The sequence below is a fragment of the Perna viridis genome, chromosome 12 (assembly GCF_037379345.1).
Source record: "Perna viridis isolate PV_CMFRI_1.1 ecotype Kerala chromosome 12, ASM3737934v1, whole genome shotgun sequence".
NCBI lineage: Eukaryota > Metazoa > Mollusca > Bivalvia > Mytilida > Mytilidae > Perna > Perna viridis.
The window spans coordinates 3,158,364-3,219,311 of record NC_142456.1 but is presented as its reverse complement, the minus strand read 5'-3'; the positions used below and the strand labels follow the sequence as shown (position 1 = coordinate 3,219,311).

The 60,948-nt window shown below is 33.1% G+C and overlaps 1 protein-coding gene across 6 annotated transcripts; it reads right to left on the bottom strand.

The window, feature by feature from the left end:
• Positions 1-3,837: 3,837 nt before the first annotated feature.
• On the bottom strand, positions 3,838-33,845 carry LOC148600783 (vascular cell adhesion protein 1-like). 6 transcript variants are annotated; one of them, XM_088556597.1, is made up of 16 exons: positions 33,774-33,843; positions 33,227-33,303; positions 31,759-32,049; positions 28,995-29,312; positions 25,978-26,159; positions 25,334-25,466; positions 24,489-24,641; positions 20,756-20,878; positions 15,798-16,073; positions 14,357-14,620; positions 13,468-13,611; positions 12,096-12,269; positions 9,851-10,162; positions 9,258-9,545; positions 8,156-8,296; positions 3,838-7,120 (listed from the first exon to the last, which is right to left on the bottom strand). In XM_088556597.1, the coding sequence occupies exons 2-16, from the start codon at positions 33,279-33,281 to the stop codon at positions 7,071-7,073; spliced, it is 2,904 nt and encodes a 967-aa protein (XP_088412723.1). In that variant the 5' UTR covers positions 33,282-33,303; positions 33,774-33,843; the 3' UTR covers positions 3,838-7,070. The 6 variants fall into 6 exon arrangements, with proteins under 6 accessions (XP_088412723.1, XP_088412724.1, XP_088412726.1 ...); XM_088556598.1 differs by lacking the exon at positions 33,227-33,303 and having other exon boundaries at positions 33,774-33,845; XM_088556600.1 differs by lacking the exon at positions 33,227-33,303 and having other exon boundaries at positions 33,745-33,835.
• Positions 33,846-60,948: the final 27,103 nt, after the last annotated feature.

The window sequence follows — 60,948 nt, the reverse complement described above, 5'->3', positions numbered from 1 at the left end:
TAACTGTTGATCGCATCACATGACCATAGAGCGGTCAATGTATTATATGGAATTTTTTGTTTTCTTTGTCAATTTTACACATATTTGCATAATATTATATATATGTTATACAATGTACACTTATATTTTACATTTCTTTTATTTAAAACAGATCTTATGTCATTTAACATAAAAAAAAACTGTGATCAGATCGGTCATCGATCTGTCAGCGATCAATCAGTCAATGGTCCTCAGTCCGTCAAATTGTTGTGTGGATAGGTTCAAGGACTGTATCACACTTGGTATGAAAATCATTATTGTGATGTTAGGCATTACCGGTATATAAACATATCAATTTCTTTGGATTAAGATTTATCAACCTGTATTCATTGCATTGGTTTATTTTTCCTGGCCTTGTATATTTCCTGATACAAAACCTCTTTCTTCTGTTACTAAGTTGTAAGGTTTGTAAGGGTAATTTTATGGTATTAGAGATGTAACAGTATTTTAAGATTGTTTTGTTAATTCTAATGTATACAATGTGCTAGTCATATTAAGGTGTAAAAAATAGTCTGTGATTCTGATAAGCTACAACTCCACAACTCATGTTACAATGGAGTGCCTCCATGACGAAGACCTGTTAACATGAAACTTGCTTTATGCTCAGATAAGAAAAAAATTATTGCTCATTAACTCCGATCCAGGGGGTTCTAAGGATTCCATCTCTTTTTTGATTTAAAATGGTAATTTTGTGCATTTTTAACGGTCCAAAATTGACCATGATGGTATGAAACTTCCTATCTAAATTCTTTGGATTGTGTTTAAATCCACTAAATGATAATAAAGTGAGGTCTTTGTAAATCTAATGTGTTGTAGTGGGTATTACAAGATTCTCAGATTTTTGTTCAGATAGGCATTAGCGAATTATGGGTTGTAATTGCTGCGAATTGTTTTTCTGTATTTTGATAGTCTTTCAACTTGCCCTGTAAGTTTTGTTTTGAAATGTCTTCCCTTAAAAAAAATCTAGAATCTATTTTTGTGAAGAAAATGTTTCCATGAAATCTTCAAATTTAATAAATTTTACAACGAAAAATTTCCTGGACCCTTTGCTCAGTCTTTACTTCTCCCCCAACCACCAATCCCAAAACCTAAAATCTTGTATCTACCTGGCCTGATCTAGGAAAACTTAGTTTATTTATAAAAGGCTGGTTGTAAATGTGAAACTTAGTTTAGATATGACCTTAGACTTCATCCCCACCCAACCCCCCCCCCCCCAAAAAAAAAAAAAAAAAAATTGCCCTTTTAACCCTTTTAAGCAGTTATTCTTTTAGAATTTTTACACTTGTTATCTCAAAAGCTGTTCCTACAAAATTTAGTTTCAATAATAGAGTTGTCTCAGTATTGTAATTCTATGTTCAACTCTGTTATTCAAATTCAATAAAACATGACTTCATATTCTCTGTAAATGTTGATCACTTGACAGGCACCCTTGCTTTGTTTATAAAACGTGCAGTTTTACCATAATTATGAAAAAATAACAAAAAAATGAACTGAAAAGTTCAGGATCCTCAACGTCCTCCATTTTCATGATCAAACTGTAATACTTGACTCCTATTATGGATCTGTTCATGCTCATTTCTTAATAGTGTGATGTGGGTGTCAACCTTGCAATTAGCAATTACAATTCAAGTTAAGTTAAAGTTTCATTTAATATGATACACATACTTTGAAAATCCAAATAGTATCTGTAGCCTAGCGGTATAGACCCTAGGCCAGCATGCCAGAGGTGGTAGGGTTCAATTCCCATCCAGGGGCTTGAAAATTTTCAAAGTATCATATTATATGAAATTAACTTGAACTGTCATAGCTAATAGGGTATGTAAGTCTCGTCATGTGACCTCGTGATTTCACGAGAATGGGTCCTAGTCTACCATTCAAGAGCATAGATATTTGTCATTTTGAGAGCGTCGAGTTCATTGTTAAGGGCAAAAAATTTTCTATGTAAAAATACCGATAAAAATGACAAATAACTATTTCTACATGATAAATGTAGTAAGAAAATACATTAACTAGAAGATTTTGCATTGTTATACAGCATTTCAAGTATCCGGAAGTAAACAATAAAATACAGATCGGTCTTCGGTTTTCAATACATTCTACATCAGAAATTCTGGTAAAGAAAATGAAACTAGAATGAGACTTACATACCCCATTGCAAGATAGGTGTAAGTTTTCGATAAGAAGTGATACCTCACTTTGATAAAGGTCAAAAGGCTGAGAAGTGTGGACATCATGGTATAGGAACAGACAAGGCAAGGACATTATAGTCTTAGAATAGACAATCAACACTAATAAAGTTTATTGCTATTTGAACAAATCAACAATGATTATATATAAAATAATTTTGATATGTAATTAAAGGTTTATCATGTTTATAATAAATCAGGCTATTTATTAAGAACAAATATTAGGAAACTGATATCACAAAAGATTAAGAAAAATGTAAGCACCAACATTGAGTACAAATCAACTATGAAATGACCAAAAATAACATGTACACTGATGACACATTAAAATGGACCTGGTTAATAATACACTCCTTGAGACGTTCAGATTTCACACATGCCAAATACCAAAACTCACACAAAATGCCCGCCAAACACGTAATTCATGAATGCTTCTATTGTGCTAATAAACAAATGCATCTATCATGCGTTAAATACACTATAAATGAATGCCCTCAGCATGCATTTTAACCCACAATGAATGAACCCTTCTAGTCTGTGTTTAAACACACAATAGATAACAATGAAAAAAAAACTTAAAATTAATGAAGAAAGAAAAAATTAATATATTTTATAACATTAATTGTATATAATCTGCACAAGTACAAATTCTACATAGTTTACAATAAACACAAGTTTACACTTATAAAATATACAATGTATATTATCAAATATGACATTGTCATGATAGGAATACGGTACAAGTCTGACAAAACATTGATATCAGACAGAAACCCAAAATTGCTGAAAATGCATGCACAATCCATACAAAGCCTCATACTAAATTTGAAAACAATCAGTCCAGTGGCAGTGTAAATTTTTTAGATGAAATCTGAGTAAATAGAGGGACAGGTGATTCCAATATAACTGAGGTACTAAAACTATATAAAATTCATTTAAGAACCAGTATATTTTTAAATGAGGACCTACAGGTAATGTTTGTTGATTGACTTGTATCATATACATGTACATGTATGATATACAGGAAAGCTCTTCAAGATCAAGACTTAAGTCCTTTTATATCACATCCTCTATCAAATTCATTCCAATACGATGTTACTGTTTTTAAATTCATATTCTTTTATAACAAAAAAACAAAAAGGTACATTTCATAATTATATCATTTAAAAGCAAGCATCTCTGAATGAAATTGAAATAAAAATTGATAACATTACATTGTCATGTTTTGAGCATATCAAAGCACACAATATTAGACCAGTTACAGTGCTTTGTCTGTAGCAATCATATCATCAAACAAAAACAAATGTATATCTATTAAGGCAGATCATACCTAATAAATTTTCCTAGTTTTTCTCAAAGATGACCCTGAATGTACATACTTGAAAAGAATATTAATGTAATAAACATAAGGTCACATAACTTGATTTTGAGATAATTGAGACATTTTTCCCTATTTCAAAATGAAATTGGATGACACTGAACTCTTTTTCTTGCAATATTAGAACTGAAAATCCCTATACATTTCAATAGAACATTTTCCCACCAATTATCTCCCCTTTGAAAACAAATTTCCCATTAATTATCTCCTCTAGAAAAGACGTTTTTTTTTAAATAATGTTTTTAATTTTATCATTCTTATTTTTATGTAAAAAAGTCATTTGAAATAATTTAAGTAAATTCTTTTTACATCATTTCAAACACTATTAGTTAATATAAAATATAGATACCTGTATGATTTAGCAAGATGACAGAAAAGAATGCTCTGTGTAATAGGTATGTTCTACCATAAATCATTGTCACAGGTAGTAAAAATAATTTATAACAAAAGGTCTGAAGATATTTTTGATTATACAGGAAAACAATTATTAGAAAAAAATACATTATATATCTGACTATAAAACTAACTACCCGTACATACTGTATACTACAAACTCATGAAAATAAGGCAAGAATTTTCACATTCAAATGTAATAATACATTTATCTGCAGATCCCACTTACATTCAGAACAGAAAGTGTAACGAGCAGTTAGTAACGACAACACGATAACACTTTTTAGTAGGATGTCATGAGGTCAAGTAAACTTAAATGGTAGATTTTGCATTCACATATATACAAAAAATATGGGGCGGGTGGGAGGATTTTATATTTTATTTTTAATTTCTTACCAGGTATTGCTAGCTTAATTATAGCTATTTAAAGTAAAGATGTGTTCTAAATCCATAGCCACACCAGTTCTAGAGCAGAGACATCGATTTAGTCACCAAGAAATGAAAGATTTGTGCAATATAGTGTCTCAATGCTAGAAACTGATGTGAACAATTTCCTAATTTTGAAATTCCCACCACAATATTTAAAAATTTTTATTAACCTTTTAGGGATGGGAGGGGATGAACAATCTTTATTTGGTCTACCGGTAACTTACAACTAAATTTATACCTACAAACATTTGTGAAATCAGTCTGACAGGAAGGAACCTATTAGGCAAATAACAAAACAAAAGAGTAGAGGCCAATCAGTTCTTACTCTGCATGAAATGACAGTTCAGCCAACAGACATTTCATCACAAGTCTGTTAGAACCTAGCTTATGAATTTACCCATTTACAGATTATACCTGCCTTATATCACTATTTTTACTGATAGGATCTAGTATTTAATCACAGTAAGCAACACTTTGTCTTTATGAGCAGGATAAATTCTTTTTAACTATGAAATTTGTCCTGACTTTTTATTATATACCCTTTTATGTTAACTGTGGGATAATTGATGAGCATGTGTGAATTATGCTCAATATACACTTCCACGAGGAAATTCTTTTGTTTTACCCAAACTCTTATCTTCACTGGAGTATATGTTATGCATAGTGGTGTGCCGATGATCAATAAAAGCCTTAAATCAGTCGGTTGACCACCCAGATGTGATAAATAGATTTAAACTTTCATAATACATTATCATCGAATGTATATAGCAGTCATTTGTCATCCACAAAACAACTTTTTCACATACAAAATTGTATTTGCTTTAAAAATCCCAACATGTATACAAACTTAGACAATAGTTTAGGAATATTTTTATAATTTTCACTCTCATGACATTACCTCCACAAAGGTATAACTATAAACTACATTTTGGAGACACAATATGCTTGATCTGATCAAAAGAACCTTCCAATATATTTACTGTTCTTTAAGATAGTACACAGGGACCTATGTTAGTAAATGAACCATCTTAAATGGACTCTTTATAACCTATAATACATCCAAAAAAAATTATATAAAATTTATAACAGTATCCTTTGTGTCAATACAATTACTGAGAGAACCCATTTTAAGAAAATTACTTTAACTTCATATGAAACTAATCTATAGGGCTCAAATACCAAACTTTTATTGCGTCTCCATATCTGTAACTATCTTAAAGGAAACTGTTAATGTTTCCAAGGGCAATAATTTTGGCAAGAAACACTATAAATTTAGAACACATCATGAGCATTTAAAGAAATGTGTGTATAAATGACTTTTCATATACAAACACTAACAGACATATGAGTGAAGAGAATGCACACCTGAAGTTTATACACTTAATACTTGGCTAGTTATATACGTGATTATAAGAACTGATATTTTGCTACAATTCAATTCAAAAGGAATGATCTCCAGCTTAGATTTTGATTGCAAATGATATTCAACTTCGAAGGCACTTTAATTTGTAAAAATTGTAAACTCTTCCCTGAAGTTGTGCTATAAGAATGCTAAATTTTGATTCATTTTAGTAAAGGAAATATACAAATGGCAAACCCATAGTAGTTGATAATTGATTGGTTGACCCTTACCAATTATGATCCCTAACTGGTTGGCATTTTCAACTGATTGAACAACACTAGTCACGCATGCTAATCAAATTAGCAAAAATGGGTCAATTATGTGTTTGTTTGTTGGGGTTTAATGTCCGAGCAGCAATATTTCAGCTATATTCAGACGATGAACATGAAATTGATGATAAAATGAACATGAAATGATGATGAAATGAAAAAGGGATGGGACACAAGGACAATGGGGTCGACAAATTTTCATTGCCACTAGAAATAGGGAGAGGTGGGTAGGGTCGGGCAATTTAGCCTCCTGTGGCGGAGCCCTATGGTTCCTACTCTGGAAGAATACCACAGTAGGGTTCTTTAATGTGCGAGGAACGTGGCATCTTCCCCAACACAGTGCACCACTATGGTTTGCGGTCAGGTTTCCGTATTATAGCCTGACAACCCCAGCATGTAACACGCCAGGGGAACCCCATTCCACCACCTGGGGCACACATCCCAGTTGCTCTGTGGGCAGAGCGCCCTAGCCCCTGGCTAGGGTTCTGAGCACTATTTAGTCGCCTTTTACGACAAGCTTAGCGCTGCTGCAGGCCTATTCTTTTAACACCCAGACCTGCACGGGGAGTCAATTATGTGAAATCCAATTCTATTGCTTATTTCTTACTTTCAAAGGGATGGTTCCTTTTTCCCTCCATGCATTCCAAACCTTTGACCATGCTTTGGTGTAAAGTCTATGAACTCTGCACCAAAAAATAGCCAATAGTAAAAAAAATAGCAAATATTCAAAAAACTTCCTTCCTTTACATGAAAACATATAAAAAACCCTTCACTTTTTTTAAAAAAAAAATCAAAGAAGCATGAAAAAAATAATTTGATGAGGTAGATAAAGATATAATGCCATTTTGTGTTACTCCGTAAAAATAAAAAAATAACTAAAATTGGCTGGTAAAATGCCACCATCTAAGTTGAGACATGTTTCACACTTATTATGTCATCATTTTGATAATTTAAACAAAGGCTTCTCCTACTTCTCAATTTCTGTTGTTGAACTTAACATGCAGGTCTCCAAACTTTGAATTACCTAAAATGAAAGAATGTTACAAATTTTCTTTGAATTCAAAATATTTTTAAATATAAATTTTACACATTTTATATTTCTTTAACAAAAGCAAATTTAAAAGAAAAATAATGAAATCTGTTTCTATATTTATATTATTAAATTCATTTATGTAAAAGGGACAACCAAAAAAGATCATTCCATAAAACTGATCAGTAGTCATTTGGTAAAATATAAGTGTTCATTGGTTGTATAAACCAGTTCAGATATGGCTAATTAGTGACTTCAGAACCTCTAAAAAGGACAATTGGAACCGACACAGCCATTTTACTACACTAAAAATATTATCAGGTGCAGAAAGGAGAATTTCTTCTTGAATTATTCACCAAAATTATAGTGTTACATGGACCAAAGTGGTTCCATCAATCAGGTGAAGCTAAGAATTTTCGTTAGATGTAACTAGATATAAAGAACACTAAATCTTATGACAATCTTGGCACAAAGAAAAAACCTAAGAAAAAAGGTAGTGGGCAAAAATTCTACCAGTTAAGCTTAGAGTAAGTATCTGATCAAAAAAAAAAAATACAGAAAAATTCTTTAGCTTAGTGCATACAAGGTTTTTCTTGTGTGTAAGACACCAGTCATTTTTTTTCAGTATTCCAAATTTAAGCCCCTAAAAGATTTTTTAATCTATCATGAACAGAAAAAATACAGTTCAATATTTCCACCATTACTTAAAATTACAGATTTTCAAATGATTTTATTGTACCAGTAACTGGGGCTGCTGGTGGAAAAAAAGAATGAATTGGGGGCTTGCACGAACAAGAATTTCTAACTCAACATAAAATCACCCCCCCCCCTTTTGAAAATAAAATAGTTTGTGGCTAACATGAAAGACTGAGTAGTAGTTCCAATAGTTTAATGAAAAAAATAATTGAATGTTTTTAATACAATTTTCACAGTAAAAAAAAATTCTTGCAAAATGTTGGGCAAACTGGGTAACTCCCTCTTAAAAATCTCCAATATGCCCCTTCTATATCTCAGATTAAAGTGGGATACCTTTCTTAGACTGATATCTCCTGAATAGAATAAAGCCTATGATTCCCAGAATAGCCACAAACAGTAAAGATCCAATGATAGCACCTGCTATAACCCCTCCTTTACTGGCTGTCTGTGTTTGTGTTCCAAAACCAGTCCTTGCTACAAGACCAAAACAAACATATCTTGAAAGTAAAAAAAATATTGGTTGCATGTACATAATTAAGTTTCAGTTTTTGTAAGAATCTGGCAAAATGGGAAACAATCAGAAAAATGCATGTCAAAACCCTACCAATCTGACAATATGATTTCACTCAAGGATGCTTTCTTTATTTGAAAATACCATTATCTGATCACTGCATCTCTGGATTTCCTCAGACAATTTTCAATAGAATGTTAGAAAAATGAGGTTTTTGACAGAGTTATCTGTCCTTGAAATGTTCATTTTTAGTGCATTTCAATGAAATTATAACTCAATGCACCAACATAATATGAAAAATCTTGTCCTTTCTCCTTGATTCTGATAGTGCAAGTAGTCAAATTAAACTTTCAAAATTATGGGTTTTTCCATACTATGTTTCACCCACTGCCTGATTCTGTCTGACATTTAATGATGTTGAATCTGTTGGATTGATGGATAGATTGTAGTTTTACATCATATAGCAGGAACTTCATAAATTTCAGGTATAATATGTTTGACATGCTGATCTTGATTTTAATTGTGCTAGTAATATAAAGCAACAACCAACAGGTAGATATGTCACATAACTCACACATATTATTTTGACTCCAAGCCAATCAGTTATTTCTCAGGGAGGAGCAATGGCTGACATCTTTTGGTTTGATTAGAGCCAGGAATGGAACCCAGAATTTCCTGGACTCTTGTGTACCAAGCTATTAGAAGACTCCAGTATGGAGTGATAAGTTTTAAATTAACCTACATGTACTTATAAGGACATGTATGTACATGTACTGTCAATTCAGAAATTGCTCAAGGGCATTCAATTTAAAAACTACCATAAGTTGTAATTTTAAAATAGACATACTGTTGCTCCCATGCTGAACATCTTAAGAAGTAGTACAATCATTCTATAAAGGCCTTTCCAATAGCAAGGGTACTCACCTGTGGTACAACTGACCACTTCATTTGAAGAAGTAAAACCAATCTGATTGACAGCTTCAACAGAGAAAAAATAAGTGACGTCAGTCTCCATCAACTCCATTGTCACAGCAACAGTCATGTTTTCTCCTGGATCACTGACAGTCTGACCTCTTACCCTGGGTGGGCTTAACCAGCCCCAGTAGACAGTAAAGTTCTGTCTGTATCCTCCATTGTATGCTGATATCCATGTAATCACAGCTGATGATTTGGAACACACTACCGCAAGGTTATGGGCCTTTTCAGGAAATCCTTAAAATAAAAAGAAGTTAAGTAAATGATCTTCAGTAGTCAGTTAAACTTTTAAAATAGGAAGAACAACTCATATTATAGATTTTCAAATTATAGAAATTAACAATACTGCCCCTTTTCATGAAGTTTGTGTGTAAAAAGTGCTTTTTTAAAAATTTGCGCCCTTCTGCCCTCAAGTCCTAGCTGGGACACTGCAATGTCAACAAAAATGTGAAAATTAAATTAACCAATGACAATAAAGAAGTCATTAATTATAACATTTGGTGATGACTATTTGTCATGATAAACTGAGAAAGTTTATATACCTTCTCTATTTTGCTTCACATTGAATGTAATAGTAGATTGAATGCCATTAAAGTTATCAGCAACAGCAAAATATTGACCAAAGTCATAATATCTAATGGAATCAATAGTATAGACAGCTGTGAAAAAGATGTTTTTCCAGCTACGATCTGAATCATCTATTTCTAAGGAACTGTTTCCTGATGTTGGTTTGGGTCTGAACAGCCATTGTACTGCTGGTCCAGGTATTGAAATGAAAGTAGCTGTCAAGTTGATAGTATCACCAAGTTTTAAACTGTAATTATAGACACTCATGTTTGCTGGTCGTGGATTACCTTAAAAGAAAATACCAAAAAATACATAAATGACTAAAATTAAGTCTTAAAATCAGACTTAAATGACACCAAATAAACCAAGGCAATACAAGAAAAGGTTACTAAAATTTTCAACTTAAAAATGTGGAATTACCTTTGATCTTAAAAATTAGTAGACACATGTTTTTTCTATGTATGTAACAATATGAACAAGTTCATTTTAAATGAATCACAGAAAAGAACAACTAAAAACCTAAAATTTTGACCTTACACCGTGAAAATGAATTGGGTTTTGGCTTTTTCCCAACATCCAGGTAAACAATTAAGGCCAAAGGCCATTGAAGTAGTGCTTACAATGATTTCAATGGCAGACAAATAGATGCTACAATAAACAGTAGTGATACTACTATTGATGTGTATCTCTCATTATGCTCCATTAACAAGTCCTTCAATGTTATGCTAAGAATACCCTGACCAAAACCATTTCTTTCAAAATAGGGGTATGGTAAACAGGAAGTCGACAGGCGCGAACTTGGAAAAGGACAGCTTGGTTTAAATTATAATGCAAAAACAGTACACCAAATATGTTCGCATCCCATTCAGTAAAAGCTGAGAAATCTATTACAGAAAAGTGTAACAGATGGCGCGAGAGGCAGACTGACACATTTGCAATACACATCTGGTTACACAATCCATGGGCAAAACTTTGTTTGATTTTAACACAAATACCATTGATAGATTCACAATACATAATGCATAATATGCAGTCAAAACTTGAAGATATCTGTAAAAGAAAACTCTATGGAAATATAGCCCCAACTCTAATGAGTGGTAATTAGAAAATATTTCTAACTATAACATTAGGTACTCACATTGGTGAGGGAATATCACACAAAAACACAAGGTTCTCACATTGGTAAGGAAATAACTAACTAATACGTGGGTACTCACAGTGGTGAGGGAATTTCTAACTAACATTAGGGTCTTCACAATGGCGAGGGAATATCTAACTAATACATGGGTACTCACATTGGTGAGGGAATATCTAACTAATACATGGGTACTCACACTGGTGAGGGAATATCTAACTAATACATGGGTACTCACAATGGCGAGGGAATATCTAACTAATACATGGGTACTCACCTTTGTGAGGGAATATCTAACTAACGTTAGGGTCCTCACAATGGCGAGGGAATATCTAACTAATACATGGGTACTCACAGTGGTGAGGGAATATCAAACTAACATTAGGGTCCTCACATTGGTAAGGAAATGTCTAACTGATGCGTGGGTCCTCACATTGGTGAGGGAATATCTAACTAATACATGGGTCCTCACATTGGTGAGGGAATATCCAACTAACATTAGGGTCCTCACAATGGTGAGGGAATATCTAACTAATACATGGGTATTCACATTGGTGAGGGAATATCTAACTAATACATGGGTCCTCACATTGGTGAGGGAATATTTAACTAACATTAGGGTCCTCACATTGGTAAGGAAAGGTCTAACTAATACATGGGTCCTCACATTGGTAAGGAAAGGTCTAACTAATACATGGGTCCTCACATTGGTGAGGGAATATCTAACTAATACATGGGTACTCACACTGGTGAGGGAATATCTAACTAATACATGGCTCCTCACATTGGTGATGGAATATATAACTTAGTAACTAAAATTTGGATACTAGCATTGATCAGGGAATATCTGACTTACATTCTGGGTACTCATATTGATGAAGGAACAATTAACTAATATTAGGGTACTGGCATTGATGAGGGAATATCTTACATTAGGGTACTCACATTGGTGATGGAATATCTAGCATTAGGGTACTCCCATTGGTGATGGAATATCTAGCATTAGGGTACTCACATTGGTGATGGAATATCTAGCATTAGGGTACTCACATTGGTGAGGGAATATCTAACATTAGGGTACTCACATTTAACCAACATCCTATTTAATGACTTTTTAGAAACTGGTCCAGTGACACCATTGTCAGCGCTACATGTGTAATAACTTCCTGATTCTAAACATTCAGCATGGTGTATTGTCATTGTGGAGTCAACCTTACAATCGTATATACAGTTGACTGTTGTATTAATAGTAAAGGTTCCTACAGGAAAAATAAGAAATTGTTTAAATACAGTGAACAGACATGTCATTTCCCCAAAACTAATATTGGCATGTATCATTATATGTGATAATTTGTTAAATTAAAAAATAGCAGAATTTTTAAAATGCACCATAAAAATGTCACAATTACTAAACAAGTTTATAATTGTTGAACAGGTTATCAAGTATCATTAAATTTCTAGTAGATGACAGTCTAAAGTTCAATAATTAATTTATATTCAAAGCATTACTTCCTTTGGGTTTAGGGAGCAGTCATTTTATTTTTTAGGGTGGGAGCTTGACAAATTTTCAATCCTAACTTTTTATTTTGCGATAATACAGGTCTTGCTTTTTTTCCTTTTTTTAAATAAGAATATAAACAAACAAATATCAGATGTCTTTATAATAGATCTTGCATATTTTTAATGGGCTGTTCTGCTTTTTAATTTCTTGAAAATTCCAATCCTGCCTTTTTATTTCAAATTTTAGCACCCTCCCCCTAAAAACCAAATGGCAGTTCCCTTGTTTGAATTGCTGTGTGCAGACAAATAGAATGACATCATAGCATCAAGTCATTTTATACAAAATAATCTGATCCACTAAATGAAAACAACCAAGTAGAAATCTTATATAAAATCAAGTTGAATTATAAAAGTAAATCTAAGACAGTTATACCAAATCAAACAAGAGTGGCTCATCTGATAAAATATTATTAATTCTAGACCATGTTCTGTTGGGTTCAGGTACTTTCCATGCTTGAATGTCTACTTAATCATTTCTGGACCAACTATGTAAGTTTAAGGATACACTTACTGCTGGGATGACCAATCTATCATTTCTATACTATATTATGTTGGCTTTATCTGCTTGGATGTCTGGTCCATCATTTCTGGACCATCTTAAGTTTGGTTCATAGTTCTATACCACGTTATTTCTGGACAATATTATGTTAAGTTCAGTTTGCTTTATCTGCTGGGATGCCTACTTCATCGGACCATGTAATGTTATTTCAGGATATTTTACCTGCAGGGATGACTACTCCATCATTTCTGGACCATGTTATGTTGGGTGTAGGGTACTTTACCTGCTGGGATGCCTACTTCATCGAGCCATGTAAAGTAAGTTTCAGGATATTTTACCTGCAGGATGACTACTCCATCATTTCTGGACCATGTTATGTTGGGTTCAGGGTACTTTACCTGCTGGGATGACTACTCCATCATTTCTGGACCATGTTATGTTGGGTTCAGGGTAACTTTCTATACTGCACATAGCTTTCACCTCAGCTCCTTCTTCATACCAGTTGTAATTGTTTAAGTCTACTACTTCTATATAAGGCTGATCTAAAAAAAAATACTTACTCTTAAAGTAGAAATTGATAGATGGAGCAGCAAACGTTGTCCTGCTGCAGTTGTTGTATCCTGACCAGTATGAGAGGATATCTTTGACGATGATTAGGTATTTGACAGAAATTTGTTCACAGTGTCGTAGTTTTCCTCTTTCGTCAACTAAGTGGCTGTTTCTAGAAGAGCAAAGGAAGCTTACCCTGCTGGTGCACCTGGTCCATGCTCCCAGTGGAGTGCAGGTTGATTATTTACTCTAGTTTCTTTGTATGTGTTATTTGTATGTTCATGTTCTTTGTTCTGTATGTCTATTTTTCCTTTATAGTCATTCTCCTTGGAACATGTTCTTATATAACTGTCCAAATCTTGATTTCCTTGATTTTTCTTTGTATTCTGACTGTATGTAATAATTTGAGTTTCATTATTAGAAAAAATGTAGTAATTTTTCAAATAGGGTCATATATACAGGAATAAATGCAAATAATTATTTCATAATTCAGTCAAGAGCAACAGACATAAAATTGAGCATTCATTAAAATATGACCACATAAATAAGTTCAGAGCTCTACAATGTGAATATCTGAAAAAAATCCATTATGGAAAGAAATTTACTCTGTTCTTGAGAAGGAAAATCGAAGTCAATAAAAAAAAACTTTGACTGAGATACTTCAATCTTCATTACAAAAATCCATAAATAATTTTGCCCCAACAGTTATTAGGAAACATTAAATGAACTTCAACTTACACTTTACATACATAACAAAGGTTATGTTTGTCTCATATCTAGTACTACCAACTCGGTTGGAAGCTTGGCAGGTGTGCTCTCCTGTGTGGTGCCATCTGTTGACAGTGCCCAAGGTAAGATTAGCTCCAGAACCCATCCTTGTCCAGAAATAAGAACACGGTGGGTTACAATCAGCTATACACTCAATGACAGGAAATGTAGATCCATGACTTGTAACCAATGTTGTTATGTTTGGAGATAACCTTATGGAGTTTCCAGGTCCATCTGGTAAAGAAAAATGAAGGAAAAAGAAAACGCCAGATTTTAAGACTGTTAAAGCTAACAATAGGCAACAACAATAATACATACCTTTATTGGCTAAAAAAATGATCCAATTACTTAAAATTTTGAAATGTCACCTAAAAAAATCAGTATGGTTCAGTATTTCTCTATATTAAAAGTGTGCCCCATTTAATCAAAATGGTCAATGCTTAATTTTAGCACAGTAATACGAAATTTAAATTTGACTAAGAATACACTGTCAACTTTCACCTTCAGCTAAAACCATAATCAGAACTACTCAGTCATTTCTACACTAGAAAATAAACTCTGATGTAGAAAAAAGTAATTCTGCTTGAATTATTTGCAATAATTATTTGCAATAATTGAAATGATCAGTTGATTAAGGCAGTCCTATCTACGAGATGAGATGTACTAAAAATTTTAGTTAGATATCACTATAAATAAAGGACAGTACCTTCGCTATACATTTTGAATGGAAGCTAGGAGTTTAGATAAAATAGAAATGCTAGCAAAGTCAACCAGTTCAACTATAATTATTTTAGAATTCCCTCTAACGAATTCTGGACAGATTCTTCTGCCTATCTAGTGCATACAAGATTTTTCTTTTGTGTAACAAAATGGCTGAGTAGTCCAAATTACTCAAACCAGTGAAAATGTTCAGTACAGACTCTGATTTCTTGCAGCTCTAAGCCACCTCCCAATATCATGTGTATGTTATTAGGTCAGTGGGTCAGTAAAATGTTATTAGGTCAGTGGGTCGGTAAAAAATCACTGCTTTCATACATGTTAACCCTTCCATTTTTTATGTAGATTCCCAGATTTGAGTTATGTCTCCCACAAAGAGTGTGTCTCCTTACTAGTAGGATAAAAAGATCTTTTTTTTTTACAGCTGCCATTTAAATTTTTAAAAATTCCCTGCTAAAAGACCATTAGAAAATGAAAAAGTGCACATACTTTCACTGAATTGTGCATCCTTTCAATAAAAACTCTTTGAATAAAATAATAGCTACAGTTTTCACTTTCTTTTTTTTTCTTAAGTTTTCTTCTTTTTAAATTTCTTGTAGTTTTAGTGCAATCAAATTCATCAAGCAAAACCCCCACATAAAATAGTTCAAATTTAGAAGATCTCCCACATACTCATTCTCTCAGGATAACTTACACTGAACATCAATTGGGAATGTTTTGTTAGCTGTGACCAATTCCACAATTCCATTTTGTCGTGTTCTATTACTGGAAGCAAAACAGAGGTAGTCTCCACCATTTTCTCTTGTAACATTGATGAGTATCAGTTGATTACCATCCAAATAGAATGAGTTGTTCTCCTTCTTCTGCCACCATACTTTAGCAGAAGGGTTAGATTGCACATCACAGAGTATTGTTACATTATCCCCCTCTTCATACGTACGTCTATACCCATACTCTATGTGTGGGCCATCTAAAAGTAAGAACATAAGCATTCTGTTAATGAAATGCCAAGCCTTGAAAATTGAATGAAAGAACATATTATAAAATATCTTCAACCATTTTACATGGACCAATATAACATGACTTTCACAATTTTACATCAACAGATATAAAACTTTCATAATTTTTAGAATGACTAATTATTATTGCACATTTACTAAGAATTCTGTTGTGTGGGTTATCTCCCTTCGAGGACATATTAATATGCATCTTTCATAGAACTATTTTTTCAAATCTCTTGAGCAGTTAAGGAGAAGTCATTTGAAGAACCCAAAGTAAATATATTACACTGAATGTCAATTAAACAACAGTAAGTGTAGTAAATGACAATCAACTACAACCTGGAATACAACTAACAATCAACTATAACCTGGAATACAACTAACAATCAACTATAACCTGGCATACAACTAATGATCAACTATAACCTGGCATACAACTAACAATCAACTATAACCTGGAATTTAACTAGCAATCAACTACAACCTGGAATACAACTAACAATCAACTATAACCTGGAATCCAACTAACAATCAACTATAACCTGGAATATAACTAATGATCAACTATAACCTGTAATACAACTATAACCTAACATACAACTAACAATCAACTATAACCTGGAATATAACTAATGATCAACTATAACCTGCCATACAACTAACAATCAACTATAACCTGGCATACAACTAACAATCAACTATAACCTGGAATATAACTAATGATCAACTATAACCTGTAATACAACTATAACCTAACATAAAACTAACAATCAACTTTAACCTGGAATCAACTATAACCTAACATACAACTAACAATCAACTTTAACCTGAAATAAAACTGACAATCAACTATAACCTGGCATCCAACTAACCATCAACTATAACCTGCCATACAACTAACAATCAACTATACCCTGGAATATAACTAACAATCAACTATAACCTGCCATACAACTAACAATCAACTATAACCTGGAATATAACTAACAATCAACTATAACCTGCCATACAACTAACAATCAACTATACCCTGGAATATAACTAACAATCAACTATAACCTGGAATATAACTAACCATCAACTATAACCTGGAATATAAGTAACGATCAACTATAACCTGGAATATAACTAATGATCAACTATAACCTGGAATATAACTAACAATCAACTATAACCTGCCATACAACTAACAATCAACTATAACCTGCCATACAACTAACAATCAACTATACCCTGGAATATAACTAACAATCAACTATAACCTGGAATATAACTAACCATCAACTATAACCTGGAATATAAGTAACGATCAACTATAACCTGGAATATAACTAATGATCAACTATAACCTGGAATATAACTAACAATCAACTATAACTTGGCATACAACTAAAGATTAACTATTACCTGGAATACAACTAACAATCAACTATAACCTGGAATATAACTAACCATCAACTATAACCTGGAATATAAGTAACGATCAACTATAACCTGGAATATAACTAATGATCAACTATAACCTGGCATACAACTAATGATCAACTATAACCTGTAATATAACTAACGATCAACTATAACCTGGCAAACGACTAACGATCAACTATAACCTGGCAAACGACTAACAATCAACTATAACCTGGAATTTAACTAGCAATCAACTTTAACCTGGCATACAACTAAAGATTAACTATCACCTGGAATACAACTAACAACCAACTATAACCTGGCATACCAATTAAACTAGAATAAATCCTTATATACAACTCACAAAATACGAACATGGCATAAAATTTACACATCACTAAATCTTTACATATAACCTACACTCCACTAAAACCTGGCCAACAATTCATACTCCACTAAAACCTGGCAAAGAAATTCATACTCCACTAAAACCTGGCATACAACCCACACTCCACTAAAACCTGGCACACAATTCGTACTCCACTAACACCTGGCATATAACCCACACTCCACTAAAACCTGGCAACAATTCAGACTCCACTACAACATGGCCAAGAAATTCATACTCCATTAAAACCTGGCATACAACCCACACTCCACTAAAACCTGCCACACAATTCATACTCCACTAAAACCTGGCATAAAACCCACACGCCACAAAAATCTGGCATAATGTCATAATCCACTCAATCCTTACATACAACTCACACTCAACTGAAACCTGGTATACAACCCACTCTCCATAGAAACGTGGCATACAACTTACAATCGACTAAATACTTACAAACTGCACTCCACAAAAATCTAGGACGCACTCACACTCCACAAAAAAATGGCACACAACTCTCACTCCACTAAATCCTGGCATAAAACTCATACTCAACTACAAACTTGATGCACAACTTACACACCACTAAAACCTAGCATACAACTTAGGCTCAACTAAAACCTGGCATACAACTAAGGCTCAACTAAAACCTGGCAAACAACTAAGGCTCAACTAAAACCTGGCATACAACTAAGGCTCAACTAAAACCTGGCAAACAACTAAGGCTCCCATAAAACCTGGCAAACAACTAAGGCTCCACTAAAACCTAGCATACAACTAAGGCTCAACTAAAACCTGGCAAACAACTAAGGCTCCACTAAAACCTGGCATACAACTAAGGCTCCACTAAAACCTGACATACAACTAACAATCAATTATACCCTGTAATATAAATAACAATCAACTATAACCTGGCATACAACTGAAAATCAACTACAACCTGACATACAACTAAAAATCAACTATAACCTGGCATACAACTAACAATCAACTATAAACTGGAATCAAACTAGCAATCAACTTTAACCTGGCATACAACTAAAGATTAACTATCACCTGGTATGCAACTAGTGATCAACTATCACCTGGAATACAACTAACGATCAACTATAACCTGGCATACAACTAACGATCAACTATAACCTGGCATACAACTAACCGTCAACTATAACCTGCCATACAACTAACAATCAACTATACCCTGGAATATAACTAACAATCAACTATAACCTGGCATACAACTAACAATCAACTATAACCTGCCATACAACTAATGATCAACTATAACCTGGCATACAACTAACAATCAACTATAACCTGCCATACAACTAACAATCAACTACAACCTGGAATTTAACTAGCAATCAACTTTAACCTGGAATTTAACTAGCAATCAACTTTAACCTGGCATACAAATAACAATCAACTATAACCTGTAATACAACTAACGATCAACTATAACCTGGAATTTAACTAGCAATCAACTTTAACCTGGCATAAAACTAACAAACAACTATAACCTGGAATATAACTAAATATCAACTATAACCTAGAATTTAACTAGCAATCAACTTGAACTTGGCATACAACTAACAATCAACTATACCCTGGAATATAACTAACAATCAACTATACCCTGGAATATAACTAACAATCAACTATAACCTGGCATACAACTAACAATCAACTATAACCTGCCATACAACTAATGATCAACTACAACCTGGAATTTAACTAGCAATCAACTTTAACCTGGAATTTAACTAGCAATCAACTTTAACCTGGCATACAAATAACAATCAACTATAACCTGTAATACAACTAACGATCAACTATAACCTGGAATTTAACTAGCAATCAACTTTAACCTGGCATAAAACTAACAAACAACTATAACCTGGAATATAACTAAATATCAACTATAACCTAGAATTTAACTAGCAATCAACTTGAACTTGGCATACAACTAACCATCAACTATAACCTGCCATACAACTAACAATCAACTATACCCTGTAATATAACTAACAATCAACTAAGGCTCCACTAAAACCTGGCATACAACTCAGGCTCCACTAAAAACAACAAGTACTGAATCAAGAACAGCAATTATATTCCAACTCCATATATCACAATGCAAGTAATACTTGGTTCAAGGAAAGTCAACTAATAAATTTTGCATGTTGGTTTCTGTTTTTGGAAAGACAATTGTAAATACTTTCTTTCTTGTGGATAGCAAGACTTTTCTAAAAAATTCCAAACCACTGAGGACAAGTAAAATTTATCTCTACAAATTCAATGTTACAATAAATAAACTCTGTTTACAGGAGATCTTACACCATCACATTAAAGGTTGTTTCCCCAGTTCACATATATATAATAAAATGATTAATTATATAGCAGCCATGACAATTCATGTATTTCTATATCGATCAGAACAAGAGAACCTGAAAATATTTATATGAGACACGAGCCAGTAGGAATGACTCCACTAAAATCTAGCATACAACTATGACTCCTGTAGACAGAGTTTATTTATTGTAACATTGAATTTGTAGAGATAAATTTTACTTGTCCACAGTGGTTTGGAATTTTTTAGAATTTTTTAGAAAAGTCTAGCTATCCTAAAGAAAGAAAGTCTTTACAATTGACTTTCCAAACACAGAAACCTGATTGATTGATTGATTGATTGATTAATTATTGTTTTATGTCTTAAAACAAAAATTTCATGTATATTAGATTGAGAAAAGTTGAAAGGTCAAACAGACCCTACTTTGTATTATTTCAACAGCTCAGCAAGATATTTAATGTAAATAAGTAAATGAGTATTTTTACATATAACAGTACACAACTTACACTGTACATTGAGTGTGATTGTCAGACTTGCACTCCCTACTCTGTTGTAAGCATCACATTTATAGCTTCTATCATTATACCAAGACTTTACATCTCTAATGATAAACAATTCAGAAGAAGATCCTGTAAAAAAAAAAAAACTCAAAAAATAAATTCATTCTAATATCAAATTTATATATAAGCATATTGAGCTCTGTAATGTACATTTTGTACAGAAATTGGTAGAACTTTAAAATTTTTTATATGGACCAGGTTTAGTCAGGTTTTGTCAAAATCCAGAATATGTCATTGTGACAAAAAGATATTCTACATAATGTGTATTACAACTATTTACTACATGTGCATGTATATTGTATAACTTGTATTTTACTACATGTATATTGTATAAATTGCATTTACTACATGTAGATTGTTTAACTGGTATTTTGTACATGTTTACTGTTTAACTCGTATTTACTACATGTACATAGTTTAACTGGTATTTACTACATGTACATTGTTTAACTCGTATTTTCTACATGTATACTGTTTAACTCGTATTTACTACATGTACATTGTTTAACTCGTATTTACTACATGTATATTGTTTAACTAGTATTTACTACATGTTTATTGTAGTCAGGTTTTGTCAAAATCCAGAATATGTCATTGTGACAAAAAGATATTCTACATAATGTGTATTACAACTATTTACTACATGTGCATGTATATTGTATAACTTGTATTTTACTACATGTATATTGTATAAATTGCATTTACTATATGTAGATTGTTTAACTGGTATTTTCTACATGTTTACTGTTTAACTCGTATTTACTACATGTACATTGTTTAACTGGTATTTACTATATGTACATTGTTTAACTCGTATTTTCTACATGTATATTGTTTAACTAGTATTTACTACATGTTTATTGTACAACTTGGACTCTTTCTAATTTTGTTTGGCAAAGACATAAGAAAATAGGAAAAAAAGTTATGGCATATTGTTGTTCTACAATTAAAGTGATTTCAGCTCATATACATGTTAAACTTGTTCATGATTAAGATAAAAACTACATGCATGTAAATTCTATCAGTCTACATAGCTATGTAAATTATCTCCTTCTGGCAGAGTTATCTATTCTTTGACTTTTAAATACAATGCAGGTTATCTGGACTAGCAAATATAGCCTAATGTCAATTCTTTCTTCTTAAATAATTATTTTCATACATTTCTGTTTTAAAAGAACACATCCCTTCAAAACAAAAATTAATCCAATATTAAAATACTGAGAGCAAAGCTCGCTTGGTGATATCCCCACTCCTATTGTCCAAAATCATATTGGAAAACCTGTAAGTGATTTAAGGCATTCAGACATAAAAACAAAATATAAGATGCACATTACAGCATCCTATGAAAGTTTCATCAAATTCATTATGCGGTCTCAGAGAAGTTGCAGATTAGAAGATGGTACCCCTTGGCTCACCAATGACGACGAAGTCCATGTTTTGCACCAGAAAAATCCCAAAAGTCATACAGGTGGAAACCAAATTAGGTGCACAATGGCAACATGTAATACAAATTCTCTGAGAGTTTCATCAAATTCCATTCAGCAGTTTCAGAGGAGTTGTGTATTAGAACTGGGACGGACAAAGGGACTAATGAATGAACAGATGAACACCATTATCAGTATATTCCACCCTGCTTTTTAGCCCAGGGTATTTTAAGAGATTTACAATGGCATCATGTGATAATAAGGAGCTTCAAGGAAAAAATCATGATTAGGTCACAGAATAGTGAAAGCTATTTATTCACTTGAGGCAAGTACGGACACAATTTTAATTTTTGACACTTAAGGGTACTTATATTTTATTATGACCAGACTATAGCACAAAATTAGAAATCAATTAAAGATGACAAATATTTTGCTTTAAGAGTACTATTGGAAGACTGTTCCCTTTGATCCCTATCACTAAAATTCCTATGGGATGTAAATCTAATAGAAAAATTCAGGCAGGAACTTTCAATAAACAGTAATCAAGGGAACCAAGATTCCAGCAGAAACCAAAAGAACACAATCCAAGGAAAAAGACCAGACATGGAAAACAAACATGACAAAGAACATAAAGTAACCACAACAATACATACAATGCAGCAAAAGTAAATGAGTAACTCCAACTTCAGTAAAACTGGGAGCATGGACCAGATGCAGTACTACCGTAATATTAATATTATTAAAATATTAATACATACAATATCAATAAAAATTTCAAAATTGGAACAAAAAAAAAAAATGTTGATTTGTTTAAGCATTACCCTCTTTTGCCCCTTATAACTCAAATACTGTAAAAGATATCTGAAATCTGAAAAATTGCAGACTGGGATTTTTTATAAAACAAAACTGATTTTTTGTTTTAATTTCAAAATTTTGACTAAAAATTTTGAATTAAAAACAAAGATTTGTTTTCAATGTGCCCCAATTTTGTTCCATTTTAATTAAAAATTGGAGAAAGTTAAAGTCTACCCTGTAAAAAACTTTTAAAACAGGGTTTCAAAAGAATACATTCCATGAATTAAAGCTGATGAATGCCAATAATGTCACCTCAAAATGGTGGAGGAAAAGTCAGAATAAGTACAAATATTTTTCTTTCACAATGTTGTTTATTCAAGATATTGAATAAAATAAATATGATAAATAGTTGATACTGAGTAGTTCTTCCTAGCTTGGAATTCGAAGCAGATAGCATATGTCATTATGTATTAGTCCTGACAGTTCTAGTCATTGTTAAGGTCACTTTTTGGAGATGCAGAATATTTTTCAGCAGTTCCAGACGTAACAGATTTTACATCTATACTATATTTGCCAGGCCCTGGTGAGGCTTATTTAACTCATACTGAGTTTTAAAGGGAACCCAGATTCTAGCGGAAATCAAAAGAACGTAATCCAGGGACAAATACCAGACATGGAAAACAAACACACACAACAAAGAACATAAAATAAACAAAATAATACATACAAAGTAACAAAACTCGGCCTCCACCATAAACTGGGAGCATGGACCAGATGCACTGGTAGGTGTCATAAAAAGTGTCAATAACACAAGTAGGAAAATCCAGAGAGATTACGACCTTAATCAAATCTCTGTACTGTAAACCACAAGTTACCACCATCTATCATGACCTGAAAAAAACTGTTATCTTCTATTTGAAGACCTGGTACAATAGACTAAATAAACATCTGAACAGGGTGATGAAAGTAATACCATCCCCAATGTGTCCCTGTGGAGGGACAGAACAAGATACAACACATATTCTACAGACATTCAAGAACCTTCAGACATTGAGACATCAGATATAACCATCACCAACAAATATCCAGGAAAAGCTATTTGGAACAGTGGAAGACTTACAAAAGTCCACAAGATTTGTAGAAAAAGCAGATATACAAGTGTAAAAGCAAAAGAAAAGAAAAAGACAACTTTCAGAATATTTACACAGGGCTGCATTCATTTATAACTTTCGTACCACTTTAAAAATTGATGAAATTTACAAAAGTAAGAAGTGTATCTAGGTTTTTGTTCTAACCCTTGTTTCTCCATATATTCCCAGCATAAGATTGATGAAGGTCTGATTAAAGAGCATATATCTGGGATCTGCATAGTGTAAAAATCAACCAGTCCTTACAATACAGTGTCTGTCTACAGAAATAGTAATGGATTTATATGAGTACTGTTATTCGTTAATCTTTACCAGATCCACTTTGATGGTTCCATGACACAGTTGTTACTGGATTTGATTCTATCAGGTTACATGTGAGATTAACATTGTCTCCCTCATCATAAGTAAAGTATCCTGTCACTGGGTCAACCAATGGAGCTCCTCTTATTTCTACCACTGGTTTATCTGCAATTTGAAGCCAATTTTCAGAACTTTAAGAAGCAGAAAATATATACTTTAAACAGTACAAAAAGCTATGCAGGTAGCAGCTTGATGTGACCATAGAGTTTGAGAAGAGAATAGTTTGGATTATTAGACCTTTCATTCAAACTTGTAACTACTCAAAATTCTGATTGCGCTTAAATTTCTAAAGAGTATGAAACAGGTCATATAAATGTTCAATCTTCAATTAAGACATTTAAAATAATACATATAGTAAAATAGATCATACCCAATAATTTCCATATATAGATTTTTTCTTGCAGTGGACCTTGAGAGAAGAAACTGTTAAATTCAAATATAAAAAATGAAGGACGCTTCACTTAATATCGAGACCTATGAGACTTAATTTTAGGGATTTTGTACAATACTCTATATAGATTGTGTAGGGAATTAAAAACTGGTACATATATATTTTAGAAGTATGATTTATCTTTAAAAAAAAAGCATTTTTTCCATCCCTTTTTGTAATTTTTTATGCATATTATAATGATTATTATAAATTAGAAAATTTGAGTCAGGACTGTTTTTCAAAAAGCATTTTTTATTATGGCCAAATGATTAATCAAGGTTTATACCAGAGAAAGATGGTCTCAGCAGGAAACAAAAAAATTGACAGGCCTAAAGCATGCCAGTTTTAGCTTAAAACATGTACTTACAGTAAACATCAGTTATGTTTTTGGTAACAGCCACTGATCGATTGCCTGTTCCCTTGACAACACATGTTATTTTAGTTCCTATGTGGTTACGGTTGAGTACTATAGGCCATTCTTGGTATGCATCATAATGTGTCTGAAAGTAGTGAAAAAATTTTAAAAAAATAAAAAGTTTTAACAAATTTTAAGGAAATGCCCTTTCAACTCTTAATTCCTTAAACATTATATATAGGATCAATATCTTCACCATCCCTTATCTCCCCTACCAAAACAAAAACAAAAAACACAAAAAAAACCCAAATATTTGAATATCATAGAATTTCAGCCTCAAGTTACAGTATATTGTACTGAAATCAGAAATTTTTTGTTATTGGATCTTTGGCACTACGCTCTAGCATGGAAACCCAGCTTTCCTTTTGAGGAATTAACTTTTTGGTACACTGTAATTATCTATTAAGTTATAGACTGGAAACAAAAAAAAAAGCTTGTTGTCAGCTCCTCTTTAGCCTGTAGTTTCTACATGGTTAGAGCAATAGCCCTAAATGCATTAATAAATAAACCTCTTTTTGCAAGATGCATTTTGTAGTACAATTTCATGCAGAGCCATTAAGGACTATATAAAACAACTAGTGTTTGTATGACTTTACCCCAGCACCCTGATATTCTGTTATGACAGGATTGGTTGTCATGACAACAGGGTCTGTGTCATTATACCACAGGAAAGTTGGTGCTGGATTGACATCTCCACTTTTACACTTGAAAGTTAAAGTAGAACCTTCATTACCAGTATCCAGCCCAAACAGGTAAACATTATCTTCATATGGTCCATCTGTAGAAAATAAATACTACCTCTCACCCACTTCATCATTAGAATATACAGTAGTAAAGTACTGTACAGCTTCCTTGCAGTAAAGGGAGACAATCTTGCCAATAAATTATTCCACCAGACACAGCTTGACATGACTTCAGTTCAAATAGGACCCCAGAAACACTTTTTACCCATTCAACATTAATCTTGGTAAATTTAAAAACTTGACAAAAAAATAAATAAAAAGCCAATGATGTTGGGCATTGGCCTATGATTATGGCCCAAAGATATATACTTTTTTTGTAATATCATAGAAACAGTTCAAAACATTGTATGATACATATAAACATAAGGAAAATACATTTTTTGTAATGATGTCACAATTTTGTCACAATTATACATCATTTAACAATAAAATGCTTCACAGGGCAGCTTTATATGAGCGTAGAGCTTTAACCCAGTTGACGCATCATTCAAACTTGACACATCTTTGAATTTTGATTATGATTAGACATTTGACACAGGATAAAAATTTGACCAGAACTGAAGTGCTCACTTTCTTGTGCTTATTCCTAAATGATTCAAGTCAAATCCCAACATTCCTGTGGGGACATGGCACCTTGTGGTACAATTTCTTTTCAATAAAGTTTTCATCAAGAATTCAGAAAAGAATCTTGTTTCTAGCCTTTTTTCTTACTACCTTTAAGTGTTAACCCTAAAAATCAATCTCAGTCTTCCTTTTGGGTTTGGCACCTTGAAGTAAAATTTATATGAGATCACTTCACTTTCACTCAAGTTATTAGATGGACATAAGGATAATGCTTGTTTCAAGCTTCTTTTTGGCCAACAATTCCTACAAGGTTCAAGTCTTAACCCTCAAGATGATTCCCAGTCTTCCTTTGACGTTATGACACCTTGTACAATTTCGAAGAGATTCGTTCACTAAAAGTCAAGTTATTGTACACCAGGAAAACATATGTTACTGGCTGCTTATTTCTAAAAAGTTAGTCTTTCTCCAAAAATCTATCCAAGCCTAATCATATCTATTGTGGTATAGAATATTTTGGAACAATATCATAGACACTCCTATACTCATACTGGAGTTATTTAGTTAAATTCAACAAATTGCTTGTTTCAGGCCCCATTTGGGTGCCTTCTTTTAAAATGGTTGAGGTCAAACCCCAAAAATCAATACCATTCCTTTTGTGCTTTGGGGCCTTGTTATAAAATTTAATAAAGATCAACCAAATAATACTCAAGTTATTGCATGAAAACCACGTTTCTACAGATTACAATAACAGCACCATACCAATATATGAATGCAATTTTTTGTTGTTGTATAAAATTGCTGAGAATGGCATAATTCATAGTTTTTTTTCTATCATAATTTTCAGAAAACTATTTCTACACCCAAGAAACATATTTGCCCCATCTGTTCAAGGTTTGACCTCATATGAAAAATGTAATAATGAATGTATTCAATAAATATTAAAAGTTGTTTTGCTATCTTCATCACTTCTTAAAAAACTGGGCATTGACCAAAAAGAACAAAATGTCATGGAATGTCTGAAATTTGGTCAACTTCATGCAATTCTCTTGTCTTTTTAACGAAGAACTTACAAGAGTCCTTATGATTACTTAATAGTTATGTATTCAAGTCTCCCAATTCCCAATTACTATTTTCAACACTTAATGAATTTTTAGCTGTATTTTAGGCCAATCAAAGCATTTAAGGCCCCTTCTCCCTTTATAAAATGTAATACACTGTATGAATGAATTATTAAAGACTTTGAATACAACCACATTGAAAAAACAAACAACATTTTTTTTACACAGATTCAAAAAATGTTTGCTTTTGGATCCCTTCTGGAAACTTATATGCAGTGACAAATGAAATTCTTGTGTCATACAAATGTTCATGTATCAAAAGCAAGTGGGAAACATACATTTATGAACATATTTTCACAATTATCTGCAATTTACTTCTTTTTTCATTGGTTTTAAATGCTTTATCTGGCCAATGCAGTAGAAAGTTGAAAATATATGTACCTGTAACTACAATTTTCTATGGCAGCATTACATCAAACTTAGTGCATGATACATTTGTAATACCAAAATAAAATTAAATGCTTTGCAGAGCACATGCTGATACACCCAGAGAGGTCAAACTTTGAACAAATATGGACACAAATTCAAGCTTCATACAGCTCTAAATTTTGATTGTGATTGCATTTATAAGTATTTGACACAGGATAAAGATTTTTTTTTGGATCAGAATGGATGTGATCAACCATCTTTTATGTAGGGAAAATTATTTCATATGCTTTTCATATGAATTTCAAATGATTTTCACCTGAATTGAGCAAATAAACTTTGGAACAGAGTTCACATGAGATTCAGGTTCAAAATAAAAAATTTCATGTCAAGTTCACATGAACTTCACATTAACAAAATTTGCCTGAGTAAAATACTTGCAATAAGAGTTACAGAAGATTGCATGGACAAATAAATAGATGATTGGGTCATGTGATTTCTTCAGATCCGTAAATTTTGTTCCTGGAGGGTATGATAATTTATCATAAAAAAACAATGCCCTAATCCACGGAGATAAGCAATTCACAATATAACAGTGTTCTATGGAAGAATTATTTAGGTATAGATGGAAAACAGGAAATAGCTCCAATTTTTTAGCAAAATAAAATCCCATATCTCAAAACAATAACAGTCTGAAGGTCTTGACAAATAAGTTTAAACACAATATGTTACATCTCCCCCAATTATACTCATTGGAAATTGGAATATTCATGATTGGGGTACACCTGGAAAACTTAGATGGGTAAGTGAGAGGTAACTTACAATGGACAATGACTCTGTTGCTGGAAGTAGTGATGGGTTGGTAGTAAATTGAATCAACAGATGTTATGCATAAAATAAACATTCCATTGTATAAAGAGTCTGCAGTCCTAATAAATGAAGCAGTTGTATTGTAGGTGTCTGAAGAATTATCATAACTGACAATAGTCCGGATTTCAGATTTGTTAACTTGAGACAAACGCTCAGTAACCACTGGAAAAGTAGCAGCTGGTCGACTTCTAATGGAATTACATGTAATCTGAATAGTATCTCCTTCCTCATATGTATCAATTCCTCCAATGTAAGTACCAGTGGGTTTTACTTGTAAACAATAAAGTATGCATTATAATTTAATCCAATCAGTTATGTATATCAATCTTATATTAAATTGAAAATTTCATATAAAATTACTACCTTTAACTCTCATAATTAAATTTTTGAGAGTTGATGTTATATGCAATACACAATGCACATTTCTTAGCCAATTTACATAAATATTATGAAATTGAAAGGAATTTACCTCCTAATTTAAGTGGATTAACTGTTGAGTTCAGTTACATGATTACTGTATGCAATTTATCAGTTTAGGGATAAAAAAGTATTAAGTTATTTCTACATAAGGTGAACTACATTGTACAATTGTACATTGTAACTCATGTACAAAATATTATAAAATCCCAAAATGAACTTCTGAACTCATGATTCATCAAATGATTATAAATACATTACAATTCAAATTTTAAATGACCTACAACTACCAAGGGTGTTTTTAACATCCTTGAGTACACTGTCAGGTCTTGCACGAATGGTAAATGACCTGGGGTCATATACCCTGTACATGTTTTATATCTAAAGCATCATTAAACAATTTAATGATGAGAATCAATAACCAATTGATTAACAATTGACCCAGCGATTATTACAATCTGGAAATGAGAGTGACTATACATATGTGTGGTTCTTGTTTGTATTAAATCTTTGATTTTCTATCATGTTTATTTTACACCTGAAATCAGGTGGTAATATATGAGTCTAAATTGAGTCTTGGCTAAGCTAAAAAAAATAGTACATTGTACTAAATGTACATGAAATTGGCACTTTGCAAGAGTTATCGTTCTTGAGTTTGTTTGTAGAAGAATGACAAGAATGTATGGGTTTTCTTTTAATTACAGATCTGTAAGCAGTTTAAGGACTATAGTCCCCGGTACATAAAAAATATGGCACATATACAATACCTGAATCTATCCGTGCAACTATATGATGGATAATTGAAAGATCACTGACAGATCTAAAAACCAATGACATTTCAGTGACCAACTGATCATGGTTTCGATATGTAAAATGACTGATGATTTGTTCATGTAAATTTCAAACACAAACCAATCTGTAAAATACATAAACTGATCATAAATCATATGATGTAAAAGGAAGTGATCACCAGTTTGACCAAGCCGTTTGACAGATTAATGACTGACTGGAAACTGATCTGCAACTGATGAGCGATTGCAATTATAGTTGAACCGATCAATACAAGTATTGTTCATGTAGATGAAGAAGGTTGATTTGTATGTGATTTTTTTTTCTGCAACTTGAATCCCATCTATCATTGGTATTGTCTGAATTTTATATGGATTAGTACTTGTAAGTATGGGAACATTATCATCTTATGTTCATCAGTCTTCAAAAATTACCAGCCAACCAGCCATTGCTGGTAAAAGAGTAATCAAGAGAATCAAGATTCTAGTGGAACTCAAAAGAATTTAATCCCGGGATAAAGACCAGACATGGAAAATAGACATGCACAACAAAGAACATAAAACACCAAAACAATATACACAATACAAAGTTACAAAAGTAAATCAGCAACTCAGACTCCACTAAAAACAGGGAGCATGGACTAGGTGCACCGGTAGGATAAGTGTCCACAGCTTTTCTAGAAACACCTGCCGAGTTGCTCATAAAAAGTCAACTCCAGTGTAGAAGAAAGAGGAAAGAACAACTATGGCACATCAAACAAATCTGCTTTTATGGTGCAAATGGATACACCATAACAATCCACGATGACAACCATAAAACTTCTGTAGTGATGACATCAATCTTGTAGCAACATAACCCTGTTTCAGAAGCCCATTTGTTATAGTTCTAGCGCGATATAAAAAGTCTGCGGTAGTTTCGGCAAGCTCTGGCATAACGTAGGAGTTGTGATATGAGTACAGAAGCCTAATAATAAGAAGTCTAGTGTGATAAAAAAAATCTGCTTAATTACGGCTCTGGCAAAATGTACGATAAGAAAACTCCATTTGCAGGTGCTGAAAGGATGTTGCAATGGATGATAGGAAAGTTGACAATACAGAATGAAACGTTTGTTATATAGTGTGGTCAATAGTTTTCCCATAAATCTCTAAGTGTAGGTCAAGATATGAGGCTGACTTCACAGTGTCTGTAGCATCCTTTAGCTCAAGTTCTTTGGGGTAAAATACAAATGTAGGTGCAGGCTTGCAGAAATTTTGCTTCCAAGCCAATGCATTTTACATAAAATTCTTTCCAGATTAAGGGTAGGGGCTTCTTGTCTGAAATTTAGATGGCAAAGACTGGTTCATATTGTTATTTTTGTCTTAACTGAACCCTTAATAAAGTGAAAACATGTATGTACATGTACATGTACAAAACATCATGTACATGTACATTGTATTAGATACACATGTATGAATCTAAGTGGTTTTTTTGTTTTGTTTTTTTTTTCTATTATAGATACATGTGAACTTACATTTCAAATAAATTGAGGCAAACACAATAATTTTTTCTCCAGAGGTGGAGTTGACTAAGTGACAGCTCACATTTTCTCCATCATCATCTCGTGTGGCCTGAATGGTGAAATTCACCGAATAACTGCCATTAAACAACACAGAGTTGTTATACTGTGTGTCATTGTACATTAAGTATATTGGGTTGTGGTCTGATAGACATGTTACTGTCAGGGGCTGGCCCTCACCTCCCAGGATCTGTAAGGTACCATCAGGCTTCTGTACTGATCCTTCAATAACAGGTTGTACTTCCCCTGTCAATGATAATTTTATAGATAGAAGTATATGTACAAAATGTACTAAAGCTATAAATAGAAATTTTTCTTGTCTGCAGACATTTTAATTAAAATAGTACGCTTAATTTAATGGATGGTACCTGTGTAACTGTTCATCTGAAAATAATGATCCAGATATCAAATTAAAAGACATTTTTCCTTGTCATTACATTGCAGTTTACCATTTGTACTATTGCTTTTAATTCTTTTTAAAATTTAAGATGAGTTTCCTTTGTGTTATTCCATTTCACTTTGATTACCTCCACCATCCTCGTAAAAACATCCTATTCCATTCTGTTCATATAGAACAGAGGCTAATTTTAAAAGAAGAAAACGTTTGTCGTACGTTTATCAAATTGTAGGTTTTTGGTATAAAACCTATTTATAAATATGTTGTGCCTAATCATGATGAGCAGAAATTATTAAATTTACAATTTAAGGAGGTAGACCTACATGTAGGGTAAGGGAAATAACTCTCAGTGATATGTTTGTATCATATTCAATTTCACCAAAGCCTTTCAAGCTTTCCTTTGAAACAGAATGAAATTAGTCTGCGCTACTTTGATGCTTACATGAGATTCAGACGTCAAATGCTGAATACAAACGTTCCAATGATTTGTAAGTGTTGTTTTCCTTGCCCTAGGTCTACCTCCTTAAAACTATTATCAATAAAGAAAACAGAAAAGAAGCAAGAGAAGCAAAATAAATTTGGACAGAAACTGAAGATAACATAAGTGGGAGAGGGTATAGGCTGAAATAATTGCCATCTCAATTGTTAGGGCAAATGTCACTTAAACTGTCTGAGCCTTCAAAGGTAGGCATCAAAACACAGGTCTGATTACAAAGAGTCCTTTTAATTGGCTTAAATGACTTGCCTTTGACCTGTTCTGACACCCAGGACAACAGAGTTTAATGTGAAGGTCAAAACTTTTTGTGAAATACAAATACATGTTCAATGGAAAACATCGTGTAAACAGAACAATAATAGTCACATAAATAAATTGTACATACAACACAATGTACATTAATTACAACATGTAGGTTTTGGATATTTTTATTCAATTTCCCCTCTAATTACTCTACAAAAAAATCTCCCTATTCATTGTCTGCACTACTTTGTAAGCGACTACTTTGTAAATATCAATTGTACACTTACCATGTGTAACAGCAATAACCATAACACTGCAAATTATCTCCAAAGTCAGATGCATATCAGTAACATATATTCATAGTCTTAATATACATGCAAAAAGAAAGAGTGGATTGTGAACAATCAATGAATGTTAATGTTGAATCACTGCTTGATCTTCTACACTGTGTATGAAGGTTATCATTAATCTAAAATATCTCATGACATTACCACAATAAACATGTATCATTACTGATAACTCTCCAGAGTACATTACACCAGGATTCATGAACCTAGCTAGTACTGATTTAATCTTTATTATATGAGTAAAACCTTAATATGCTTTTTGGATTAAGCAAAAAAGGGTATGGATAATAGCAGAAACAATACGCACATGTACAATGTATGCATGTACTTTGTATATGAGCTATGTATGACCAAGCTCACCTGTTCCGTAAGTGATGTTAGTTAAAAGGTATCAAATATTAAGCAAAAAACTTCGGATCAGGGTAAAACATTAAAAAAAAAGACAAATGAACGCGTACAATTCGTACAGGTACACAATCTGATTTACCACTTGACTAAATATCCACAAAAGACTACACTACATGAACATCCTTCAATATTTACTTGCGGGAGATAATGTGCAGGGGAGTAGAACGGATTATATAGCACATTACTGATGACGAGAGGAAGATCTGAAACATGGAGTTTTCTTCAAGATTAACAAAATAAAAAGGGGAATTCCTCAAAGAGGAATTTCGAAGGCCACAGCAGAGATTTCATAAATCTTATATACACTCCCTGGTCCAGGGTTTTGCTCAATCTTCCACATATTTCACATGTACAACTAAAAGGAGGTTAAGAGACTACATTTTATACGAAAGAGCTACCATGTTACTGAGCCAGTTATGAATGACACTAATATGGATTATACACTCCCTGGCCAAAATGGACAAAAATAAGTGTTTTCTGATAATAATAAACATAATGGAATTTATTTTTTAATATCATAAATTTGATTTCTAATATCACAAACCCATTTTTTATTATTCTGTGATATGTCCGTTTGCTATTTGCTATTTAATGCTCTTTATACTATGCCCAGTTTTTCCTCTATATACTGACGTTTTCCAGTCGTTCCGTCTTAAGTCGTTCCTGCCCCAAGTCGATCCGGTCTCATTTTAAAAGTCGTTCCGTCCCCAAAATAAAAATATTTAATTTTACCAATTAGTCAATGAATTTAGATAAATCACCACAACTACAACAGCTTATTGCGTACTTGCGCAATACATGGTTATACAACAGCATCTGGAGTGTTCATCAGTGGTCAATCTTCAGGCAGACAGTAAGGACCAACAATGACGTTGAGGGTATGTTTAATTTATATAACTTACAATACACAACATCGTTCATACTTATTACTTAAAATTACACATCAATCATATCCGTCATTGCCCACCATAGATCTACAGACATTTGGTTATTTTTTTTATTTATAAATGAAGATGCATCAAATGAAATGATGAATAAATATGGTTTCCTTTTCATTTTATCATATTTGAATACATTTGTAAATAAATGTTCATTTGTATTCCTTTTCAATTTGTTTATTATCCACTTTTTTTTCATTACAGGATGGCACCGCCGTTTCAACGCAAAAGCTTCTGGATGTAAACTTCAATTCTACAAATTGGTACTAGCTTTAATGAAGGAAGCCAAGCAAGTGAACCTGACCGTACGTCTAGTTGAAGAACATGCTGTACAACGGTACCAACGGGCAACGTACAAAACAACTCGGGGTAGATTGACAGACCTCTGGGACCAACTGTAACAGAAAACCATGAAGACATCCGAATTTCTAAGAGAGATTGGTAACATGTATACCGTACCAATACCAGAAGCAGATGAAGAACCAATTGATTCCGACAGCGACGACGAGTGAAATGTGTGATAGTTATTTAATGACAATGTGAAAGTTTGTGATAGTTATTTAATGAAAATGTGAACGTGTGTTATAGTCATTTAATGACAATTGTGACATTTTGTGATAACTATGTGAATTGTAATAGATCATGCTTGATTGTTTCTGTATTAAATTACTATAATAGATATCAGAAAAAACTTGCTTTAATACCAGTGCTATGTTTTGTATAGTGCATATATATTACATTGTGATATCCTGCTAAATTGTTATCTGTATTGTTAAACTATTATAATAAATATGAAAAATCTTGCCTTGTTTATTAATCATGGAGTTTCCAATGCTGGTAAAATATATTGAAATTTATGCGGAAGTATGGGTTCATATTCAAAGGCTTTAAGTTTTCCTTGGTGTAAGTTTTTTCTGTTGTTGTATTCAGTTCTTTCATGATAATTCAACATAGTCTTGTTTCCAAATGATGCATATATATACAATAAAAAAATGGGGCCGGAACGACTTTGGACAGGAACGACTTTGGGCCGGACAGGTTTGGGGCCGGAGCGACTTGCATCCATACTAACAGGGCATAGTATACAAACAGCATTAAATAACACGCAGACATGTCAGAGAACACACATAGTAATTCAAATATGGAAACAAAACCATTAAATGATTAAAAATGAAAACAGAATTGCATAAGTAGTATTATGCATATATGCAGAATTAATTACACGACTGCATAAAAAGAATATGAAGAATTACGCGATTACATAAACAGAATTACGCATTTGCAGAAATAATTACGCGAAATAGCATGAATAGAGTTGTGTGTTCCCTTATATACAAGCAAAAACACACGTAGAACACATATGTACGACATTTAAGAGGTAAATTTTGATCTCGTATGAAGATATGACGGAAAAGAACGGCACCGATCAGCAGATTAATGTGGAGTAGTAATATCTCATTATGCAAATCATTCCCGAATGTTAAGTACTTGAAATTAGGAGTGCAAGAATTCGCTTAAAATATTGGCAACTTAAAGAAGGACCGAGAAAGAGTAATCAAGGGAACCAAGGTTATAGCGGTAATCAAAAGAATGTAATCCAGGGACAAAGACCAGACATGGAAAACAGACATACACAACAAAGAACATAAAGTAACTAAAATCATACATACAAAGTAACAAAAGTAAATGAGCAACAGATCCTTGTGGTACTCCACTGTTTGTTTGCTTCAGAGGGGTTTTTTGACTTGGCTATACTAAAACACTTTACGCTCTGGACGATAGGTAGCTTTGAAACCAGTTCCTAGTGTCGCTTACAACATATGGAACGCCTGGCTAGCTCTGGCAGGGCGTTGACTGAATATGATACGTAATTGTTTACTATTTATTCGAGATGTAATGTTCCAGATTAAGTTCCCTATGGAACAAAAGTAACTTTATAACTCAAGTGCAAAGAAAGATAACTATTATCTTTAAGCGACAATTAATTGCACAAAAAATCTAAAAAACATAATGTATACGAACTTCGCCGTTATCATCATGCTTTAATTACTAATAAGTATGATTTCAACTAACATATCATTAGTCTCATGGAATATGAGAGGTATTTATGTAATTAACTGTATGTTTAAGCAATTTACTTAATATCTTATAAATTTATGGTATAGAAAAATATTCCTGAGGTAACATAGCTCAAGCCTGAAAGATTAGATTGTTTGCACATCTATGTGAAAAATAAAGCTTTTGCACCTCTATACAAAATACAATAACTTGAGCAGAGTAAAAGAGGATGAAACAAAGTATTGCTAAAATAATAGTAAAATTCATAATATTATAACTTCAATATTTGAACTAAATATCATACCTCATATGAGGTACAAATGACTCATCCAATATCTTCAGTAACTACTGCTCTATTCTAACAAATCTTGTCTATCTGCATAATAAAAACAACAACCATAAGTCATGTTTTCGCATGACCACAAAATATTTAGCTCAAATGCTTGCATTGATAAAACAATGTAAAATGAATAAGTAAAACGGTCAGTGGTCCTTTTCACAAAAAATCGTAAGAGTAAAATTAGTCGTAAGTTGTGACGTCACAATACTTAACTTTATTATGACATCATAACTTACGACTCATTTTACACTTTCGATATTTTTGTGAAATGGACCCCAGATATCTAATTTTACACTTTAATTATATATGAGTTTATAAAATCACACATTCACCTAATTCAAGTTATCAATATTAGTTTTAACTTCTATTTAAATATGGAAATAGTTTTGTATGATTTTAATTAGATTATCATGTTTACTATAATTTCATACATTCACACTAGATATATCAATCTTCCAAAATTAAGGTCTAGAATGTTAGTTAATAAGTGACCTCTGAAAACTTCAAGTCAAATCAACCTTCTGCAAACTATAAGACAAGACTATGGCTACTGACTAAAAAGAACTCACTAACCAACACAATAGACATTTTCCTCCAAAACCTAACTACGTAAGGCCAGTGTCATGATTGACCTAAGGTCACTGTAATTAGCATACTATAAATAAGTAAAACACATGTGCTATAAAATCAAAACATACATGTATATTTCTAAAGGTAAATCAAAGAACTAAAATACTAAGTATTGGTTGATGATCATCTGAAGAATAGAAAACAAACCAGTAAAATAAGTTAATATTTTAAACGCGTCATGCAGCATAGAAATTAATTATAGACATAATAAGCATATATACATAACATACAAAAACCACCGTACTATACATATGCTTTAAGTTTTATCAGTAAAGCTGTGTGCCAAACTCCGTCAAAAGCAAATTTAAGATAAATCATAAAAACACAAAAGAAGATATTTTTCTTTCTTCGAACTGTTACTTTATGATAATTTTCTATTTGTTTGAAAACGATAGTATTGATCGTGATTTTGATGGTTTTTTGGTTTGCCGTCGCAATATTGCTATTCGGTTTGGTCACATGCTTCTCTTTTATATGTTCATTTACATAATATACATCAGCACTGCTTTCTGTTGTTATATTTTCAGTGCTGATTTCATCTTGGACTATTTTATGCCCTGGATTCTTACGCGTTCTGCACACCTGGCCATTTTTCATTCATAATTTAGATGGTCTGAACTTAAACATTTCTGGCTTGTATTCTCATTTTCACCACTGTCATGTCCTGTTTGTTTTATTTGAAAACTCAGGTTGACCACTATGCATCACTATGCCTACATATCTGCCGATTTGTAAGTTTCTTTGTATGGGACTTTACAGTGTTTTACTGATAATAATTCTATTACAAGTTTGACAGTTGGTAAGTTTGCTGTTGATTCCTAGGCGTTCCCTAGTGAGATTAAGGATTTTACAACCCTTAAGTGTAAGTGCTCGGTGGATCTGTCCGTCATCTGCAGATATATTGGAATATTCTTCACTGTAATCCTTATGGTGCTAGGTATAGGAATGCCAGGATTGCGAGGCTTCTGCAAGTAAAGGGGCACCTGCCAAAGACAGTATGTCACCCTCGTTATCGAGATATTTATATCCGCCATATTTCATGGACCCTTTGAATACCTTTAACTCTCTCTGGGGTGTCTTTTGGTCAATGGCTTTGCAAATAGAGCCATTGGGTGTTTTACTGCGTCATGTATATCAGCATCTTTCAAAATTACTGGTTTGATATAATCATTCGGGACATGGTTTTCTTTTTCGGTCATTGTTATATCACGATCCGAGCTTTAAAGGGGTCCATTGGGCGTATTCACTTTGTTATTACGAACTACTTCAGCGAAGGACGCGCCATGTTTTCTTTGTTTCCGTTGGGTTTGCTCGACTCAATTTCATTTTATTTACTCAATTCACCTTGTATGCCCTCAACTAATCAATTAAAATGATCTGTGTCCATTCTTTTACATAACTCTTCAATTTCTCGCTCCATATTCGAATTCACAAATTGAATACCTCAAATTACCACATATGTCTGCAGCGGTGTCTCAGCTAACCTTGGTTATCAAGGGACATCACTCAATCTTTTGGTGTTCATTAATCGTAGATATAGATCAAAAATAATTATTGAGTGGCTGCGCCTTTTCATATTCGTCAGATACATCCCCGTTTTTCTTTTTCAGTTCACCAATTCTTGTAATTTCACCCTTATCTTTTGTGAATTTTGTTATCAAGGACCACTCTATGAGGTTGCTGTAAAATGACTCCTGCTAAATCTATCAAATTTACCACTTTGGTATGACCTGGCTCCTGCACTTTAGACAAGCATTGTTTTACAAAACAGCCAAGGCAGTCCAATATACTGTATGGATAAAACTTTTTGAATCACTATAAATGGTATAGACTATAAACGTACAGCTCTTTACCTGCATATCTCATCTTAAAGGTTTACATGATAATTTGAAAAAAAAAATATCATATTTAGACCTGGTTCATCAGTTTTTATTACAGTGGTATATGAACTTTTACTTAAGTTCCACTTCATAATTATTTAAAACAAACCATAACCTAATAATATTTAAATTCAGCTTTCTCTCAGTGGCATGAAACATTGAGGTACATTTGCATAAAGATTCATACACTTATACTTAAGTCGTGTGGACACCAGAACATATTTGTTTTTGGCCACTTTACAACCCCTTTTTTTCTGATTGCTTCCTCCAATAACCCTTATTTAAACTTAGTCTTCATATTGAAGTATGAACCATTGTTGTAACAGCTTTGTAAAGATTTATACTCTTATATTCAAGTTGTGTAGACACAAGGAAAATATGTGTTTTGGTTACTTTAAAGACCATTTTCTCTAATTGCTTCACCCAATCCCCGAAAATTCAAACAAGACTTCCTCCATGTATATAACCTAGTGTATATTTCCATACAGTTATAATATTAAGTGTGCATGCACCAGAAATATTTTTTTTTGCTTTTTATTCCTGACCTACATATACAACTTAATGGGCTACTGTACACCATTTCTTTTTTTTAATTGATATTTTTTATTGAAGACTGTACATTTGTTAGAAGAAAAAACATCAAATACCGGTACCTTCTCCCGGCCTCGTTAACTATTAGTATCACAACAGCAATGTTTAGTGCGTGTTATACCCAAAAGTGTAAAACTGCTGGAGCCCCATTCAAATCCCCACTTTACACACGTTGTCTCCTGACTATACTTTTTCTTCCCAAACCACTCAAACGTCGTCTTAGCAATATTCATTTTGAGACCAGACACACTAGCATATTTTGTAATGTACGAAGAGATGCATCTAATGATTTCTCAGAGCCGTCTAAGATTAAAGATGTGTCATCCGCATATTGTGATATTAATATTTCTGTGTCATCCACAGTAATTCCCTCAATATTTTCATTTCTTTTTCCCATAATTCCAAGAATTTCCGCACATAATAGAACTATATAGAGTAATAGTGGGTCCCCTTGTCTACATCCTCTTTCTAATCGGAAAAATCGGATAGATAATTGTTTTGAGTTATTGATGCCGTTATATTGTTATAGAAAGTGTTTATCTATTGCCTAATAGATGATCTAAAATTTAAAAATAAATTTTGTCTATAAATGTCTCATCTATCCTGCTAGATTGAATCCCCAAATCTTCCTGGGAAAATATACGGAGAGTTTCGAATATGTTTTCATCATTTTTATCATGGATTCCATACACCAAGGAATTGTACTTACGGTCATGCTTTTCTAGTAGCAAAAGTTCTTCACGTACTTATTGAATCTTATTATCTAGGCTCTGTCTGATTAATTCCATTTTTTGTGTTCTTGCCTGTGCAGATCTTGCTCTATGTGCCCTACACGTTTTCTAATTATGTATGCTCATCACGTAATTATTGTAACTCTGTTTGGGTTTTGACGACCTCATTTTTGATCTTGTTTACATCTGCTTTTATTTCATCGACAGCTGTATTGAGGTTTTGTTTCACTCTATTGAGGTTTTCATTTAATGAGTCTACCTTCTTATTCAGACCAAGAATCAACTGCTTAAGTTCGCTGATAGACTCTTTTGATGCCATAGTTTACTGTGTATTGTTTGGACTGATGTATACGTGAAATTGTAACTAGAGATAGGTTTTTTGAAAAAAAAAAAACGGAAACAAGTTCGAGACAATGCCATCTGAAGTGATGAGTTTAATTCCTGTTTATATACAAAACGGGACTGCAAATATGATTCACTTGATATGGAAGGTTAGATTCCGATTTTTAAGAAATATCAATGGTCAACTTCTCTTGTGTACTTGTCGGGGATCAAATTCTTGTTTTTATGAGATACTGAACCCAAAATATTGTATTGAAATTTCGGTAAGTAATACATAAGGTTTAGTTTGTAGTCACAAAAAACACCTGATTTTTGTGGATGGTGGCCCGGATTAATAATTGAAACTGTCAAAACATTTGCAACGAGAGTCTCGAGTAAAATGAAAGTAGGTATTTCATACGTCAAGTGTCAAAATCTACAAATGCTGGTAAATTCTTACAACTCACCACTTTAAAAATGTTTTTTTATTTAGTTCGCACTCTTGGACAAGTTCCAAACGCTTGGTTAAAGTGGGTTAATTCGTGTCATCGTATGTGTTACTTCGATATCTTAGTCAGAAAACTTATTCCAAATATTTGCTATTAAAAGTTTGTTTGTTTGTTGGGGTTTAACGTCCGAGCAGCAATATTTCAGCTATATTCAGACGATGAACATGAAATTGATGATAAAATGAACATGAAATGATGATGAAATGAAAAAAGGGAAGGGACACAAGGACAATGGGGGCGACAAATTTAGATTGCCACTGGAAATAGGGAGAGGTGGGTAGGGTCGGGCAATTTCGCCTCCTGTGGCGGAGCCCATGGTTCCTACTCCGGGAGAATACCACAGTAGGGTTCTTTAACGTGCGAGGAACGTGGCATCTTTCCCAACACGGTGCACCACTATGGTTTGCGGTCAGGTTTTCCGTATTATAGCCTGACAACCCCAGCATGTAACACGCCAGGGGTACCCCATTCCACCACCTGGGGCACACATCCCATTTGCTCTGTGGGCAGAGCGCCCTAGCCCCCGGCTAGGGTTCTGAGCACTAGTTAGTCGCCTTTTACGACAAGCTTAGCGCTGCTGCAGGCCTATTCTTTTAACACCCGGACCTGCACGGGGAGTTATCAAAAGTACCTACCACTAAAAGTTAATGGTGAACACTGGATCGTGGAGGTAATTAAGATTTCAACACTTTAATTTGATGAGTTTAGACAAAATAAATATGAATATAACAAATGACACAAATATTTATCATGATTAAGATTCATCTTTCTTACACGAAACCCCTTAACGTGCCAAAAAATAATTTTAATGCAAAGAAACATTATAAGAAAAATGTGCAAAAATGGATGGAGAGACGAACGGATGGACAGCGGCATAATACAACATAGTCCTCCGAAAGAAAGTCTGGTGCATATAAAAAGAAAAGTATGTTATTACCTGTTGAAACTACGAACAGAACGGAGAATATTCTCAAGGCGTACATCCTGAACCTTGCTGTATTGGTCCTGAGATGCTTAAAAAGAGACTAAATATCATGCATTTTACGGCCGTATGCCCTGACAAAGATAAATATATATATGAACAACAGAATCTAACAAAACCAGATCAATTCAATTCAAATTTCAAATAACTGCAATGAAAACTACACGACTTAAAAAATAAGCAATATATCTATAATATACAAAAGCATTATTAAAAACACAACTATCACACTGTAAATAAAAGTAATAACAAAATTACCGAACACTTATCCGATTCATAATAAAGTCAAGTTTAACACAAATCTTGCAAAATAGATATTACACCACTGGAGCGAGAGAAATGAACGTGAGCAGATCCATAATAACTAAATGCAAGTATTGCAACTTGATCATAAAATGTAGATGTTAGCGATTGCAAATAACCAACTTACCGATAGGTTACGCGGAGTATCAGTCATATTTTACTAATAGTTCTTGTCAAAATAATGTCGATATAGTTCCCAATAATAGACGACGACGTCTGAAAATGCACAAATTTCATATTTTTTGCTAAAAGCATGTGGCATTCCTGTGTGTTCTGATACCAAAACAATGAAAACAAATTGCGAATGTTTCATAAAATGCAGTCCAAATAAGTATTACTTTGGTTATCAGCACATTACATGTTCGTTTTTGAACCTGTCATTTCAGATTACGAGTTCTAATTATCCATTTATTTAATCCAATCGTCGTTAAATAGCACTTTCATGCTCGCAAAAGTGGAGGAAAAGAATAATTGTAGATCGTGAATCAGTTTCAAAACATTTTCTCAATACCAAAACACCCGTTTTACTTATCGACAACAACTGGTTACATTCTGTAATTGAATATTAAAGTGACTGTAGAATTCTTACAAAGTTTATGCTGCAACTTAGGTAACTAAAATCATACATACAAAGTAACAAAAGCAAATGAGTAACTCGGACTCCACCAAAAACTGGAAGCGTAGACCAGGTGCACCGGTAGGGTAAGCGTCCTCTGCTTTTCTAGAAACATCCACCGAGATGCTCATAAAAAGTCAACAAACGTTCGGCATTCCAGTGGGAACTTATTGTGCTCCTTTACTTGCTGACCTATTCCTTCACTTTTATGAGGCTGACATTATAGCTATCTGACCAGAAAGAAAGAATATCGTTTGGCTAGATCCTTCAATCTCAGTTTCCGCTATATAGATGACGTATTATCTTTAAACAATCCTAATTTCGGGGATTTGATACATCTGAATATAATAGCATTAAAACCTACGATTTTTCAACACTGTATACTTCTATTCCCCATACTCAGTTAAAATCCCGATTTAAAAACATCGTTGTTTTTCAAAAAAAAAAATGGTACACCTAGATACAAATATATAGTTCTTGATAGAGATTCCTCATACTTTGTAAGAAATAATTCCAAATCATCTTCCAAATATACAGAGGAAGATGTTTACAAAATGCTGGAATTTTTACATTACTGAACATATTTGTTCAGTGTGGTGGACGTATTTTTCAAGAGTAATCAAGGGAACCAAGGTTATAGCGGTAATCAAAAGAATGTAATCCAGGGACAAAGACCCGACATGGAAAACAGACATACACATCAAAGAACATACAGTAACTAAAATCATACATACAAAGTAACAAAAGCAAATGAGCAACTCGGACTCCACTAAAAACTGGGAGCATGGACCAGCTGCACCGGTAGGGTAAGCGTCCTAACACCTAGATGAACTGTCCCGTACTACCATACATCGTGTACTAAGTTACAGTCCTAGATTAATCCTTCGAGGAGGAATGACCCGGCCAGCGAAAGCTATATTTTTATATAGCCTAGCTGGCCGAGTGGTCTAGGGCGCTGGACTTTGTGCAGGCGGTGTTGCCATAGATGTCACAGGGGTACGAGTTCGAGTCCCGCGGAGGGAACGACCAAAGAAAATTTGCTTCGCAAATTTGACAGTTCTAACATCGTTGGGAATTTTTCAGACCCTTCTATAAGTCAACGTTATCTTCCCTGTATCAATTTGATCCAATGGAGCAATGTAACGAATAGAGTCGTCACATTCTGAGACGTTGTATAATATTGATTTGTTGTGACATGCATCATTAATTTGATCCTCTATCCTACATAATAACACCTAGATGAACTGTCCCGTACTACCATATATCGTGTACTAAGTTACAGTCCTAGATTAATCCTACGAGGAGGAATGACCTGGCCAGCGAAATCTATATTTTTATATAGCCTAGCTGGCCGAGTGGTCCAGGGCGCTGGACTTTGTGCAGGCGGTGTTGCCATAGATGTCACAGGGGTATGAGTTCGAGTCCCGCGGAGGGAACGACCAAAATAATTTGCTTCGCAAATTTGACAGTTCTAACATCGTTGGCAATTTTCAGACCCTTCTCCCAGTTTTTAGTGGAGTCCGAGTTGCTCATTTGCTTTTGTTACTTTGTATGTATGATTTTAGTTACTGTATATTCTTTGTTGTGTATGTCTGTTTTCCATGTCGGGTCTTTGTCCCTGGATTACATTCTTTTGATTATATATATAAGAGGCAATGTTCGTGACCATGAGTGGAACATGATCAGCTTAACGTCGATTGTTTTAAATTGAACTCATTGTACAATGTACGGAAACATGCCGTTAAAATTAACTAAAAAAAGAAACAATGACATGTTTTTTTTAAAAATTATATAATACATTGGATATTGTATTTTATATCAAAGTTTAGATGCGTCATAGTGTTCTTTCTGCTTATTGGATGACATGTTTACATCACTACATTGGAGTAGAAATACTGATCACGTCTAATAACGCATTGAAAAATATTGAGATTAAAAAAGAATTTCGATTACTTATTCTGACTTTTTCAGTAAGAATTAAATAAAAATCTCATTGCTTGTATGTCTGTTTTCCATGTCGGATCTTTGTCCCTGGATTACATTCTTTTGATTGTCGCTATAACCTTGGTTTCCTTGATTACTCTTTCTTTAATATACTTTTTCAAGGCCATTATCAAATCTACCTGAAAGCATCATTCGTCCCTTATTTATAAAACATTTTTACATTCAGCGTATCTTAACCAGTTTATAATAAAGCAAAGGAAACTACACTTGACTATCTTATTAAAATTAAGAAAATTACAATTGTTATATATTTACATAAACTCCAATTAAAAATTTCTTTTAATTTATTGAAAGTCTGTGGAAGAACAAGGCATATTAAAATGTATTCAGCATTGTTGCAAACGCCTTCTTATCTTATTCTTATAATTTAACTCCGCGTGTCGTTTGATTGGAAAGTTAGATTGATTACCAGTAACAATGTTAGAATTTTAAGGAAATGAAATGTATCCAATGTTTTTTCCTTTACGTCATGGTATTCTGAATAAAAACGTACAATGGAGAAAGAAGTGAGTAATAAAACAAAGCTTCTCTGACAAATTATACCAGAAGGGCTGATACAAGTATCAAAGAGACGTGGAAATATTTTATCTCACCCCTCGTGGATCATTACGGTGTATCCATTTGCACCATGACAACTGATTTGTTCAACTGATTTGACCATGTCTGGTCTTTGTCCCTGAATTACATTCTTTTGATTACCGCTATAACCTTGGTTCCCTTGATTACTCTTCAACATTTCATAATTTTCGTTTCCTCTTTCTTCTACCCCGGACTTGACTTTTTATCAGCAACTCGGCGGGTGTTTCTTGAACAGCTGAGGACGCTTACCATTCCAGTACACCTGGTCCTTGCTACCAGGTTTTAGTGAAGTCCGAGTTGCTCTTTTACTTTTGTTACTTTGTAGGTATTATTTTAGTTAATGTACGTTTTTTATTACGTTTTCTTGTCTGGTGTTTGTGCTTGCATTACATTCTTTGGATTTATACTAAAATCTTGGTTCCCTTGATTTATTTTATCGGTCAATTAAATTTTAATGACGACCATAACACATCTGTAGTGATATTAAAAACGAAAGCGGAACATTACTCTGATTCAAAAACGTACTTGACCGTACTCAGTCTCTACAAAGCAAGTCATTGTAAATGATCTATACATATAATAACAAAGCAACTACGAAATTCCAAGTAGGAATGTTGGTTTATTGTTTCTTAGAAAAGGAAAGATTACAAATGTGAAGTCCAAATCATCATGCTTGAAATAAAGTTTTGATTTTCAACTTCCTGTTTTATCTTCGTATATGTAAATGTTTAAGTATAAAACAGGTGTCGACGTATGTTCTGAAAACTTGGCAACTAGAATTATGGAGACATTATTCTGGTTTACCCGTGTCCCTTTACCTGTAGAAGCTTTCTTAAATAAATAAATAAATAAATACAAAACACAAACACAAACACAAACACAAACACAAACACAATTTCTAAGTGAGGGGTTCATAATTGTATACACCTTTCGTGTTACAATTAGACTACTTTAGCCTGTTATAATACAATAAACAATATCACTTTCCGTATATACGTTACATCCTTCATTTCGTGCATTATAAAGTTGGGGCATCGTTGCTTCTAGCAGAACATTGAGTTGATAATTCGACGGTCTTTGTGGATATAAACCACTAAAATCCACAAAGATATTTCATAACACATTTTTATCCAATCATTTGCACGATATGAGAGACGCTGACCATCAGCTGACTGTTCTTATATTTAGTTTATTTTTTGTTTTCGTGCTAATATATATAGTCAATACTGTTAGACCCGGTTTGCACTAATATGTGGTATTTGTAATTCATGATGGACTGAGGGGTTTCTTAACGTCGTTGGCTATCATTTGGGGTCTCTTACGAAGCCTTTACACAGTCCCCGAGCATAGCCATACCCGTGAATGTGGGTCATGATGTAATCAGGGAAATTATAGTAGTCATGTGACCACGTTTATTCATTCAGTTCATTAAATACATAACCAGGTGATTTAACGTCGATCCGTGACCTAGTTATCCGATTTGTTATCTGCGCGCTATATTGTACAGCCTACAACATTTGCTGAATCTTTGACCCGGCAAAATACTTTTCGGGGTAAAATCAACAGTTAAGTGTATGTAAGACAGATATGCATGTCAAGTTATTGGTGCATGCCAGTCAATTGATGAGAAATCTCCAAGGCCGAAAATAAAGTAATGTTTCGGATCGCCATTCCGAAACTTTGTAGGGTCGGTAGGTAGGGATTTATTTTTATTTAAAACTTTTGAAATGAAAGAAGTCATTGTAGTGATACCAAACTCAGAATACAATAAAAACCAAACATGCAAAGACTAAACAACTAACAATTTTAGACTTAGTCCATGGGCAAATCTCTTTTGGGTTTCGGCGCTTGAGATATTTTTGTTTTGATGGCGGTGGTCAAAACAAAAAAAAATCTCAGGTGCTGAATCTCAAAAGGGATTATCCACGACCAAGAGCACACTCATGGCATGTATGTTTACAATAGATTCTAAATATAAACAACCACTATTTCTAACACTTCGTTTTTCCATCTAGGATAGAAAAAACATCTTTGTTTTATTTTCTAAAGACAATCTGCCGACTTTTTAATTATTATTTTTGTTCAATATCACAAATAAAAACATTGGGTAGGGGGTCTGAAGGAGGGTTGGTAGGTGACCGGTAACATTTTTTAGGCCTGAACGGACAGTCTATTTATTACTCCAGCAATGCTAGAGGTTGTCTGGCAAGCTATTTACAGACTTGGGTTAAAACGGAATTCCAACCTCTTACAGTGTAGTAGTAGTAGTCTATTTATATACAGATACTATGAGGTTTGGGTTTTGTGTTTTCAAAAGCGGTTCTGAAATAGATTTGTTCAAATTGATAATTTTTTTTTCAATGGAAAAATGTTCATAAAGCAGTGCAGGAGGTTGGTATAGATTCTTCTTTTATTAAGACCACACATTGAATATGGTACATACAGTCTGACATATATATAAAATAAAAAAAAATAAACGTCTTACATTTATAGCAAAATTATAGTTGGTTGGAGCTAGCTCCTCGGGAATGTACTTACATGTACACAGTACTTTTATGTGCACATTACTTAGATATGTATAATGTAGAGTTCCCGAAACTTCATACTGATGTAATGGGCAGCTAATTGGACTATCCCAACTTAACAGATTCCTCAATACCATGTATTTTGCAACAAAACGTCAAATAGTTCATATACATGATAGATACATACGTGTATGGAACATGAACAGTTAAAAGGAGGATTCTATTTAACCTTCATACCCAAGTTTTTTTCTCCAGCAAAATGTGAATAAATATGTACTGACAACTCTTAATATTATTTTTAATTTAACTATTTTATGTTTATGATTTCGTGCAAATAAAGTCAAGTTTGTACATGTAAATAAACATATAATTTTAATCACCTTCATACTTAAACATTGTACGTATAAATATTACTCTTTTTTGAGATATTTACCACATAAAGTCTTTTTTAATACTTCAAGGTTACTTATCATTTTATGTTAAATTTCCGATTTATAGAAATCCGTCACATTATGACTTTATGTACATGTTATTGGGTCCCGTGCAGGTTCGGGTATTAAAAGAATAGGCCTGCAGCAGCGCTAAGCTTGTCGTAAAAGGCGACTAAATAGTACTCAGAACCCTAGCCGGGGGCTAGGGCGCTTTGCCCACAGAGCAACTGGGATGTGTGTCCCAGGTGGTGGAATGGGGTACCCCTGGTGTGTTACATGCTGGGGTTGTCAGGCTATAATACGGAAAACCTGACCTCAAAACATAGTTGTGTACCGTGTTGGGAAAGATGCCACGTTCCTCGCACGTTAAAGAACCCTACTGTGGTATTCTCCCGGAGTAGGAACCCTTGGGCTAACCCACAGGAGGCTAAATTGCCCGACCCTTCCCACCTCTCCCTATTTGCAGTGGCAATCGACCTCATTGTCCTTGTGTCCCATCCCTTTTTTCATTTCATCATCATTTCATTTTCATTTTATCATCAATTTCATGTTCATCGTCTGAATATAGCTGAAATATTGCTGCTCGGCCGTTAAACCCCAACAACAAACATGTTATTGATTGTAAATTAATTATGAACTGTACAAGTATGACGTGTCCGCCAAGTCTACAATTGTTAAATCAAGTATGTTTTATACATGTACAAAAGTACATTAAGGGTAACCCGGTTAACTGGCTTTTGAAACCAAAACACTTAAATACATGTATGTATAATCTTTGATTATTTTTCAGGTTTCTGTATCTATGTGCATGTAGTTGTATTAATCAAGATTCTCCTTCAGTATTATTTCTCCATTGAAAATGGTAAAATTTGATTTTCAACATTTGAACTTTAGCATAATAAGTGGAGAAATAGTTAAGGAAATTGAATTGAGATTGTAATTATGATCTCCTTTTCTGAGCTCATTTTTTATGATATTGTACACATATGTGCATGCAAGTTAAAACACATTGCACATGAAATGTTCTTTAAAAATGTTTTATAGCCATAGTGATGTTAGATGATGTTTCCCTTAGCATATTCAATAGACCTTGATTTTGAATTGCACAGTTAGATTTAGTGTACATGATTATAGATGTAGAGTAACACTATACATTCAGTCAACAAATGCAGGCATTGATATACAACTACGTGTATGTTAAAAAAATTGTTTTGATTATTTTTGTAAAGTATTAAAAATAAATGTCTACTCTTTTTCTTATATTTGTAGATAGACAAATATGGATGAATCGCTTTCCTGTTAAAACTATGAGGGCTTTGATTAGTATCAAGACATCAATACTACACATGTAAAAATATCTAAGCTTTATTAAATTGTGAAGATTTACAGGATTTAATGAAATAGAAATTCTAAAGAAAAGTCAATGACAGTGTTTTGAAATACTGAATGTACATACATGTTACGTTGGTTCTGAAACCAAACGATACTGGCAGTGTCTCTGAATATATTTTATACAGCTGCAAAACAAGAACTGTAGTATACAGTTTTTGTCCGAGGAAACATTTTGCAGACTACAAATATATCTAATTATTAAGAAGTTGATAAAATTGTATTACAAGATTTTGTTGAAATATTGATTTTGAAGCGTTATCTGTGAGCCAGTATCAAAGGATTTAGCCTTAAAGTCCTTCATATACCGGTATTGTAATTTTGTTTCATCCGAATATCGAATTTTATCTGTTGAGTACATGACTGTAACAGGAATTTTTTTCCATTATGCAGTTTTATTCTCTTTTGCTAGGGAACTGTTTAACAAGGACTAATGTGAAAACAAAGACCTTATAGATGTAAAATCTTGGCAAATCACACACTACCAAGTTGGTCCTAATGAAAAGGAATTGACAGAATTCTTAGGGAAATGAAAATGGAGCATTCCCAAACCCCGAATTAGTATATATAGTTGATCAATTGTTATGAAATTTTGATATGATTTTACTGACTACTAAAGAAATGCCATTATTTGATTTTGAGTTTATGGTCACTACCATTTTAAAATAAAGGCCATCCATGTAACTGACAGATACCACAACTGTAGGCTTTTGTTTATCTACAAAAAATGAGAGTCCAGAATTTTATCACGCTAATGTGTATAAAGTGAAATGGTCAATCCTTAACATGACACAGCAAGTTCAATACATCCATGCAAGTACAGCTTCAAGGAAGAAGCATTGTAATATGTATATGACTTGTCTAATGGCAATCCATAGTGGAATTTGTTCCCCATTTAGATGTTTAGTAACACATGTTAATGGATATTTATCAACATGTGCATAATTCAAATATTAATATCAAGAAATGGGGGAGTTTTCCAGACAATGCAAACACGTTCAAAACAAAACGTATGTATTGCCGTCGGGCAATGCCAGTCTATGTCCACACTTGTTCAAATTAAATAAATATGTTAAAATTGTATCATATTTGCGAAAATTTAGGTAGGTTTGAAATTATATCGCATTCACTCTTCTCTAATTCCAAGCGCAAACTATCAAGTATACATTGTACTTAATAAGTTTCTGCAAATATTGAAAACAAATATTTAGGTCAGTTCCTTTAATATTAATATTTGATACTAATAAAAAAAAGAAATGTAATCCAATGACAAAACCAGACAAGGACAACAGACGAACACAACAAAAAATATAAAGTAACTAAAATAATACGTACAAAGTAACAAAATAAAGATAACTTTTTCTTTTTTGTGCAAAATTTGACCACTTTCATGTGGAACTTTAAAATCATTTCCTGAGCCATTCATCGTTCATTTAAACAAAAATATTGTCATATTTGTTATAACTATAATGCACATTTCAGTCATACTTAGATTTGGAGGTTCGGATTGATTTGAAATACAGAGTAGAAGGTTAAATCAATATATAATGAACATAATGGAATGAAAGAGTAATCAAGGGAACCAAAGTTATAGCGGTAATCAAACGAATGTAATCCAGAGACAAAGACCAGACATGGAAAACAGACATACACAACAAAGAACATAAAGTAACTAAAATCATACATACAAAGTAACAAATGCAAATGAGCAACTCGGACTACACTAAAAACTGGGAGCATGGATCAGGTGCACCAGTAGTGTAAGCATCCTCTGCTTTTCTAGAAACATCCGCCGAGTTGCTCAGAAAAAGCCATGTCCGGGGTAGACAAACGAGGAAAGGAAAACTACGACCCGTTGAATAAATCTGTTTAAATTATATTTAATAAAAAAAAAGAAACACAACTGAAACATATTTTCAAACCGAGGCCTTTCTTACATGTTTGTCAAAATGCCAGAACAAACTCAAACCTATTTCAAGAGCGACTTATAAAGACAAAATGATAAAATCAATTTAAAAAGTTTTAAACTTTTCTTTGCAATGGTCGCGCTCTCTAAAGATTTCATTTTAACAGGTAGCTGTGGTGTTCTTACATGCATATTGATATCGAAAGAATTCACAATATACCTAACGGAGACATTTCATTTTAACATTTCCTTTAACCAAACAGATGGAGATGTGTTACCTAAAAGTACATTTCAGTAACAAAAATGATATCGCTGGAGTTGTTTGTAAGGGTCAAAGTAAAAGTTAAAGCTTTCGTGAAGCTGACGTTGCTTGCTTATGAAGACTTTGCATGGTCATTTTATTTTGGCAACGCATATAATGTAATAACCTTTTGTACTTGTCATCAACCAAGAATTAATTTTTGGTTATTTAATATCCCTTCCAGTATAAACTGATTACTAAAATTCTCCATTTAGTTACACATATTTTATCATACCATAGGTTTACACATATGCTGGGGGAATCAAAATTACGTTACCTCAGGATCTATTTAGTTACCATATCAAATAGTAATGATTGCCATTTTAGGACTTATTTCATCAAATATATATATTATATATATATATTTTATATTTGATTTATTCAACGGGTCGTAGTTCATTTATCGTATTGAACCGATGATTCGAGGAACAAAAATTTTAGAACTTGTTCTAGAAAATCAGAAAATTTATCCCAAATGTGTACCTTTTTTCAAACAAAAAATGGTTATTTTTAGTCGTTTGAAAATTTTTTACTCTATCAAATAAAAATACTAGAATTCTGTGCCTGATAATTACTAGTGGTCATGTCTTGTAACGGAAACAATATATTCCAAGAAACACGATAAGCCAATCTAAATTCTTTTTAAAGGAATCTTTTTCAGAGACACACATCAAGGTGAACTATATCCATTTAAAATAATTAGAATTGTAGGCTCGTCTATGATATACTGAAATAAAATGTCGCCAAGCTGTATTGGTCGTCGATTATTTGCAGTAGTTTTCGGAATTGTAATGTTTACTTTAGAAAGGAGAGCATTTGCTATTTTTTATACTAACTGTTTCCACACTGATTTTGTGTCGTATGCAAATGAACCAATATTTGTCGGTCATTGTAAAACAGAATTACTTGGAGCCGCTTTATGTTCCATGGATGTAAACTGCGATTTGTTTTCTAGGAACGAGAATCAATGTTTATTTTTTAAGACGAAGAATAATTCGTTACGTTGTCAGCGAGAAATATCGGAAAATGCAATGATGGTTAAGTTCAAGCTTTGTAAGTACATTTAAACATTTAAAAAAAAATGTTTTGTTTTGTTTTGTTTTTGTATTCTTGAGTTGTTTTATGTGTGCGTGTGTGTGTACTTTCTAAAAGAATATATTTTTCGTAGTTTTTAAGGCACTTATTTTTTTTTTGTTTTGTTTTAAAGTTCAAAGTTTATTCAACCATTCTCGAAAATGTCTGTAGTTGTTTTCTTCTGAATAAGTTGTATTATTCGTTGTGTCTGTTGCCGTGGTCTTGCTTTGTTCATGAATATTGTATATTTCATTCTTGTTTTACGTTGATCCTATAGACACAATAATATAACTATATATCACAAATATTATTTACTTCATAATTAATTTTCTTAGACAATGTCATTACATTATAAGTAAACAGTTTATATTCAAGTTTAACCCTAAAAATGCAAAACTGCTACCAAACCCTGTTATCGTCACGCCTTCGGATTCCATTTTTTTTTCAATTTAAAGTTCAAAAGTTTATTCCAAGTCGGTAAATGTAAATCATTACAACATAAGCTCTAGTTTTTTTAGGAGCCCTAGTTGCTCCTTTACTTTTGATACTTTGTATATATTATTTTGTCTATTATATGTTCTAAGTTGTGCATGTCTGTTTTCAATATCTGGTCTTTGTCCCTGGATTACATTTTTGTTTAAAATTTTTTAATCTTGGTTCCATTGGTTACTCTCAAATGAGCTACCATGCAAACTCTAAAAATTAACTAAGACTATAAATCAACTAAAGTTAAAAAATAATCATCTGGCAATAAGCATATTAATCATTTGTATTGATGATAGCTGATCAAATGGTACTAAAAGAAAGAAATACAAAATTAACAGGAACGTAAAATACTAGTTTAATAAACGCATGAGGTAAATTGCATGTAGTGCCGTTGCACGAGCTGCCATTCCATACATAAATAAGACTTTTAAACTTAATGAAAGAAGTAGTTTTCATAGTTACTATGGTATTCTTCATCAATAAATCTTAAGGCCTGTTCTTGGGTTTTTAACATTTTGTTTTGTCTTTATTGTTTTTATTGCAGAAGTGCAAAATGAGTGGACAAAAGTTAAAGGCAATGGTGACCCCAAGTAGTCTTACTCCATTTTCACAAATGATTGTATTTCCTGACAAATGACAACTTATATGTTGATCTTTGTTTTTCTCCACGGCCAAAATATGAAACTTTTCTCGATTTGCCTTGATTGTAAAACCAATCAATAAGTGCTTAACTGTCAGATTCGAGATTTTGTATAACAATATTTGTTGTAATGAGCATAGGATAGCGTGTTGTCAACTTCATAATTGTATAGAGTGGTTTTTTCTCGTGAAATGGAAGATGCCATTTTTGAAGACGTTTAAAAGGACAGGGCAAAAAATCGAACTCCTTTGTAAATGTTTTGCCATTAACTCAGTCTTGTACCAAGTTTCACTGATTGTTGTCTGTCAGAAAGGTAATTTTTTTTAAAGTGAGTGTATTTTGTGACAATTTGTAGGCTTTTAATTTCTGAGGAAACATACCATGCTGTAAACAATCGAATTATTCACTTTCGTGAAGTGGAAGATGTCATTGATGAATATTTTGAAAAATACAGGGTCACGAATAGAACCCTGTGGAACTCCCAAGTTTCACTGATTGTTGTCTGTCAGAAAGGTAGTTTTTATTAGTTTGAATTTTGAGACAATCCACAGGCTTTTAATTTCTAAAGTAAAAGATCATGCGGTGAACAATCAAAATCTTTACTTTTCTGAGGAAACATACCATGCTGTAAATAATCGAATTATTCACTTAAATCCATTAAAATTGATGCCATGCATTTGTTTTCCTCTAGAAATTGCTTTCAGTTCTTCATGAATTTTTAAAGATTTTGTTACATCCATATCTAGGTCGAAATGCTGAAAAGTATGATTGTTGGAAAATGTAAAATAAAATATTCCATGAGTTGGTAGATGTAATTAATTGCATTTTCAAAGAATGTAGATATGACTGGCAATATGCAAACAGACCCATAGTTGCATTTGTCAAGGGTGTGGTGTTTTTGTCTTTTTCTTTTTTTTTTGTAATTGTAAGGCTTGGGCCTGCTTTAGTTAGATTGGAAATAAAGAGTTTTCTAATAGTTTATTTGTCAATTTCTGTGATGGGTTTTGCAATCACTGCTTCAGCTAGTTTCAATATTTTGAAATATATACCATCACCTGTAGCTTTCCTGATATTTATTATGTCTGTTTGCTTGTTTACAAAATTTCCTTCAATATTTTTAAACTTTAATTTTGATATTATGTGTTTGTTTTCATGACTTTTGTCATTTTTGTATATTTGTCACAAGATTATCTTTGCAGTATTTTCCCAGTTATGATTTTTTTTTACTTTTGATATATTTGGTACGAAGTTGTCTCTTTTTATACATGCTGATCTTAACTTTTTATTCATAAAAGTAGCAGGTGTTGCATAATGTTTTTTAAGTTTCATTGTAGCATCCTTTTCAAGCACATTTACAAATTGTTTTTCAAAATTATCATTCATAGTATTTTCGTCATCATGATTGGCTTCTTCTATGTTTACAAATTTTACCTTTACTAAATCTTCAGTGAAAGCAGGTTGATTAAAGTTTTCAAAACTTCTTTTTTTTTAATATTTTATTTTAGACACTAAATTATCCTTTATTTGTACACCGATTATGTTGTGGACATCACTGAGACCACAGTTTAATTTCAAAGTATTCATACAGAAGTTTGCTCTATATGTCAGTATAACATCATTAAGACTAACAGTTACCAGCTTTGTAAAGCAAGGTGGACTTTTTTTAAGAATATTTGTTTATTTAAAAACATCACATATTTCTACCATGTCTTACTTTTTTTTGATCTGACATTATTTAAATCACCGAAAATAAGATTTTCATATTTAACAGACGCTTTATAGAATGAGATAAAAAAGTATGTGAAAAAAAAAACAAAAACAAAAACAAAAACATTGTAAGACATTGATCGTGGTCTGTACACTCCAGTTATTCACCTTTTCTGTTATTCACATTTGATTCAATACTTATGAAATCAATAAATTGATGTTCTAGATTTTTTTTCTGTCCTGACACATGCTGAGTATGATAAAAGCAACAAGGCCATACTGTCTTTACGCCAAAAGTGGTAATCATTTACCTTGAATAGGGAGTCAGTGAATGCTTTGTCTATCATTTTTTTTCCGAAAGCAATAACACGTCAAATGATTTTGATATTAGTAGTTTATACATTGATCAGAATTTGCACATGGACTTTTGATATTCAGATGTTCTAATATATATAAGGCTCATGTTGATCAAACTCCACATGGATTTTTTTCTGGCCTGGGTTGACGAAATCATCGCCACTAATTAGCATACATGTAATGAGGGCTATTGTAGATAACAATTTGATATTTTCATATTGAAAATAGCTGTGTTTATGTGCCGCCATTTTAATTTCATAGATTTCAGAACATAATCGCATTTGTGGAGCTGGTTAAACTCCAAGTACGTATTAAAAGGTACATCTGAGATTCTTATATAATGAATGTTGTATTGTTGGTGTTTCTGATGGCTTAGTTGTATAATAAATGATGTAATTAGCAGAGCGAACAAATTGGCTCCTTGCCCGACCGCCATCTTGTCTAAAGATAACAATACAAATACACCTTTCAATACATGAATGCTATAAGTATTTTATTTACAAAAGAAATCTAATATTTTCCTTATAGTGATTTTCTTGAGAAAAACGTTGATGGAATTTAATGAGTTGTAAGTACGATTATACCATAATTTCATTTTCCTAGTGACAACAAACAAAGAATAAATTGTACAATTTATTAATCTAACAAATATACATCTATCATTAAATGAAAAAAACAAATAGAACCACCCTTACTACAAATCCGGGGTAAACTGAGGTGTTACATGCTAGAAGTGTAATATCTTCCGGTTCATCGCAAGTATGGTCGGTAGCAGAATAATAATATCATTAACATTAAGGGTCAAAGATCGAACAAACACTCCAAAATTCATTTAAATACTTTAAACTGGGAAAATGTGCCCCGCCTTTCCCGCGCTTTCTGCAATAAATGTTTTCGTGCAGTTCCTCAAATTGTTTTACAATTTATTCTATGGGATGACGGTGTGTGGTATGAAATTATGTAAAAATGAAAAAAGAAGGCTTTGAAGCAGGAGTATTTCAATTTGTTACCTTGGGACTTATATGTAAACACATTTTAAGATTGACATTACTTTTTATTTGCTTCTTTAGATACATCTTTTATACCCGAGGTTTGGACAAAAGTTGGGCCGTTGTACCTGTACATGACACCTGACACTTACACGTGCGATAAGGCAGAGGTAGGAATAGCTATTTAAATATTGTTGCTGATGAAGAATACTTTTTATTTCAGATTTTCCTCCTCACGGTAAACATTATTTAAAATTGTTTAGAATAATTACCGTTGATTTTTAATATGCATTATTTCGATTTAAAGTTCATGTGAAGTCAATTTCTAGACATAGGTATGTTTGTTATCTCTTTAAGAGTATGTGATCGGTCGTTACAGAAGTTTTATGGTCGTCATCATGAACTCGTGGATCGTTATGGTGTATCCATCTGCACCATGAAAACTGATTTATTCAACGATTCATAGTTTTCCTTTCCTCGTTTGTCTACCCCGGACTTGACTTTTTATGAGCAACTCGGCGGATGTTTCTAGAAAAGCAGAGGACGCTTACCCTACCGGTGCACCTGGTCCATGCTCTCAGTTTTTAGTGGAGTCCGAGTTGCTCATTTGCTTTTGTTACTTCATGTTCTTTGTTGTGTATGTCTGTTTTCCATGTCTGGTCTTTGTCCTTGGATTACATTCTTTTGATTACCGCTATAACCTTGGTTCCCTTGATTACTCTTTGATTACCGCTATAACCTTGATTTCCTTGATTACTCTTTGGTATTTAATGGTGATATCCAGTATCCTCCTCTATCTTCATGAAAAATCTTTGTTACATCTCACTAATATAACAATAGAAGATATAATGTGATTGCCAATAAAATTCAATAAAAGCCAAGCAACAAACAATGAAAGTTCTACAGGTCATCACACGGTCTTCAATGATGGACAAATCCATACCAAGCTACAAAAGGCCCCGAAATAAATAGAATGAGAATGAGCCTAATTTATTGCAAAAACGTAAAGGCAAAACAATAAAAATAACCATATGCAGCTATACTACAGGTTCCTGGCACATAAAATATGTAACGAGATTATATGTTTGTTAACGCTTAGTCCTTCCCCTAACCTGAGAGAGTGGTGTGCAAATACAACAATAAAAATCTGTTGAATTCGGACTTAATTCTTGAGATTGTTACAGAGGGCAAACACATTGATAAACATGACAAAAGACAACGAGCTGTTTTTTACTTATTTTTCTGTGGTCAATATCCAAATGCAACTGATAAGCACACCTGGTTCACTCAAACAAAAGTATCAATAAAACACGTCTAACAGGATTTAGTGACAAATTATCATACAATGTCTAAGTAAAACAAGGTATTCGCACATTAATACAATAATGTTGCGTGGGATTAGTAACTCTTGAACTTTATGAAAGAAGTATTAAACGTCCCCGGCAGAATAATGTACAATGCTAAACCTAGATATTTTTTCATTTGTTTTTGTTACTTTGTATGTATGATTTTACTTACTTCATATTCTTTGTTTTGTATGTCTGTTTTCCATGTCGGGTCTTTGTCCCTGGATTACATTCTTTTGATTACCGCTATAACCTTGGTTCCCTTGATTACTCTTTAAAAGAGTAATAAAAAAAACAACAAAATAACAAAAGCAAATGAGCAACTCGGACTCCACTAAAAATTGGGAGCATGGACCAGGTGCACCGGTAGGGTAAGCGTCCTCTGCTTTTCTAGAAACATCCGCCGAGTTGCTCATAAAAAGTCAAGTCCGGGGTAGACAAATGAGGAAAGGAAAGCTATGACCCGTTGAATAAATTCGTTTTCATGGTGCAGATGGATACACCATAACGATCCACGAGTTCATGATGACGACCATAAAACTTCTGTAATGATGACTTCAATCTTGTAGCAACAGAACCCTGTTCCAGAAGCCTATTTGTTAGAGTTCTAGCGCAATACAAAAAGTCTGCGTAGTTTCGGCAAGCTCTGGCATAACGTATGAGTTGTGATATGAACACTCCATACGCAGGTGCCGAAGGGGTGTTGCCACAGATGAAAGGAAAGTTGACAATTCTGAATGAAAAGTCATCACATTTGTCGTAAAGTATTGTCAATAGTTTTCCTTTACCATCGATTTCCAAGTGTAGGTCAAGATATGAGGCTGACTCTACGGTGTCTGTAGTATCCTTTATCTCAAGTTCTTTTGGGTAGATGCGATGTATCAAATCCCCGAAATTAGGATTGTTTAAAGATAATACGTCATCTATATAGCGGAAACTGAGATTGAAGGATCTAGCCAAACGATATTCTTTCTTTCGGATCAGATCAGCTATAAAGTCAGCCTCATAAGAGTTAATGAATGTACTTTTTATTCATTTATTACACTAGGGAAGATAAATGTCGTCAATTGTCAATAAGAAAGTCTATATTGTCGACCGTCAACCCTTTGAAGTGATACTTTTCATCTTCAGAGAATAAGACCAATAAATCGTGATGTAATACACTATCAACAAAGTTATTCAATGAATTTCAAAGTTACAGAAAGAGTAATCAAGGGAACCAAGGTTATAGCAGTAATCAAAATAATGCAATCCAGGGACAAAGACCAGACATGGAAAACAGACATACACAACGAAGAACAACTAAGTAACTAAAATCATACACACAAAGCAACAAAAGCAAATGAGCAACTCACTAAACACTAGGAGCATGACAAAGATGGCTTTTTTTGCAAATCATCTTCGAACTATAACGGAGAAGATATTTTAAAAATGCTTGAATTTTTTATCGACAACATTTTTGTGCAATGAAGCGGAGGCGATTTGTCAACAAATGATCAGCATTCCAATGGGAGTAGATTGTGCCTACCCAAGAAAACCCTTGAATGAAAGGATACTACATACACTATAAAGCAATCCTCACATCTTGAAATACACTTAGAGATCAATGTAAAGGAAAATT

Excerpts from the sequence above, each read along its gene's own strand:
- LOC148600783 (XM_088556597.1), bottom strand. The coding sequence starts at position 33,281 with ATGCATCTGACTTTGGAGATAATTTGCAGTGTTATGGTTATTGCTGTT. Across the intron at positions 20,879-24,488 it reads GAACCATCAAAGTGGATCTG|GATCTTCTTCTGAATTGTTT; the intron begins GTAAAGATTAAC and ends TTTTTTTTACAG. Across the intron at positions 10,163-12,095 it reads AAATAGGATGTTGGTTAAAT|GTAATCCACGACCAGCAAAC; the intron begins GTGAGTACCCTA and ends TTTTCTTTTAAG.